General features: G+C 39.0%; 4 protein-coding genes across 4 annotated transcripts; 3 read left to right on the top strand and 1 right to left on the bottom strand.

Moving 5' to 3' along the window:
• Window positions 1-235: 235 nt before the first annotated feature.
• On the top strand, window positions 236-24,969 carry LOC132133350 (baculoviral IAP repeat-containing protein 2-like). The gene is made up of 3 exons (XM_059546136.1): window positions 236-670; window positions 862-928; window positions 23,558-24,969. The coding sequence occupies exons 1-3, from the start codon at window positions 236-238 to the stop codon at window positions 24,967-24,969; spliced, it is 1,914 nt and encodes a 637-aa protein (XP_059402119.1).
• A 10,530-nt stretch (window positions 24,970-35,499) lies between these two features.
• On the top strand, window positions 35,500-36,910 carry LOC132133396 (beta-1,3-galactosyl-O-glycosyl-glycoprotein beta-1,6-N-acetylglucosaminyltransferase 3-like). The gene has a single exon (XM_059546191.1). It carries the CDS (start codon window positions 35,534-35,536, stop codon window positions 36,833-36,835), a length of 1,302 nt encoding a protein of 433 aa, XP_059402174.1. The 5' UTR covers window positions 35,500-35,533; the 3' UTR covers window positions 36,836-36,910.
• An 18,804-nt stretch (window positions 36,911-55,714) lies between these two features.
• LOC132133425 (uncharacterized) lies at window positions 55,715-57,389 on the bottom strand. The gene is made up of 2 exons (XM_059546234.1): window positions 56,930-57,389; window positions 55,715-56,837 (listed from the first exon to the last, which is right to left on the bottom strand). Exons 1-2 carry the CDS (start codon window positions 57,152-57,154, stop codon window positions 55,953-55,955), a joined length of 1,110 nt encoding a protein of 369 aa, XP_059402217.1. The 5' UTR covers window positions 57,155-57,389; the 3' UTR covers window positions 55,715-55,952.
• A 4,069-nt stretch (window positions 57,390-61,458) lies between these two features.
• On the top strand, window positions 61,459-63,058 carry LOC132133295 (beta-1,3-galactosyl-O-glycosyl-glycoprotein beta-1,6-N-acetylglucosaminyltransferase 3-like). The gene has a single exon (XM_059546098.1). It carries the CDS (start codon window positions 61,574-61,576, stop codon window positions 62,876-62,878), a length of 1,305 nt encoding a protein of 434 aa, XP_059402081.1. The 5' UTR covers window positions 61,459-61,573; the 3' UTR covers window positions 62,879-63,058.
• Window positions 63,059-69,336: the final 6,278 nt, after the last annotated feature.

The following is a 69,336-nucleotide window of genomic DNA, read 5'->3' on the forward strand; positions in this document are numbered from 1 at the left end:
CAGCCCCACTGGGGTTGGATGCCATAGTACAGACGTGGCCGAGGCTGCGTCTGTATGCCTTTCCCCCGATCGCTCTGCTCCCAGGAGTTCTAGAGAGGGTAGCCTCAATGTGGCCAGCCCGAGTATGGTTCTCAGACATCATATTACTCCTGGACGGCCCTCCATGGGAGCTTCCCATCAGTAGGGACCTGCTGACACAGGCAGAGGGCTCAATACTTCACCCTCGGTCCGAACTATGGAAACTGTGGGTCTGGCCCCTGAGGGGGCACAGTACCGAGAAGCCGGCCTGTCAGCAGGATTAGTGGAGACCATACTCAGCTCTAGAGCTCCCTCCACGAGGAAATTGTACGGCCTAAAATGGAATGTTTTCACCATTTGGTGCAGAGAGCGTGATGTGGACCCAGTTAACTGCCCAGTGGCTTCAGTGCTGGAGTTCCTCCAAGATTGCTTCTCAGCTGGTCTTACCCCGTCCACTCTCAAGGTGTACGTGGCTGCCATTTCGGCTTTCCACGCTCCTCTGAGTGATGGGCCTCTGGGGAGACAGCCGTTGGTCGTACATTTCCTCCGTGGGGCTTGGAGGATGAGACCTGCGGCTCGTACCAGGGTTCCCACTTGGGACCTGGCGGTGGTTCTCGGAGGGTCGGCTGAGGCCAAGAACCTTTCCCTTAAGGTGGCTTGTTGGCCATTACTTCTCTGAGGAGGGTAGGAAATCTCCAGGCGCTCTCTATATCTGACGGGTGCCTGGAGTTTGCTCCAGGCAACATCAAAGCCATCCTACTTCCTAGGCCAGGCTATTTGCCCAAGGTGCCGTCTAATCTGGCATGGCCTATGGTTCTGCAGGCTTTTCATCCTCCACCTCAGGTGACGGCGGATGAGGAGAGACTTTACCTGTCAGAATATATATCCAGAGGTCCTCCTCATGGCGGAAGTCAGACCAGTTGTTAGTCTGTTTCGGGTCACCCAAGAAGGGGCTTCCTGCTTCCAAACAGACCATTAGCAACTGGATTGTCCGAGCTATATCTATGGCCTACCAGGTGCGCAATTTGCCTTCACCTCTGGCCGTGAGGGCTCATTCTACCAGAGGCATGGCGTCCTCTAGAGCCCTCCTCTCAGGGGCCCCCATCCAGGAGGTCTGCGATGCAGCAGGATGGGCCACCCCTCACACTTTTATTAGATTTTACAGCCTGGACATTCCATTGACACCTGGCACCCTTGTGCTCTCATCCTAAGTGTGCCTGTGCGCAGCTTCACACTAGGACAGGCAGGGCTCATTGTGGCATAGTGGGTACTCGTTCCCCCAAAGTGTCGTTCAACGCAGTTCGATGTTCCCTCGAAGGGGAACGTCTCGGGTTATGACTGTAACCCTTGTTCCCCGAGAAGGGGAACAAGAACTGCGTCCCTTCGCCACACCTCCCCTGCCTGGGAGCGCTTGCTTCATCACAGAAGCTGTCTCTGTTGTGTGCCGGCGTCCTTTTTATAGCTTCCGCATATGCCGTCACACATTATGTCATGACGCAACACCAATCAAGATTGGCTTAGTTTCATTCATACTTAAGAGGCGCTACGCTGAGGGGCATCCCCCAAAGTGTCGTTCGACACAGTTCTCGTTCCCCTTCTCGGGGAACAAGGGTTACAGTCGTAAACCGAGAAGTTTTGTTGCAAGATTAAATACCAATGTGGGACTTCTTCACAGTGACATTTCGATCCCTAGTCTAAACACATAAATCTAATTCCCATTGGATTTCCAAGCTGTCACAAGGCAAGGGAGACACATTTGCCCACAGATAAATTTTCTTGATATCAGATTATGAAGCAGATCTTCATCATTCTTAACAATATTTAAAAAAAAATAATAGTGATGCATGGCGATGTCAGCCATGACTTCATGGAACATCACAATATCTACCAGAGTTCTGCACTGCGACTCAACATCCCACTTATTGATGGGAGATGATGCACCTACATTTTGTCTGCATCCGTTATGGAAGCCTCATCACATTCGTAGGTACCCAATAGTTTAGTTATGTCTGGACACACTAATCTGTTTTAATACAACGGTTACCATGGTTACCCATGTACAACCCGAATTCCGGAAAAGTTGGGACGTTTTTTAAATTTTAATAAAATGAAAACTAAAGGAATTTCAAATCACATGAGCCAATATTTTATTCACAATAGAACATAGATAACGTAGCAAATGTATAAACTGAGAAATTTTACACTTTTATCCACTTAATTAGCTCATTTAAAATTTAATGCCTGCTACAGGACTCAAAAAAGTTGGCACGGGGGCAACAAATGGCTAAAAAAGCAAGCAGTTTTGAAAAGGTTCAGCTGGGAGAACATCTAGTGATTAATTAAGTTAATTGATATCAGGTCTGTAACATGATTAGCTATTAAAGCTTTGTCTTAGAGAAGCAGAGTCTCTCAGAAGTAAAGATGGGCAGAGGCTCTCCAATCTGTGAAAGACTGCGTAAAATAATTGTGGAAAACTTTAAAAACAATGTTCCTCAACGTCAAATTGCAAAGGCTTTGCAAATCTCATCATCTACAGTGCATAACATCATCAAAAGATTCAGAGAAACTGGAGAAATCTCTGTGCGTAAGGGACAAGGCCGGAGACCTTTATTGGATGCCCGTGGTCTTCGGGCTCTCAGACGACACTGCATCACTCATCGGCATGATTGTGTCAATGACATTACTAAATGGGCCCAGTAATACTTTCAGAAACCACTGTCGGTAAACACAATCCGCCATGCCATCAGCAGATGCCAACTAAAGCTCTATCATGCAAAAAGGAAGCCATATGTGAACATGGTCCAGAAGCGCCGTCGTGTCCTGTGGGCCAAGGCTAATTTAAAATGGACTATTTCAAAGTGGAATAGTGTTTTATGGTCAGACGAGTCCAAATTTGACATTCTTTTTGGAAATCACGGACGCCGTGTCCTCCGGGCTAAAGAGGAGGGAGACCTTCCAGCATGTTATCAGCGTTCAGTTCAAAAGCCAGCATCTCTGATGGTATGGGGGTGCATAAGTGCATACGGTATGGGCAGCTTGCATGTTTTGGAAGGCTCTGTGAATGCTGAAAGGTATATAAAGGTTTTAGAGCAACATATGCTTCCCTCCAAACAACGTCTATTTCAGGGAAGGCCTTGTTTATTTCAGCAGGACAATGCAAAACCACATACTGCAGCTATAACAACAGCATGGCTTCGTCGTAGAAGAGTCCGGGTGCTAACCTGGCCTGCCTGCAGTCCAGATCTTTCACCTATAGAGAACATTTGGCGCATCATTAAACGAAAAATACGTCAAAGACGACCACGAACTCTTCAGCAGCTGGAAATCTATATAAGGCAAGAATGGGACCAAATTCCAACAGCAAAACTCCAGCAACTCATAGCCTCAATGCCCAGACGTCTTCAAACTGTTTTGAAAAGAAAAGGAGATGCTACACCATGGTAAACATGCCCCGTCCCAACTATTTTGAGACCTGTAGCAGAAATCAAAATTGAAATGAGCTCATTTTGTGCATAAAATTGTAAACTTTCTCAGTTTAAACATTTGCTATGTTATCTATGTTCTATTGTGAATAAAATATTGGCTCATGTGATTTGAAAGTCTTTTAGTTTTCATTTTATTAAAATTAAAAAAACGTCCCAACTTTTCCGGAATTCGGGTTGTACGAAAAAGCAGCTCTGTGAATATAAACACTATTTTATTAGTTATAAAGGGAAAATGTGAAAAAAGTTTACAAAACCTTACTGAAGAAAGAGTTACTGTTCATCCATTATGCTTCCCCGTCTAAAGTTGTAAATACACTCCCACTCCTTGCTCTTCTTTCAAGCGGACATTTCTCTGAGTTAGCAGTGAGTGACACAAAGAGAACAAAAGCATTCAAGATCTGACAGAATGAAATGAATTTGTTTTCCTATAAGGACACAGAAGACTCTGGGTGGTTAACAAATGTACACACAATCTTTCTCACTCATCTCGTTTTGTGAGCTTCACATTGTTCCTTTTTAATGTGCCTGATGTATTTATTTCTAGTTTTGCGGTTTAAAACAAGGTTGAAAGCTTAACTTGGGCAGCATCTTTGTACAACAAAGTAGGACACAGAACAACACAATTGCAAACTCAAGTTAGACAGCAAGTCTATGGATCACAAAAGTAAATTAGCTAATTTAATTAAAGTTTTTGTGTCCCCATATCTGATGTAGAAATACATTTTTTTTTAAATTATGCAGAAATTCTTATAAACTGCAAACAGAGTGACATAAAAGAGTGGTAAAAGGTTCTAACCTTCAATACAAAGTCAACACATACTTTAAAGCATTGGTCTCAAACTAAATTCCTGGAGGGCCACAGTTCTGCACAGTTTAGCTGACCAAGAAGGAGAGTGATGGGGAGCTGCGCCAGATGACCTGGCCTCCACAGTCACCGGACCTGAACACAATCGAGATGGTTTAAGGGGAGAGCTGGACCGCAGACAGAAGGCAAAAGGGCCAACAAGTGCTAAGCATCTCTCGGGGAACTCCTTCAAGACTGTTGGAAGACCATTTCAGGTGACTACCTCTTGAAGCTCATCAAGAGAATGCCAAGCGTGTACAAAGCAGTAATCAAAGCAAAAGGTGGCCACTTTGAAGAACCTAGAATATGACATATTTTCAGTTGTTTTACACTTTTTTGTTATGTATATAATTCCATATATAATTCCACATGTGTTAATTCATAGTTTTGATGCCTTCAGTGTGAATCTACAATTTTCATAGTCATGAAAATAAAGAAAACTCTTTGAATGAGAAGGTGTGTCCAAACTTTTGGTCTGTACTGTAAACCAACCAATTTGATAATAACTTGAAAGTTTGAAAATTGTTGTAGTATGGCCTATGAAAAAGGAGGTTTTTGAAAACAATGACTAACAATGAATGTGACACATAATGTAAAAAAAGATCTATGTTTATACCAGTATGTGCCTGCAGTATGTGCTATTCACTTTTACAAGTGTTGCTGAAGAGAAGTTACATTTGTACAGTCTTCATACAACATTCCTGCAAAGATGACAAAATTTACTCAGTAGCTGTTCTGCAGCAAAATATAAAGGGCGATTGTGTTTTACACCATACAAGGAATGAATGACAATTACTCTACTCTCTGCATTGACAAATCTCAAGTAGTGCATTGTTTGTTTATGTTTGAGCAATGATTGTGATGGGTTCTTGGGCTGGAATTGAGATCTGCTTCAATGCGTGAGGAGTTTGTAGGCTGCTCTCTGTATACATTCTCAATACAGCAGCAATCAGAGTGAGCATAATGTGTTACACCGTTACTGTACAACACAGTTACACAACACGTTACTGTTATCTAATTGCTTTTTTTGGTAACACAGTAATGTGTTACATTTTAAATTTATGCAATTTGATTACAGTTACTTATGCCAATAAAATTACTTTACTGAAGTTAAAATGCAGTGTTAAAAATTATGAAATAAAAATAATGGATTGCGCGTTAGTATGCCCTACAATAAATCACTGGAGAATGTGAGCTAAAATGCAGCCCTACAACATTTAGATGCAATGAAAGTATAAGGTTGTATAAAGTTGTATAAAGGTTGTAGGAAAATTTCGAAATGTGCAGACAGGAAAGACTGTACCTCACATTTGTGATGCAGAGTCAGAGACGTATGGATCCATTTGCATTATTTATTAGCAGAAGGTCAGACATTTAGAAATCAAACAACAGCGTCAAGTTTGCAGGACATCCAGAATTATAAACAATACCAGGCAGAGGTCAGGGCAGGCGGCAGACGAAGAATCATGAGTCAAACAGTCTAAGGTCAGATACCAGGAAATCAACAAGATAGATAAATGCTTGGAAATGTTAGCTGGGGCAGAACAATACTTCGCAATGTGCAAGAGTCTGGAAGCAGTTTATATAGATAGGTAAAGTGGAAACACCTGTGCAGGTCACTAGACCTAGGTACGGGGCTGATGGGCAATGTACAAACCCGATTCCAAATTCCAAAAAAGTTGGGACACTGTACAAATTGTGAAAAAAAACAGAATGCAATGATGTGGAAGTTTCAAATTTCAATATTTTATTCAGAAAACAACATGGATGACATATCAAATGTTTAAACTGAGAAAATTTATCATTTTAAGGGAAAAACAAATTGATTTTAAATTTCATGGCATCAACACATCTCAGAAAAGTTGGGACAAGGCCATGTTTACCACTGTGTGGCATCCACTCTTCTTTTTATAACAGTCTACAAATGTCTGGGGACTGAGGAGACAAGTTGCTCAGGTTTAGGAATAGTAATGTTGTCCCATTCTTGTCTAATACAGGCTTCTAGTTGCTCAACTGTCTTAGGTCTTCTTTGTCTCATCTTCCCCTTTATGATGCGCCAAATGTTTTCTATGGGTGAAAGATCTAGACTGTAGGCTGGCCATTTCAGAACCCGGATCCTTCTTCTACGCAGTCATGATGTTGTAATTGATGCAGTATGTGGTCTGGCATTGTCATGTTGGAAAATGCAGGGTCTTTCCTGAAAGAGACGACGTCTGGATGGGAGCATATGTTCTAGAACATGGATATACCTTTCAGCATTGATGGTGCCTTTCCAGATGTGTAAGCTGCCCATGCCACACGCACTCATGCAACCCCATACCATCAGAGATGCAGGCTTCTGAACTGAGTGCTGATAACAACTTGGGTTGTCCTTGTCTTCTTTAGTCCGTATGACATGGCATCCCAGTTTTCCAAAAAGAACTTAAAATTTTGATTCGTCTGAACACAGAACAGTTTTCAACTTTGCCACATTCCATTTTAAATGAGCCTTGGCCCAGAGAAAATGTCTGCACCTCTAGATCAGTTTAAGCCTGCAACGGCGAATGGCATGGTGTATTGTGTTCACCGACAATGTTTTCTGGAAGTATTCCTGAGCCCATGTTGTGATTTCCATTACAGTAGCATTCCTGTATGTGATGCAGTGCCGTCTAAAGGCAGAGGTGGGTAGTAACGAGTTACATTTACTTCGTTACATTTACTTGAGTAATTTTTTGGGATAAAAATCTGTACTTTTACTTCGTTACTGTGGGCGACGCTCCTCTCGTTACTTTATCTTAATGCAATAAATGTTATAAATGCTTCAGTTTATTCCAAACGCGCCGTCTACTTTTCTCTGGGCAATGAGCGATGCTCATTCGCGAATGATTCATTCTTTTGAGTCAACTCTGTTCAAAGGTTTGATCAAACCAGTTGGCTAACCATTGAATTGGTTCATGAATCAGTTTGAATGATTCGTTCAGTTCCCTGCCGCACGCGCTGAGCGTCTGAAGCGGTTCACTCAGAATTGTAACGTTTAAGAACAGCAGCAGCGTTGAAAACGTGGCTATGGAACTGCACTGAATTGAAAGCAAATCTGCAAAGGCTATTTGCTAGCGATGAAGATCTTTATTAGATGAACACCGCATGTGCTGTCTACTGTTCAACAGGTAATAACTTGGGCTACATTCGATTACAGTACATGATACCTGTAACATTAGTTTGTTGTACGTGTGACTTATAACAGAAGGGAATGCAGCTTCCAAAAGACAAAAAATAGCCGATTAATATTTTATTAATATTAATAAAATCACACCGGCGTGAGAACGTTCAGCGAGTCAGCTGCTAAATTCAGATCTGTGTTCGTTTCACTGGCTGGTGCTGAGCCAGAGACAGGCGCGTTTTTACACACGATTCTGTTGAGCTTATGAATGCAATGGCCAATCAGAGGTGTTCAGATGAGTCATCGCTAAAATTCCGGTTATTCCTTCACTCGCTCACTGACTGAATACCTCTTTCTGGCAAAATTCTCTCGTCAGAAACAACAAAGTGCAGATGTGTGTACGAATCTATAATTAAGATATTGATTTCACAGTGTTTACAGTTTCAGTGATTTTAATGGGAGTTTTTGAGAGTGACTGAACTCTAGACTGTCAGTGAAAATGATTTTTGATAATGTAAATGTTATTTGCTCTCTTTATGAATGATGAAAGATTATTAGCAGTTTTTATATCACATTGACTTTCAATGTTAAATTCACATTTAATATAAAGTCAGTCGTATTAAAAATATGTTATGGCATGACACCTATATCTGTTAAGTAAACAGATAGATGCTCTGTAACTTAACGGTCATGTGAGGAGTTTTCTCTCTTCTGTGTCAGAGGTTATTTATACATATATAATACATACTTTAAAATATAATTTATTTCGTGATGCAAATCCGAATTTTCATCAGCTGTTACTCCAGTTTTCAGAGTCATGATCCTTCAAAATATAATTCTAATATATTGATCTATTACCAGTGCTGGAAACAGTTTTGCTGCTTAATATTTTTTTGGAACCTGTGACATTTTGTTTAGGATTATGATGAAAAGAACATCATTGATAGTAAATCAACATATTGGAATGATTTCTGAAGGATTATGTGACATTGAAGACTTGAGTAAAGGCTGATGAAATAAATATATATTTATACACACACACATACATTTTATCTATATATCTAAATAAAAATAGGCTCGGTATATATGACCCAAAGTAACTAGTAACTAACTACTTGAGTAGATTTTTTATCCGATACTTTTTTACTTTTACTCAAGTAACTATTCAGACTAGTACTTTTACTTTTACTTGAGTTAATATTTCTATTAAGTACTTTTACTTTACTTGAGTACAGTTTTTGGGTACTCTATCCACCTCTGTCTAAAGGCCCGAAGATCACGGGCATCCAGTATGGTTTTCCGGCCTTGACCCTTACGCACAGAGATTGTTCCAGATTCTCTGAATCTTTGGATGATATTATACACTGTAGATGATAATAACTTCAAACTCTTTGCAGTTTTTCTCTGAGAAACTACTTTCTGATATTGCTTCACTATTTTTCGCCACAGCATTGGGGGAATTGGTGATCCTCTGCCCTTCTTGACTTCTGAGAGACACTGCCACTCTGAGAGGCTCTTTTTATACCCAATCGTGTTGCCAATTGACCTAATAAGTTGCAAATTGGTCCTCCAGCTGTTCCTTATATGTACATTTAACTTTTCTGGCCTCTTATTGCTACCTGTCCCAACTTTTTTGGAATGTGTAGCTGTCATGAAATCCAAAATGAGCCAATATTTGACATGACATTTCAAAATGCCTCACTTTCAACATTTGATACGTTATCTATATTCAATTGTGAATAAAATATCAGTTTTTGAGATTTGTAAATTATTCCATTTCTTTTTTACTCACAATTTGTACAGTGTCCCAACTTTTTTGGAATCTGGTTTGTAGTTCATGGAATTCAATACTCAGGTGACGGTGTCATTTGGTGATCGAAAAGAGCCACAGAGGCGTGATCTATGACAGCATTGGTTGCATATGGATTATTTTATCAGAGAATATTTGTTTTTGACATGACTTACTTAATTTAATAATTGACACTTCAAGCTTTCTTAAAATACACTGTATTTCTCAGGACATTTTCATTCATTTTAGTGACTCATTTCCGGAAGATATTCACAGAGACTCAATGCAGAAAGTGCACCCTATTTCTACAAAAAAAAATGTTTTGAAGATATTGGGACTGTAGGCTATAAAAATAATAGGCTACTTGTGTATTTTTTTCAGTCATTATTAAATTAATGAAAGAATTACAAGTTTCTTTTTGTAGTATATTTTCTAGGCTTCAAATCATATCGCGTCTGCTCTATAAGTGAGCTGTATGCTGGACAGTTGACACATGAATTTATTAAATTTTATAAATTGCATTTTTTCTTTTTAGTTCGTGCCAGAGTTTAAACTATTCAATGCTCACAAACTCTCCTGACTCTTTGAGTCTATTTTGTGCTGCACTGCACGTGCTGAACTTTTTGCGGTAAATATGAAGATGCACTGACACAAAAATTTAGTAATTACACCATAAATCCATGTAATTAATTTTGGCTAGGTTTAAAGGAAAAGAGCACTTTTAAATAAACAACACAATCATTTTAAAGTTCTTAATTAAAGTTCTTTACGAACCGCAGGATTGCTTGTAATAAAGATTAAAATGCAAAAAAAATGGCAGAAGAGCTGACTGTTTCCGTCGATGGTAAGTTTTAATTTAGAATGTTTGTGATAATATAAGAAAAGTAGTTTAAATGTTTTATTTAAGCAACTTAATATATAAATCTAAAAACAAATGCAAAAAAAGCACTGAATAATTTATGAAATATTGTATTACTGTACTGTGTAAAAAAAACTTTTTAAGTAAAATGTTTGGATTTAAAATCAAAAGAATTTATAAATGTTGTGTTTGTGGTTGTAAGAATTACAGAATCTCAGACACTTTGATCTTCTGAGACATACAATAGACACACAGTGCATTTTCTACAGACATCTGTTCCCACATCTCACTGAGAGAAAATTCAGTAAAAACACCTCTCACATATGCACTGGTTCCTCCTCATCCCCTTCCTTCCCCTCACCCATCTTTCCCTTCACCCAGCTCACTCAGAATGGTCAATAGCAGAATATAATGTTCTACATGAATGCAAGTGATATTTACATTCATGTTTGGTGTCATTTGAATAGGGCTTGGGCGTCGTGATGTCATTACTTGGCGTGGCCTTTACTGCTACTCGGACTACTGCGCAGTGTTTAGACGTACTCCCTCTCATCCGTGTGTCTTAATTTGATTAATTAAAAATCTATTTCAACCATGGTAAACCGTTGCTGTATTGTGGGGTGTAATAGCGCAACACATAATCGCCATGGGGAAAATAAAATGAGAATGGATTAACTTTACACCGCTTTCCTGCTTGGAGGCGCGACCATGAAGACCATAACATCTGAATATTAATTTATATAGCTTAAGTCAACATTGAAAATAAGGGAAATTTCTCAGGTTAATCAACCAAAATACGGGAAATTTCAATATTCATCTTTTTGTTGCTATCCCTCTGCTGACAGCAAAAATTCGTAAAACAAAACTGCTGCATTAACTAACGTTAAGCGATTTGTGAAGCTAGGTCTAACGTGACTTTAGTTACAGATTGGCGTGAAATCGTGCTCTCACAACAACCACGCTATCTTAAAAAGCCCAACATCACGCTAAGGTTGCTTTCAAGTAAGCAAAACGATGCTTTGAAAACATCTGTTTCGCTGGAAGGGCAAGGAGTAGCAACAGGACCACAACACAGAGACTTGACAGGTCTGATTGAAGGGCTAACGGGATATTTTACAGCAAAATACTAAAACGGGAAGACAGTGGGAAAAGAGCTCAAATACGTGAGAACCCTGGAAAAAACGGGAGGGTTGACAGCTACTAACTACATTTTTGAAACACATTGTTCAAAGTCCATGTGTGAATGTTGTTAGCACTAACGGTTACTAAACTAGCAGCTAGGTAGAGCGCAGCTTACCGGATTACTGTATACTGTTTGCCGCTGTTCCGGTTCTATGATTTGCAGCTCCTGAACCCATCCATTTGTGAACTGTACATGAGACTTCAATGACTTGTAGCTTCGGAACTATTCTGGGCCCGGTTCCCCGATAACGTTCACTCTTAGCGCGCTAAGAAGACATCTAAAGATATATCTTACCAAAGTTGTTGATGTTTCTAAGTGTGTTCCCCGAAGTGTCCCTTAGGAAGCTTCTTAGCACGCTGCCTCTTACGTCCGACGTTACAAGAGCGCTGTCCAAAGTCAGGGTGCTGAATTAGTTGGCATCGATTGCTCATGAATCGATTTTCCACTTCACATGAAGGTGCATTACAGCGTTAAGAAAGACAACGCGTTCTATGCAAATGAAACATTCCTCAAATTATTACAGTAACATTTATTTTAACATAGTTTAAGTTATCAGTAGAATATAGACTATAAATTAAATTATCAAATGGTCAGTAATATGTTCACACGATAGGCTATGTTGTGACGGTTAGACGAACTGAGTATCCCTCGCTAATCATCCACCCTCCTTATCCCGTTGTGCCACTTTTTGACATGGGTTTAACAACTTATGAAAATTATATAATACACTTTTATATTAATGGTAAGGTACTTTACAATCAGAATTGATTGGCAAGCAGCTGCAGTTACTTCTGTTTAATGTGGTATTGATTGCAATTGGTTTATGTTTTTAATAAAAAACAACCTATCTACAATGAACAGAGAGAGAGAATTACATACAAAATATGCTGGGGAAGCAACGTAAACAAGGGCACCAAGCTTCTCGTCAGGGAACTTGAAGTTTTGCTGGACCTTGCCACCAAGTCGAAGATCACACTCCTATGGTCCACTATAACCTGCATGTTTATGGTCGCGTATCCCTTTCGCGATATTTCCTCCCAATCAATCACTGATGGATTGGCGATAGGGATGAGTGTGCCATCCACCAGGATGTAATCCCCGGCATGGCGCAGAAGGGCGTTGGTGACTGTGTGGACACACCTCCACACCGAGGTCTTGATTAGGCCGTAGCCCTCTCCCACGACCACAATGAATCTCTCTGTAGCAAAATAAATAAATTAATAAATAAATAATAATAATTTTAAAAAAAACGTAGCGCTGGGCTTCAGGGCTTAAAGCAGAATTCCGCCGCGTTAGCCTGGCCAGCGCAGGTCTGGGAAGGTCCAGCTGCTCCACAATGAGTTGTCTTGGGAGGGGATTTTTTTAATATAGCCATGTCAGGCAAAATGTCAAAAGGGCTTAAGTTTTGCAGAATAAAAAAACTGACATGGACTAAACGGCTCCGAGTCCGGCTCCGTCTTTGATTCAATACAAGGACATGTTGGATCGCTGCCATAGTTGGTCGCTTACTGGACACCACCATGCTTACCCATTTAAAGATCTTAGCCATTTAGAGCCAAATTGTTTGCCAGATTTTAATTATCAAAAAAATGATTGCCAATTCGCTTTAATTACATTTTGAAAAAGCCTAGGCTAATTACCACCTTATTAGTTCTGTAACCACATAAAGTCAACTTCATAAATAGGCCTGTATCCATTGCGAACATAATTTATTATGAGTCTTAAAAAATAACAGAAAATCATTGTTGAGCCACAAAATTGTCAACATACCATAGTTTGACTTGTACTTCGCTGCGCTGGTTTCTAAAGACTGCTGTACAGTAGCGTCATGAGCTCAAATAACGCTAAGAGAGAGCTACGAATGGTCCAGACCAACCTTACGAAAGTGTGACTTACAGAAGATATACTTAGCGTACGAACGTGTCGGGAACCGTGCCATAAGGTTAAGAGAGAGGTTAAGGAATAGGTTAAGAACTACTTAGCGATAAGAACGTTTTGGGGAACCGGGCCCTGAAGTGTAGGCGTTTACAAAACAAACAAGGTAGCCAAAGATATCTGTAATGCAAAAGTGCGGCAAGTCTTCGCCGGTACTCCACTCTTTGTTGGGAATATCATATGGATCCAAACCGTTAATAGGGCAGATTTTCGGCGCCCAAGCCCTATTGTCTCAGGGAGACTGGTACAATGGTTTAAATTCTACAAGAAGTAGACTAAAAGGTGATAAAGATCCTAAGAGTTAAGATATAGTTTGCTCACTGTAGAGGGTGTGCCATTTCCCAGTGTCTTTCATGCAAAATGCCTTTTGTCTCTAGAGGTGATAACATGATCAATGCAAATTCCAATTGTTTCTTCCTGTCTCTATCTCGGGGGATTTTTGTCTTGGTCTGAGGTACTTAAGGAAATGTTGCTAGAAGATCAGGATGATTCTGTAGCCAGAAAGCACATAATATGGTGTGTCTCTCCTCACTCCATATTATGTATTTTCCTGAAGTCAGGTATGAATCTTTTACTCTTAGATTCATTTTTGAGAATTTGATGTCTTGTATTGATTTGATATCTCTGAATTGGCTATGTTATTGGCATAATACTTACCTGACTTATAATAAATTGTCACATTTGATTTATCCTGACTTACTCTGAAATTATTTTCTCAAGTAAATTAAGTGAAGTCGTATGTTACCACAAATCTGCGTGCAGGGTTAGTACATACTAAATCGCCAAACCCTAGCCCAGTGAGGTGTGCCGTGGAGAATCCAAACTTCGTTATTATTGTTTTAAATCATTGCCATTGGTCTTCCTCATGCCTTTTTGATGGTTTTACAAATATTTAACCAATAAAAAAACATTCAAAAGAGCTTGTCACTAAACTTTGTAACGCTATGGATCCTCAAACTGTCAGTGAAACCTCGTAAATTCACCCCACCTCCTTTCGGAATGAAGTGCAACGCAGTGCGCACAGCCTGGAGACAGATCTTGGCTTGTTCACAATGCAGCCCCCCTAAAAATGTTTTATTATATATATATATATATATATATATATATATATATATATATATATATATATATATATATATATATTATGTTTTATAATTTATATACCAAAAAGAGCACTGTATTGCATAGATAGGTATAACATAATAATAAGCCAAATACAAGTCTTCATGATCTCACACTCACACGTATTCACCAGTTTATGGTCCACACACAAAATTTTACTGTTTGCATTTCTAGTACAACCCTCTTTCCTAAGCTCAAATATGCAAACCTTGCACTGGAAAATGTATTACACTGAAAGTTAAATTTTCTAATAAAAATGACAACATGATTGTTTTATAAAGTATGCATTCACATGTGCTTAATTTTCACTGAAGGAAACACCTGTGTGAACTAGTGCTGTCACAGTACCAAAATTTCTGTTTTCAGCACCGATACCAGTGAAACCCCACGATTCTTGGTACCAATTTCAGTACCAAAGCAAAACACAAAAACATGCTAATTAGTTTTTTTTACTATACTTTAATTTGATCCAAACTGTGTAGGCTACATATTTAATTTTAAAGGGCTTTTGAATTTTAAAGCCAAGAATAACAACTAAGTTAGCTAATAATAAAAATTAAAAAAACTTTTGTGACTTATATGACACAAAAATTTTTAAGCATTTTGTACATTCTCTAACATGCATATTTTAGATTCAGAATTTATATGAAAAAATAATAAATATCATCATGTCCTACTGTTTTTTTTACTGTAATAAAAGTTATAGGAGCATTAAATAGTTCCTAAAGAAACGTCATTCTTATGCTCATTATATTAGCGCTAGCCGCGTTTATGCTAACGATGAACTACTCTAATAACAGCATTAACAGCCTGCGATCACAAACGCTGCTCAGGCATTACAGGCAATATGAAATGAAAATGACAGCCATAATTAAGACAGTCGGATTCCTTCAGAAATACAGTGATATAAAAACACCTGCACCAGGTTTCGACATGTGCAGTGCTCATGTTTATTCAACAAAGTCAAAGCCTTTTTGAAAATCTATTTGTGGCGGTCAGTTTTTGGCGAGCACCACAAATAAATAAATGTATGTGATACACAATAAAACTTGCTTGAACTTTCTCATATGATTTGGGTGTCTGTCTTTAAAGTGTTTTGTTAGTTTGGTGTGTTTCCTCCTTTTGATGTCACCACGTCTCAGTGCTTTTATGAAGAGAGCGCATCTGCGCACCTTTCAGATAGCGCATCAAGAACCGGGTTGACCGGGTACTCGGTACCACTGGTACTTAAAAAAAAAAATTAAATTTTTTTAGTACCGACTTGGTACTGAAGAACAGGGTCATTTGACAACACTAGGTGGCAGTAATGCACTTATAAGTCTCAGATCCACCATAAAGCAAGAAGAAGAAGATGCCTCACGCAACGCTTGAGAACGCACTCAGGAGAGTTCTAACAGTTCGGACATTGCGTGAATCAGAGGTAAAAAATTAAATGAATACTGTTCAGTTTCTTGCACAGACAGTCGCTGCTCCGTACTAAACCGTTATAAAAGAAGGTACATGTGTACACAAAGCCTTTCAATTGATCAAATATAGCAACAATGCACTGGAACTGTCAAAAATGATTAATACATGTAATCCAACATGTCTCTTTCAGTGGTTTTGGTGTATTTGTAAACCCTATGACAACCTCTGTAAACACTGTTCAAGGGCCGGGACCCAGACCTGTCTCACCTGTAATGCAAGTTTCACCATACATTTCACGGACAGTTCTGGGTTCTTTTGCAGAGATACATATTTCCTGAGTTACTTTGTCATCTTAATTTGTGCTAGTACAGTATGTACAGAGTAATAATTAAATGTACATATTTAGGCTGCCTACAGTTTAATCATCATTTAGTTATCATGTCATTCCAACCCAGTACAAATTACTTCCTTTCTTGAAGATGTTTAGATGAATGTCACAAAATGAGAAAAAAGAACCATAAAAGTAGTAAAGTTTTTTGTGAGGAATAGATGGATTGGAAAAAAATAACAAAAAACTTAACAATAACTTATTAAAAATAACTTTAAAAAAAAAAGGAAAATAACTGGTTAATTATATCTGTCAGTCTGAGACATCATTGGCATTGCTTTACTATAGATTGTCTGTGTCTTAAACTAGCTCAAATTTCATTGGACAATGTAAAGACTTGTATTCCAAGTCTGATTCATAAATTGATTGAAAACTATGTAGCCACTGTCTGTTAAAAACACAGTTGTTGTTTTTTTTAATGGCTAAAATGAAAGATATAACTCTCTGCAAGTCCTTGTTTGTTTATGTTTAAGTAGTAATTATGATACTGCTTATGTCATGATGATTTATGACTTTGACCTTTGACCTTTTGACAGGTTGAACTTCCGGTGACCTTATGATGGATGGGTTGAACTTCCGGAATGAGTTCAGGGGCTAACCTATGACCGTTTCCCACGCATCGATCATGTGGTTTTGACAGAAAGTTTTACCCTATTGACCTAGTTAGTACTAAATTATAGTTTTTGACGGCTAGTTTAAACGGTAAAGGAAACACTCCCCACGCATCAATCATGTGGTTTTGACAGAAAGTTTTACCCTATTGACCTAGTTAGTTCTAAATCATGGTTTTAGGAAACCCTCCCGATGCATCGATCATGTGGTTTTGACAGAAGCTGTTTGAACTTTCTGTCAGTTAGCTTGTTTGAAGTTTGTGTCAGTTAGCTTGTTTGAACTTTATCCCAGTTATTACGGCTTCTCCCCCCTCCCATCACATTCCTGAGCAGTGTATAAATGGGATCGGTGTGTTCTACGTTTGTATATAAAACATCCTATAATTTATATAATATTTATATAATTTATATAATATAATTAATTATGCTAAGGTTGAAAAAACATTTTAGTTATTTCATATATCTGACATTTAAGTCATTTCACATTTATATATAAAACATTCTATAATTTATATAATATTTATATAATTTATATAATATAATTAATTATCATGCTAAAGTTGAAAAACATTCTGTTCTTTTAAAAAGGTTATAAAAAGCTTACTAAAACCAATTGTTTTAGTTTTAGATAAAAATTACATAAAACATTCTATCCTTTATGTTCTATGCTTTATATAATTTATATAATATAAATTATATAATCTAAAACAATTAAACTATGGTTGTCAAAAAATTATATCCTTTAAAATTATATAATGGAATGCTTACACAATATATCTTACTAAAAAGAATAAAATAAAAATAACACATGTTTGTAAGTCTAGACGGTCTCTGACTTCAGTGATCAAGACATCAGGTACTGAAATTATAATCCTAAAAGTTTAAAAATGTTTTACATTTAATACATTATTAAAAGTTGTAATAGAGTTGTTAAATTATTAAAAGTGGTAAAACAAAAACACTGTTTTTTCTGAATGACCTCACACTGTCTCAAAAAGTAAAGGAGCCGCGTGCACGTGTCTGTGTCCGTCTATGCGCGCCCCCTCTCCGTCTGAGCTCTGACCCCCTCCTTTGCATACCAGAGTACGGTGAAATCTCACACTAACAAAAGTTGAAAACATGCCTTTAAAAGTATAATATAAATATCTTATTAATCCAATTGTTTTAGTTTTAGATGAATAAAAGTATAAATGAAATGCTTACTGAAACCAATTATTTTAGATAAACAAAATAATAAATAAAATTGTCTTACCTTATTTTAGAGAGAGTTGAAGAAGTAGCTCCTAACACATCATTGTCCATTGATGTCCACAAAAATGCAATGTATGAATGGATTCAAAATTTTTTTACACAACTGAATTCATATAGTCATTCCTGAATGTCTCTCAAAGCACCGTCTCAAAACATAGGGAGGCGCGCGGTATGTGTGTCAAAAAGTAAAACACACGTGTCTGTGTGTGTGTGTGTGTGTGTCTGTACGCGCCCCTTCACATGTGAGCTCTGACATATGAAACAGGACCCCACTCCACATTCCTGAGCTCGGTGAAAGTGAGATTAATATACATATAACATCATATACAATAATTTAATATAATATCTTACTAAAAAATCTACTGAAATGCTTGTAAAAAGAATAAAACTCATCTTACGTGTTTAGAAACTTACAACTCTTGAACTTACATGTTCAAGAAGCTCTTAAGAGACATAAATCACAAAGTGGTTCTCTCTCACACCAGCGTCTCTGACTCAGAGGACTGTATTCAGTGATGGGATGAGACATTGTGTTAGGGCTAAAATTACTTCAAAGTAACATCTTAAAAGGTTAAATGATATCTTTTAAAAATAAAATGTAAATAAATTATAAAAAGTCCTAATAAAAACAAATATTCTACAACGATGGTCTGTGGAAACGCCTGTGAAATGTTCAATAGTTTCTTAAGTTGTATCTGTGAGAAAATGACAACAACATAGGCCTATCTTCAGAGAGAGCAAGCACGAGTTGTACACACTAAATTTATTTCAAATCATAATCTTAAAATTAAAAGACTGTTTAAATCTTTAAAGCTTGAATACATACTCATCTTCTATTTATCTTTTAGAAGACTTGCGTATGATATAAATTATTTTGTTTAACGGTGACCTAAAATATAATTGTTATTAAACAATGCCTGTTCAAAACTTTAGATGGTTGAAAAACTGTACTTGGTCGTAAACTGTACTTAAATCTCATTTATATGAAAAAGATTCAATCAGCATTTTTTGTCCATGCTGGTTTTCAATTTTATGGTGGGGCTTTCCATAGCTATCCCGTACACCTAAAAACGACCATCACAGAAAAAAAAATTAAAAAAAAAAAATGAAATAAATAAATAATTTAATAAAATGTAAAAAAGTTTTAGCTAAATAAAAACACCTTACATTTCCAGACAGGCGAAGTAGTTCATTATGCAACAATCCAAAAAAAAAGCAAATAGCCCCAGACCCTTCAGTGATAAACTACAGTGTGAACTGAAGCTTCAGGATATAGGGCAACAGACCAGATGAGTCTCGGGGGACAATGTCGCAGTACATCTATTCTGCTAACGCCTTTCCAGAGTACATCCACAGTTTACACTAATTTCATTTAGAAGCATAACCTTAAAAGTTTAAATCAAATCTTTAAAGTTTTATTAAAATCATATCTTTTATTTATCTTCTTAGAAGTCTGTCCAAAAACTTTAGATTGTTACATACAACATGAAACATGTTGTCAAAGTTTGTCACAAAAATCCTAGGACTTCACATTGCTCTTATTCAGACAAAGTTGAATCATTTGGAAAATCAAAGTAAAAATCACACATCGTCTTAATTCAAAGTATAAGTATAAGATCGTATAAGATCATTTTTACTTGTATCTCCCGAACTAGGGTGAAACCCTTTACTGAGAATATACTATCGGTCATCTACTCAAAATACATGTAGAAGTTTCAAATGTTAGCATTAGCTGATGGCGGCCGCATGACTTTGGGGAGAGCTATAGCACGAAGCATGCCCTTCGACCTCCTCGATTTTGGAGGCTTTTTTGTTAAAGATTTCTTCCATCTACTCACTTTTTCAAATGAGTGTTGCAGCTGCGGTAGCTGTTATGCGTCAAGAATCTATGACAACATGTCTTCCAATAGCACATCATCGAGTTTAATTGTACATGTTCTACCGTTATGCCACCTATATAATGATTTACACAACCAAGCAATGGAAAAAGCTTGTAATTTTGACTTACCCTGTCGAGAAGAAAGCAGGCACCCTTTCATTAGCTCTTTCCACCTGGGAAAAGCTATCCCGATATTTATTTACATACCGATCAATTCAATTTGAGCTTTTTGGCTTTTTTGGAGGGATTTTGTCCCGTGCAGTGCAGCCTTTCAAATGTGCCGAGGACTGTATCAACGCCCCCCCATATGGTCTAGCAGTTAGGATTCCTGGTTTTCATCCAGGCTGCCTGGGTTCGACTCCCGGTATGGGAAGACAATTTTCACAAATACAATTATATTGAATTCAGAAAATTTCACTATGGAATATTTACTTTATCTATCATAATTTCAATTTAGTACGTCATCATTTCAACTTTTCATCTCATAATGTATGACGCATAGTCATAATTTCAACTTTTTAAGTCAGAATTACAATTTTTGTCAATGACGCTTTTTTAATGTAATACTTAAAACGTTTTTAAGTCATAATTTGGTTGTTGACTATAGTAGAGTTGATGATGAAACTTTGAGTTAGGCTAGTGATTTTTGTCCCTCTCTGCTCTTTTTCAAGATGGCGGAACGACACGGAAGCCTCCTTGGACTTACCCTCCCCATGTAGATAAAGATAATAAATTAAGTCAGATCATTGGCAGAGATCATTTTACACCCATGAGGACATATTTATTAATAAAGACAATGATTTTAGCTAATAAAATACCATTTTTCAACCGAGCGAATCTGCACATGTGAGGCCTTCAAAAGTTTCAAAAGGCCTTCAATGGTTCAATGTGTAATGGTTGTGTAAAAATCAAATACTGTATTACACTTTTCAAATGATAATCTAGCTTTAAAGTTTCACAAAGTCTGACACAAAGCCATTAACATGTTCTTTTTGCTTATTTCTACAAATATCAACCTGATCAATATGAATACGATTAAACAAGTTAATTTTTAAGAAAAAAAAAGAGTTTTAAAATACAACTAAACCATGATAATTTTTAGTTTAGATGTTGATGAAGTTTCAGGCGTAGTGCAACCAGATTTCTCTAACATCTCACTCACAACGCAACACGTTGTAAATAAACATTTTCAAACTGTAATTTAACCATATGTGATTAATATTATGTTGATTTAAAGTTTTTGTTATTAACTAATACTTATAACATCAGACCCAAAATAAACAGATAATGGAATCTTCACACTATACAGTTAGATATTCTCCTACTTAGTATCTTTGGATGTATCTGTGGCTGGATTTTGTCACACTCTTGTAAAGACTATGGACTAACTTTAAAACATAATTTTTATACAGGAATCAAATGTGTAAGATTCAAAAGATCAATTCACTAAGAATTTGTGATACACAAATAAATACACAAAAGTTTTCAAATGATGATGGTTTTATTACTCCGCTAGATTAGTCATCTTGTTCAGATAGCAGACAACGCTGTTTCACAAGTTGTACGTTGGACTGTGTGTGTGTGTGTGTGTTTTAGGTGAAGACGTTTCTTTGAGAGCCGTTTATAGAAATAAATGACGCTTAAGAATTTAAGTGATAGTTTGACTACATTGATATCAATCACACAAATACGAATCGCACAAGCTGTTTTACACTTTTACAGCAGAATCACATCCGACTATTGCACCGAGAGAGGCATACTCATTAAAGATCGAGGCCTTAAAGTTCCACACTTTGGTAAAACCTGCAGATAAAAAAAGAAAAGTCAATTCTAATTCTAATTCTTCATCATCATGAGCCATTTAAAACAAATACAGAAAAAGCCACTATAGTGATCAGTTTTAGCTTTTGACTGTTTGTCATTGACATCTTGCTTCGTTTAGATTGCAAAAAGTGCATAGAGTGTGGTCAGATATTGCATGAAGAGAATTTATGAAAAACATGAATAAATATTGCATCAAGAGAATTAAATGACGGTCCTTCTGAGAGTGTTTAGTATGAGAGTGAATCTTTCTGCTATGTCTACGAAACATCGACGTCAAAGATAAGTATTAAACTTTAAACTCGTCTAACTATTACACTTATTTTTTTTATTACACAGTTATTTGTGTGTGTGTGTCACTAAACAACGGTTAAGCTAATGAATTACGGTTGATACGTGGTATTTTTATGTGAAAGGGGGATGATTCATTTTTTATTCTGGCCCCACCAATACTTTTAGGCATCTGTCTTTTAGGCCCGATCCAGAAAACAGTTGTTGTGTTTTAATAATTGTTCTTCTTTTTATGATCTTTTTATTCGGCAGAATGCCGAAATATTTTACATATCGTAAATTTCAATTGTTAGATAAATCATCTAACTATTATATGTGAAACAAGCTCAGTCGTATTAGAGTCGGATTCTTGTTTACATTGAACATCGTTATAGAACCTTTTTCAATATTATTGAAAATAATTGTTATAAAAGCGCTATTGTTCTAGGCCTCATCAAAGTTCACATAGTTTTCACCGGACCACTCTGAAACAAGACCAAATATTTGCGTGTAACATTTTGTTTGCATTTCTTCTGAAACACCCTGTTTTGAAATTGTTTAACATCACCATTCTCAATCTATTGTAGCTTGTCTATTTTCCTTACACTTTAACACTTACCGTATTGTCGGGTGTGATTGTAATGTTTTGTATGCCGTTTTATTTACACTTTCCCCCGGATATCATATTTGTTATATATCTCTTTGTTCATATACGACAGTATTCACATGAATTGGCTTGATTTGTATCTTGATTTGATACGCGAGACATTTACATTATATTATTATACCGTCTTAGTTTTTAAAATAGCGCTAAAATGTATATTTTAACCATGCGGATATAGAATGCCCCACAAGGTTCTCTGTTCTCTGGTTCTATGTTTTAAAAATGCCGCGAAACAAAGACAAGGACGCCTCTTTCTATAAGCGACCCTCAAAATTTGTGCATACAACAAAATTACTTTTGTCTCACTGTTTGAAGAAAAACTTAAATCAGCTGGTGCTTGATAACTATTGAAGTTATTAAACAACCCTGAATTCGGTAATGATGCGATATGGATATCACGTTTTAATTTTAGCTCAATACATTTAAATGCGGTAAAGGTCTATGAACTTTAACAATAGTCGGTAAAATGAACTTAAACATGAAATAAATCCTAACTACTTTCTAAATGTTTGTAAATCCAAAAACTGTTGTCACTGGTGTCAAAAAATGCAAAAACTGACGTTGGTGAATTAGTTGAAAGTCTTGCCAGCTACATCGTAGAGCAAGACATGATAGCCTGCGGATATTTTCTATTCTGGTTAGACCATCTGTAAATGTCTTTCACTCAAATTTCTTCAATGTATGAAAGTATAATGTTGAAATAAAAATTTCTGAATGAAAAAATGTCTGAGCTCATAAAATTAGTATTATAATAATAATATTTAGAATACTACATGATTTAAAAGATTAAATATTTGTTTTCTGCATTTTAATTACCGTATTCCCGAGGCGGCAACCATTTCCATTCCAGAGTGGACACGCCCTGTGGTCACATTTTTATGTCTTCATCCAGAGCCTTCATCAAAAGTGCCTTTTCCCCCGCTTCGCAACGTAGCCATGCTACAGCTTTCCGGCCCCGCGACACCCGTTTCAGGCCAAAAGGAGGAGCGGGTGGGTTACCTAGATATGTCTCACCAGCGACCTCGGGTTTGCCACAATCCTGACATGCGTCGGGAACAGGAACGCCTTGACACCTTTCAGAATTGGACTCCTGCACCAGTAAGTCCAGCCGAGCTTGCCAAAAGTGGTTTCTACTACCTTGGTCAGGGCGACAGAGTGGCTTGCTTCAGTTGTGGAGGCCAGCTTAGCAACTGGGAACCGGGAGATCGTGCAGTATCAGAGCACCAGAGGCATTACCCCAACTGCCGCTTTGTTAGAGGTGACCGAGCAGATAATGTACCTTTATCTAGCCTTTTCAATGTATCGGCAATGCAACAGTGTGAAGAAAGGTTGCTCACATTTGTCTACTGGCCCTCAAGAATAACTGTTCGACCAGACCAATTGGCTAAGGCTGGTTTTTACTATGTTGGTTGTAATGATGACGTGAAGTGCTTTTCTTGCGATGGTGGACTCAGATGTTGGGAGTCTGGTGATGCTCCATGGGTAGAACATGCCAAGTGGTTTCCAAGATGTGAATACCTGTTGCAAGAAAAGGGCCTAGAGTTTGTTCATCAGATTCAAGCAAGATTTCCAAGACTATTTGAACAGCTATTGACTAATGGAGACAGTGACTCAAGAGAATTTGTTAATCCGCCTGTGGGTCCTGGAGAAGACCGTTCAGAAGATGCGGTGGTGAAGTCTGCTTTAGAGATGGGATTTGATTTTGGCCTGGTGAAGCAAACCGTTCAGAGCAAAATTCTCGCAAGTGGAGAAAATTACAAAACCGTTCAAGAGTTGGTATCTGATTTACTAAGTGCAGAAGAAATGGCATTAGATGGTTTTACTTTTCTTAAGAAACATCATCTTGCCGTGTCACAGCGCCTAAAAAGTGTGCAGAGCTTAATGGACCATCTTCTAGAGGAGAGCGTCATCTCACAGAAAGAGTATGACATTATTCGTAACTGCGCTACAGTCACGCAGCAGACAGGGCAGCTCATTGAGTTAGTCCTGTCGAAAAGAAATGCAGCAGCAGAGGTCTTCCTCAACTGGATCAAGAAGAATGATGTCTGCCTGCTGAGAGAACTGATGGCCCAGACAAATGAAGCTGCATCCCCGAGTCAAGATCTTTCAGACTTGCCTATGGAGGAACAGTTAAGAAGACTTCAAGAGGAGCGCACATGCAAAGTTTGCATGGATAAAGAAGTGAACATTGTCTTCATCCCCTGTGGTCACCTAGTTGTGTGCAAAGAATGTGCACCTTCTCTGAGCAAGTGCCCCATATGTAGAGGCTTGGTCAAAGGAGCTGTCCGTACTTTCCTATCATAAAGTGAAGATATTCACCATCCAAGTAACAAACAGTTTTTGGATTTAACTTGATGCATAAAAACAAAGTTTATTATTTTCACTCGATCCAGTGACAACAGTTTTTGGATTTACAAACATTTAGAAAGTAGTTAGGATTTATTTCATGTTTAAGTTCATTTTACCGACTATTGTTAAAGTTCATAGACCTTTACCGCATTTAAATGTATTGAGCTAAAATTAAACCTGATATCCATATCGCATCATTACCGAATTCAGGGTTGTTTAATAACTTCAATAGTTATCAAGCACCAGCTGATTTAAGTTTTTCTTCAAACAGTGAGACAAAAGTAATTTTGTTGTATGCACAAATTTTGAGGGTCGCTTATAGAAAGAGGCGTCCTTGTCTTTGTTTCGCGGCATTTTTAAAACATAGAACCAGAGAACAGAGAACCTTGTGGGGCATTCTATATCCGCATGGTTAAAATATACATTTTAGCGCTATTTTAAAAACTAAGACGGTATAATAATATAATGTAAATGTCTCGCGTATCAAATCAAGATACAAATCAAGCCAATTCATGTGAATACTGTCGTATATGAACAAAGAGATATATAACAAATATGATATCCGGGGGAAAGTGTAAATAAAACGGCATACAAAACATTACAATCACACCCGACAATACGGTAAGTGTTAAAGTGTAAGGAAAATAGACAAGCTACAATAGATTGAGAATGGTGATGTTAAACAATTTCAAAACAGGGTGTTTCAGAAGAAATGCAAACAAAATGTTACACGCAAATATTTGGTCTTGTTTCAGAGTGGTCCGGTGAAAACTATGTGAACTTTGATGAGGCCTAGAACAATAGCGCTTTTATAACAATTATTTACAATAATATTGAAAAAGGTTCAATAACGATGTTCAATGTAAACAAGAATCCGACTCTAATGCGACTGAGCTTGTTTCACATATAATAGTTAGATGATTTATCTAACAATTGAAATTTATGATATGTAAAATATTTCGGCATTCTGCCGAATAAAAAGATCATAAAAAGAAGAACAATTATTAAGACACAACAACTGTTTTCTGGATCGGGCCTAAAAGACAGATGCCTAAAAGTATTGGTGGGGCCAGAATAAAAAATGAATCATCCCCCTTTCACATAAAAATACCACGTATCAACCGTAATTCATTAGCTTAACCGTTGTTTAGTGACACACACACACAAATAACTGTGTAATAAAAAAAATAAGTGTAATAGTTAGACGAGTTTAAAGTTTAATACTTATCTTTGACGTCGATGTTTCGTAGACATAGCAGAAAGATTCACTCTCATACTAAACACTCTCAGAAGGACCGTCATTTAATTCTCTTGATGCAATATTTATTCATGTTTTACATAAATTCTCTTCATGCAATATCTGACCACACTCTATGCACTTTTTGCAAACTAAACGAAGCAAGATGTCAATGACAAACAGTCAAAAGCTAAAACTGATCACTATAGTGGCTTTTTCTGTATTTGTTTTAAATGGCTCATGATGATGAAGAATTAGAATTAGAATTGACTTTTCTTTTTTTATCTGCAGGTTTTACCAAAGTGTGGAACTTTAAGGCCTCGATCTTTAATGAGTATATCTCTCTCGGTGCAATAGTCGGATGTGATTCTGCTGTAAAAGTGTAAAACAGCTTGTGCGATTCGTATTTGTGTGATTGATATCAATGTAGTCAGACTATCACTTAAATTCTTAAGCGTCATTTATTTCTATAAACGGCTCTCAAAGAAACGTCTTCACCTAAAACACACACACACACACAGTCCAACGTACAACTTGTGAAACAGCGTCGTCTGCTATCTGAACAAGATGACTAATCTAGCGGAGTAATAAAACCATCATCATTTGAAAACTTTTGTGTATTTATTTGTGTATCACAAATTCTTAGTGAATTGATCTTTTGAATCTTACACATGTGATTCCTGTATAAAAATTATGTTTTAAAGTTAGTCCATAGTCTTTACAAGAGTGTGACAAAATCCAGCCACAGATACATCCAAAGATACTAAGTAGGAGAATATCTAACTGTATAGTGTGAAGATTCCATTATCTGTTTATTTTGGGTCTGATGTTATAAGTATTAGTTAATAACAAAAACTTTAAATCAACATAATATTAATCACATATGGTTAAATTACAGTTTGAAAATGTTTATTTACAACGTGTTGCGTTGTGAGTGAGATGTTAGAGAAATCTGGTTGCACTACGCCTGAAACTTCATCAACATCTAAACTAAAAATTATCATGGTTTAGTTGTATTTTAAAACTCTTTTTTTTTCTTAAAAATTAACTTGTTTAATCGTATTCATATTGATCAGGTTGATATTTGTAGAAATAAGCAAAAAGAACATGTTAATGGCCTTGTGTCAGACTTTGTGAAACTTTAAAGCTAGATTATCATTTGAAAAGTGTAATACAGTATTTGATTTTACACAACCATTACACATTGAACCATTGAAGGCCTTTTGGAACTTTTGAAGGCCTCACATGTGCAGATTCGCTCGGTTGAAAAATGGTATTTTATTAGCTAAAATCATTGTCTTTATTAATAAATATGTCCTCATGGGTGTAAAATGATCTCTGCCAATGATCTGACTTAATTTATTATCTTTATCTACATGGGGAGGGTAAGTCCAAGGAGGCTTCCGTGTCGTTCCGCCATCTTGAAAAAGAGCAGAGAGGGACAAAAATCACTAGCCTAACTCAAAGTTTCATCATCAACTCTACTATAGTCAACAACCAAATTATGACTTAAAAACGTTTTAAGTATTACATTAAAAAAGCGTCATTGACAAAAATTGTAATTCTGACTTAAAAAGTTGAAATTATGACTATGCGTCATACATTATGAGATGAAAAGTTGAAATGATGACGTACTAAATTGAAATTATGATAGATAAAGTAAATATTCCATAGTGAAATTTTCTGAATTCAATATAATTGTATTTGTGAAAATTGTCTTCCCATACCGGGAGTCGAACCCGGGCAGCCTGGATGAAAACCAGGAATCCTAACTGCTAGACCATATGGGGGGGCGTTGATACAGTCCTCGGCACATTTGAAAGGCTGCACTGCATGGGACAAAATCCCTCCAAAAAAGCCAAAAAGCTAAAATTGAATTGATCGGTATGTAAATAAATATCGGGATAGCTTTTCCCAGGTGGAAAGAGCTAATGAAAGGGTGCCTGCTTTCTTCTCGACAGGGTAAGTCAAAATTACAAGCTTTTTCCATTGCTTGGTTGTGTAAATCATTATATAGGTGGCATAACGGTAGAACATGTACAATTAAACTCGATGATGTGCTATTGGAAGACATGTTGTCATAGATTCTTGATGCATAACAGCTACTTGCGTCGATGTTTCATGCGATCACACTTTTTGGACAGACACGAAGTTGCGCTAAAAGAAATATCTCGAAGAGAAAAACTGTAACTTAATTTCTTAATTTTCATTTATTCCTATTACGATGACGCCGCACAAAGATTGCCTAAAAACGTACGGTCTGACAAACAAATTGCGAACGGCCATCCAAAATCTTGATACGGTTAAATCTCGAGGTGTAAGAAAAATGTCATTTACAAAACATTGTGATTCTTAGATGTGAAACACCCTTGACATGATCTGCTGGCCTGCAAAAATAGTCATAAATGTTTTAGCACGGCTATTTACACCAATAGTATGAGAACTGTATATTGTGTCACTCGCATAGAAAATTAATTACCGTATTATCCGGGTCAAAAGGAAATGATGATAATAGTTGACACATCCTTAGCTCGTACATGTCTTTCATTTTGAAAATCACAGCTGCCGGTGCTTTAATTTTTTTAGTAAACCATTTAACATTACACGATGCCTACAAAATAATCAAAGCGGATGTTTTCTGTTCTAGGTAAGAACATTTACACCGAGTGTCATAGGCCGGGTAAATAATTTGAAAATAGTATTTCTGTCGAATGAGAAAAGTTCAGTCGTACATTTAAAAAATTTTCTGATGTAGAAATTATGTTTCTGCCAAACACATCCAAAGAGAAAGAGTTTTCTACTCGTGTGAGAAAAGCACTCGGGGGCATAAATTATATGAAGAAACAATGCTGGTCATCAGGTTATTTAAAAAAAATAAGACGATAGACGGCATGCCTTGCTTTAGTGACACACAATGTGTTTAAACACGTTTCAAATTGTAGGTGTAATTATTTTACTGACTTTAAGCAAAATGTATATTTGTTATTTTACAGTACGCATACAATCTACAGGATAGAAGGATGCGGATACAGTAAAATACAACTATAAACTTTAAGAAAAGTTAACTTTCATTACACTAGTGTAAAGCGATCTTACAGTAACTGAAAAGCACTACGTAAAAAGCCCGAAGGCCAAACAACTGATGGAAAACACGTTGGGGGGATACTGCCGGTTAAATATATCGTTTTAAATAAAGAATATAATATGGATAGTAAGGATACTTTTAATATAAAATAGAAATACAGCTGTACAGGCGGTCATTTTTATATTTTAATTTTGCTTTTAAATGGAGGTATTTTGGAACGGTTAAACAGAGGCCCTGCAAATGTCTTTCCTGCTCTTTGTCTGAAAGTACCGTAGATATGTGAAAGGTTTACGACCGTAGCAGCGCACATAAATTACATCTCTAGGATGCGTGGGTCCAGAAGCCCATCTCTCCTGAACCATCTTTAATGGGTGAATACGATCGAGGGTCTTTCTCTGAAAGAATTCTTCTAAAAGATCAATCAACTTCATCTAAACTTCACAGTCTATGCTGCGACAAACAAATGTAGCATACATTTAAAGCAAAATCAATATTTTTAGCTTTATTTTTAAAACATACAGAAAGACTTTGGCATCATGTTTCATTGTCTGTGTGTGTGTGTGTGTGTGTGTGTGTGTGTGTGTGTGTGTGTGTGTGTGTGTGTCCGTGTGAGAGAGGGAGAGGGAGACAGAAAGTTGGTATTAAAAACTTTGAAGATCATGCAAAAAATAAGAACTTTAAAGAATCTAAAGTGATTAATTGCGAAGCGGGGAAAAGGCACCACAGGGCGTGTCCACTCTGGAATGGAAATGGTTGCCGCCTCGGGAATACGGTAATTAAAATGCAGAAAACAAATATTTAATCTTTTAAAACATGTAGTATTCTAATGTAATGGGAGGGGGGAGAAGCCATATAATCACACACACACACATAACCGTATAACTGGGATAAACTTCAAACAAGCTAACTGACACAAACTTCAAACAAGCTAACTGACACAAAGTTCAAACAGCGTAGGGGAGGGTTTCCTAAAACCATGATTTAGAACTAACTAGGTCAATAGGGTAAAACTTTCTGTCAAAACCACATGATTGATGCGTGGGGAGTGTTTCCTTTACCTTTTAAACTAGCCGTCAAAACTATAATTTAGTACTAACTAGGTCAATAGGGTAAAACTTTCTGTCAAAACCACATGATCGATGTGTGGGAAACGGTCATAGGTTAACCCCTGAACTCATTCCGGAAGTTCTACCCATCCATCATAAGGTCACCGGAAGTTCAACCTGTCAAAAGGTCAAAGGTCAAAGTCATAAATCATCATGACATAAGCAGTATCATAATTACTACTTGTTTATTCTGCAGTCATCCATGAGGGGCTGCCATTCACTTTTTTTTGTTTGTTTATTTTGTACTTAAAATTTGTTTGCTGGTTCCCGCCTCATTCTTCCCTTGACACTGAACAGTGCTACAGTCATGTTTATTCTTAAACACATTTATCTGACATTGTAGAATATTGCTGAATATATGGCTATGCTTACAATGGCAAAAAAAAAAAATTGCTGCAGTAGGCCAACTCTGTGTTACCGATACAGGTGACACAATGGCAGAGGATCCATGAGAAATGCTAGCACTGTCACCATTAGCCAATGTAGTTTTAATTTTACATTTATTTTGTTTTCCTTTTGAGAAGCCTGTCGACTTTTGCTGTTTACCTGACATTACGCTACATTGTGTAAGATATATATATATATATTTTTTTTATTTACTTGGTTGGAGTTTGCTAAACATTGTAAACAAAATCTTTATAAATATTTTTGTTAATAAAAATAAGCTATTTCGTCATTGTACTGTTTTATTGTTGTTGTGCTCTTCGTAAAAAAAAAAAAAAAAGCATTAATTTCAGTTTTAGTGTAAGGCAGAGGTTTGTATAACGAGTTACATTTACTTCGTTACATTTACTTGAGTAATTTTTTTGGGTAACTAATACTTTTTTGAGTATATTTAAAGATGGGTACTTTTACTCTTACTTGAGTAAATTCTTTGGAAGAAATCTGTACTTTTACTTCGTTACTGTGGGCGACGCTACTCTCGTTACTTTATCTTAATGCAATAAATGTTATAAATGCTTCAGTTTATTCCAAACGCGCCGTCTACTTTTCTCTGGGCAATGAGCGATGCTCATTCTCGAATGATTCATTCTTCAGTTCTGAATGATTCATTCAGTCAATTCTGTTCATAGGCTTGATCAAACCAGTTGGCAAACGAGTGAATTGGTTCATGAATCAGTTTGAATGATTCGTTCAGTTCCCTGCCGCGTGCGCTGAGCGTCTGAAGCGGTTCAGTTGTAACGGTTAACATCAGCAGCGTTGAAAACGTGGCTATAGAACTGCACTGAATTAAAAGCAAATCTGCAAAGGCTAGGCTATTGCTAGCGATGAAGATCTTTATTAGATGAACACCGCGTGTGCTGTATACTGTTTAACAGGTAATAACTTGGGCTACATTCGATTACAGTACACGATACCTGTGACATTAGTTTGTTGTACGTGTGACTTATAACAGAAGGGAACCAAGTTGAATGCAGCTTCCAAAAGACAAAAAATAGCCGATTAATATTTCTTAATTTTAATACAATCACACCGGCGTGAGAACGTTCAGCAAGTCATATGATCAGCTGCTAAATTCAGATCTGTGATCGCTGGCTGGCGCTGAGCCAGAGATAGATGCGTTTTTACAGCACTGCTCATTATAACCAATCACACACGATTCTGTTGCGCTTATGAATGCAATGGCCAATCAGAGGTGTTCAGATGAGTCATCGCTAAAATTCCGGTTCTTCCTTCACTCGCTCACTAACTGAATACCTCTTTCTGGCAAATTCTCTCGTTAGAAACAACAAAGTGCAGATGTGTGTACGAATCGGTAAATAAGATATTGATTTCACATTGTTAACAGTTTCAGTGATTTTAATGGGAGTTTTTGAGAGTGACTGAACTCTAGACTGTCAGTGAAAATGATTTTTGATAATGTAAATGTTATTTGCTCTCTTTATGAACAATGAAAGATTAGTAGCAGTTTTTATATCACATTGACTGTCATGTTAAATTCACATTTAATATAAAGTCAGTCATATTAAAAATATGTTATGGCATGACACCTATATCTGTTAAGTACCTATGACACCTATATCTGTTAAGTTAAGTACTTTTACTTGAGTACAGTTTTTGGGTACTCTACCCACCTCTGGTGAAAGGTGTAAATATGTAAGCACAAAGACAATGATCTTTTCTTGCGTGACACCAGGATTGCAAATTCTAAAGAGAAAGCTTTTAAATTCCCGGTCCTGGTGTTACTGGTAATACTGGTTTTGTTGCAAGATTAAATACCAGTGTGTGACTTCTTCACAGTGACATTTCAATCCCTAGTCTAAACACATACATTTCCAAGCCATCACAAGGCAACGGAGACACAGTTGCCCACAGATAACATTTCTTGATGTCAGATTATGAAGCAGATCTTGCCTGTATGTGTTCACACAAAAAGTTGACTTCTTTTATTGAGGCGGGGAGGTGGTTTGAAAAGCGATTTTTTAATCTGATTATTGACAGATGCATATCAGTCTTTACTGATGTGTTGTCACGGTTCCAAAATTTCAGTATTCGGTACCGATACCAGTGAAATTCCACAGTTCTTAGTACCAATTTCGGTAACAAATCAAAACACAAAAATATGCTAATTAAAAAAAAATAACACTTTTTATCACTAAAAATGAAACCAATGTCATTCTTTATACTTATTTACAATTTTGTTTAAAGTTTTTCTACAAGTAATATAATTATGAAAAACAGTAAACAAGTTTCACCCAAATTTAATTTGCCTTTTAATTAATGAAATTTAAACACATTTTATTTTTTGGTAAATAAAGGGGATTTGCTATTAAAATTAAAACATGGAAAAAATATTGTGATTTATTTCTTTAAAAAAATGTATAAATTTTTTCAACAGTAGCAGTATCACATACATTTTACTAAATAATAGTTATATTTCTAGCACAGTGCCTTTATGTAAAAATGAACTTATTTTGACGGGGTTGCCATGAATACCTTTAAATTGACACTGGTTTTACACAAATGAAATGGTAAAATGCTTGTGAAGTGACTCAGTTCTGGTGATGTTGTTTATGTATTTATATCCTCATTGAGACGACAGATGCTGAAATTACTGTCTATGTAGTAAACAAACTCGCAAAACTCTGCCATTCCTTCATTCACACAGAGATGCGCAGAACATGCAGGATTCATATTTCAACCAACTTTTGCGGCTTAACATTTACAGATACTGGTCCATATGGAGATTTGATTTGATTAATTTATGCTAACTTTGACAAATTCCGTGACTGTCCATATTAAAATCTAAGTTTCATTTTCATGACTCACTTTCATGACTGGATTTTGAGATTACATCTGCGTTTTCTGCTTCGCGGAAATCATAGCGCTGTATGCGTCAAGAACCGGGTTGACCAGGTACTCGGTACCACCGGTACTTAAAGAAATCTGGTACCGTGACATTTTCATTTTTTTAGTACCGACTTGGTACCGAAGTACCGGGTCTTTTGACAACACTAGTCGGTATGCTCTGGCTGCTCAAATGGGATTTTAAATGGTCTTCTTCATCATTCTTAACATAACAATATTGTAAAAAAAAAAATGCTGACGCACGGCGAAGTCAGCCATGACTTCATGGAACATCACAATATCTACCAGAGTTCTGCACCACGACTCAACATCCCACTTATTGATGAGAGATGATGCACCTACATTTTGTCTGCATCCGTTATGGAAGCCTCATCACATACGTTGGTACCCGATAGTTTAGTTATGTCTGGACACATTAATCTGTTTAGCTAATTTGCTTCTAAACAACCATAATACAATGGTTACCATGGTTACCCATGTAAACAAAGCAGCGCTGTGAATATAAACACTATTTTATTAGTTATAAAGGGAAAATGTGAAAAATGTTTACAAAACCTTACTGAAGAAAGACAGTTACAGTTCATCCATTATGCTTCCCCATTTAAAGTTTTAAATACACTCCCACTCCTTGCTCTTCTTTCAAGTGGACATTTCTCTGAGTCAGCAGTGAGTGACACAAAGAGAACAAAAGCATTCAAGATCTGACAGAATGAAATGAATTTGTTTTCCTAGAAGGACACACAAGACTTTACAAATGTACACACAATCTTTCTCACTCATCTCATTTTGTAAGCTTCACATTGTTCCTTTTTAATGTGCCTGATGTATTTATTTCTAGTTTTGCAGTTTAAAACAAGGCTGAAAGCTTAACTTGGGCAGCATCTTTGTACAACAAAAGTAGGACACAGAACAACACAACTGCAAACTCAAGTTAAACATCAAGTTTATAATGCATCACATAAGTAAATCACCTAATTTAGTTAAAGTTTTTGTGTCCCCATATCTGATGTAGAAATACATTTTTAAAAAAGAATGCAGAAATGCTTATAAACGGCAAACAGAGTGACATAAAAGAGTGGCAAAAGGTTCAAACCTTCAATACAAAGTCAACACATACTTTAAAGCATTAGTCTCAAACTCAATTCCTGGAGGGCCACAGTTCTGCACAGTTTAGCTCCAATCCTAATCAAACACCCGATCCAGCTAATCAAAGTTTTCAGGATTACTAGAAACGTCCAAGCAGGTGTGATTTTTAAGATGGTTGGAGTGAAACTCTGCAGAGCTGTGACCCTCCAGGAATTGAGTTTGGGTCTCAAAGCTTTAAAGGGATAGTTTAGTCAGTAAGTATATTTTTTTATTTATCCCTTTACATTAAACTCATGTGCGAAAAGCCACAGATATGGTAACCAAAAGATTGGATAACCTCGCTCAAAGAGGTCATCCTCAGTTTGTAAATACATGACATAATGTGTTACAATCCTCTTTGTTTTAACCCTTTTTTTCTTGATTTTAAAACCTCTTTGGTATACAGTTTTACACTCTTACTGACTGTAGCATCAGAAAATCAAACCCTCTAGAAAGAAAAAAGCCACACCTCTACTGTGTATAATTATTATGCATTTTGGCAGAGGTCAGCCCTTCCCTTCTGTTCATGACTCTCTCTCTTTCAGTTCCTGCCACGTTCTTCTGGTATTTTAACAAGAGAGGCTGTATCATACCTTACTGACAGGTTTCCTCTCCAGGTATTTGTTTTTGGCAGGCTATAATTTTAAAGAACTCAACATGGGACTAAACAATCAGAGGTTTATGAAAATAATCTCCATCCTTTCTGTGAGTGTAACCATGTTTGTCATCGTGCTGAACTATCAAGGACAAGGGATAAATTGCCCTCATAAGGAAGAGTCAGTCTTCAATAACTTACTAAAGCAAGATGCTGGAGAACTACAAGCTTGTTCTGCTATTATCCAAGGAGACATGGATGGAGTGGACAAGGAGGCTTTCAGGAAACTCCTGGCCTCTAAAAAAAGAAAATCCCAGCTATCAGAGTCATTCTATCTCAACGCAACCAAGGATTGTCCATCCTACATCAGAGACAGAGGGTTTCTGACTGTTTCTCTCAGTAAAGAGAAAGATTTCCCCATTGCTTACTCCATGGTGATCCATGAGAAGATTGAGATGTTTGAAAGGCTCCTGAGAGCCATTTACACTCCTCACAATGTTTACTGTGTTCACATGGACAAGAAGTCTCCTGAGATCTTTAAACAAGCAGTAAGAGCCATTGCATCCTGCCTGACCAATGTATTTGTGTCCAGCAAACTGGAGAGTGTGATTTATGCCTCCTGGTCTCGAGTTCAAGCGGACATCAACTGCATGCAAGATCTGCTCAAGTCACCTGTCCAGTGGAAGTATCTGCTCAACACCTGTGGTACGGATTTCCCCATTAAAACCAATGCAGAAATGGTCCAGTCTCTAAAACACCTGAATGGAAAGAACAGTTTGGAGTCCGAGGATGTAAAGGGCAAACATTGGCGCTGGCAGTATCATCACAATGTTACAAACGTTGTGACTAGGACAGATGTCAAGAAGTCGCCTCCACCAATAAAGAGCCCCATGTTCTCAGGAAATGCTTACTTTGTGGTTTCAAGAGAGTTTGTGGAGCACATCTTCAAAAGCAAAGAGATTCAAAACTTCATGGAATGGGAGAAAGACACCTACAGTCCAGATGAGCACATGTGGGCAACGTTACAGCGGATGCCTTCAGTACCAGGATCCAATCCTCCAAACATCAAGTACCAACAATCGGACATGAACGCGATTGCTCGTCTGGTGAAGTGGAGTTACCATGAAGGAGATCTAAACAATGGAGCTCCCTACCCACCATGCACTGGGACACACAGACGGGCAGTTTGTGTCTATGGAGCTGGAGACTTGAAATGGATTGTGCAGCAACACCATCTTTTGGCAAACAAATTTGATCCAGAAGTAGATGATATAGCAATCAAATGTATGGAGGCATTTTTAAGGTACAAAGCTATTTATGGTCGATCATTACTAACAGTTCAAAAATCTGACATTATTTTATGATGTATTTATGCATATGTTTTTTGTTTATATAATATAATAAACTTTCTATGAATGTCAATGTTAATGTTTCTATACGATAATATAATAAACATATGCAGGTCATATTGTTATTAGGATGTTGCAAATTGTTAAATAAAATTAATGAACTATTTGTACCCTTCAGAGAAGCTCTCTATTTGTTATGCATACTATTTCATATAAAAAAGTATCTATAAATACAGAAACAAGATATGATTTTCTTCAAAATGGAGCATACACAGTGTGTGGTTAAATTTACGCATATATCAGACGATTTTATCCAAAGCGACTTACAGTGCATTCAAGTGCATTCAGGCTATCAATTTTTATGTATTATGTGATCCCGGGGAATCGATCCCCCAACCTTACGCTTGATAGCATAATGCTCTATCAATTGAGCTACAGAATATGATAACAAGAACGGCAGTCAAAACACTAACAGACAGAAGAAGAATCTTGTGTCAAAATATGTCTGAAAAAAGTAAATATGCTGTAATAAACAGCTTGAATGTTTGAAAATTGTTGTAGTGTGGCCTATGAAAAAGGAGGTTTTTAAAAACAATGACTAAGAATGAATGTGACACATAATGTACCAAAAGATATCTATGTTTATACCGGTATGTGCCTGCAATATGTGCTAATCACTTTCACAAGTGTTGCTGAAGATATGTTACATTTGTACAGTCTTCGTACAACATTCCTGCAAAGATGACAAAATTTACTCATTTGCTGTTCTGCGGCAAATATAAAGGGTGATTGTGTTTTAGACCATACATTGAATGAATGACAAATACTCTCTGCATTGACAAACTCGAGTAGTGCATTGTTTGTTCAAGTTTGAGCAATGATTGTGGTGGGTTCTTGGACTGGAATAGAGATCTGCTTCAATACTCACGAGGAGTTCGTAGGCTGATCTCTGCATACATTCTCAATACAGCAGCAATCAGAGTGGGCATAATGTGTTGTAACACGTTACTGCTTTTTCTGGTAACGCAGTAATGTGTTAACATTTTAAATTGATGTAATTTGATTATAGTTACTTATGCCAATAAAATTATGTCACTTAAATTAAAATGCAATGTTAAAAATGATGAAGTAAAAATAATGTCTTGCGCATCAGCGTGCCCTACATTAAATCACTTGAGAATATGAGCTAAAATGCAGACCTACAACATTTAGATGCAATGAAAGGTTGTATTTCAATTCGTATGAATCATGTTTCAAAATGTTGCACTCGACATATTTTAGTCTGGCATTATAGTTTGGGAAAATTTCAACAACTGAATGTATACAAGTTTATGTCACAGTAAGACTAATGTAAGTAAAAAATAAAACTGCTCATTAGAATGAGATAATCTGCGACATACCGCGTCAACATCACAATTTAAGGATTATTCCTCACAACACAAAAACGAAAATTAGCCGATATGAACTTGAATCTTTCTTGGGATATGTATGTGATGTGGATATTTATATGTTCATGCACCTCAAGCCTGGTTTTGCTTAGATGATTATCTTTTAGCGTGAAATGTGCGTGGACACATTATAGGTGAGCTCAGACGGGAAAAACTGTACCTCGCATTAGTTTCATCTGGATTATTTTATCAGAAAATATTTGTTTTCGACATGACCTACTTAATTTAATAATAGACACTACAAGCTTTCTTTAGATATACTGGATTTCTCAGGTAATTTCATTAATTTTAGTGACTCGTTTCAGGAAGATATTCACAGAGACTAAATGCAGAAAGTGCACCCATTTGTTTTATTTTACACAAATTTTTTTTTTTTGATATCGGGAGCGTAGGCTATAAAAATAATAGGCTACTTGTGTATTTTTTTCAGTCATTATTAAATTAATGAAAGAATTACGCATTTCTCTATGTATTTTATTTTCTTGGCTTCTAATCACATCGTGTCTGCTCTATAAAGCCCCTTTCACACTGCCATCCCGGCAATTACACGGGTAAAGTGTTCCGGCAATTGTTCCCGGGTCGCTAGATTTTGCACTTTCACACTGCCAGTGATTACCCGGCGCGCTTTCACACACAATCCGTAAAGGTCCCGTAACGACACGTGACATTAGGGCGTGACGTGTAATGTACGAGTCGAAAACGTTAGGCACGTTATACTTTCACTGAAGCAAGCGAACGATCTCGGCATCAGCGCGGAAAGTGAGGAACCAACTGATCTCTGCTTCATTACAGTTTGCACATATTTTTCGTCGCGAACGTCGATCTTCCTTCAAAACAGCCGGTAAAACAGTAAATTTGCTGTAATAAACAGCTTGAATGTTTGAAAATTGTTGTAGTGTGGCCTATGAAAAAGGAGGTTTTTAAAAACAATGACTAAGAATGAATGTGACACATAATGTACCAAAAGATATCTATGTTTATACCAGTATGTGCCTGCAATATGTGCTAATCACTTTCACAAGTGTTGCTGAAGATATGTTACATTTGTACAGTCTTCGTACAACATTCCTGCAAAGATGACAAAATGTACTCATTTGCTGTTCTACGGCAAATATAAAGGGTGATTGTGTTTTAGACCATACATGGAATGAATGACAAATACTCTCTGCATTGACAAACTCGAGTAGTGCATTGTTTGTTCACGTTTGAGCAATGATTGTGGTGGGTTCTTGGGCTGGAATAGAGATCTGCTTCAATACTCGCGAGGAGTTTTTTGCTGCGCTGCATGTGCTGAATTAAAGTAACAGGTCATGGTTTCCAGTAAATATGAACATGCATAGACACAAAAATTTAGTAATTACACCATAAATGCATGCAATTAACGCCTACTGTGTTTCATAGCCAACATATTGTTACATACCTGGACTCATTTAGTGTGTTTTTGCCCCTGTGACCCAGTTTCTGTCTTCCGTATTTGGTTTGATTAGTTCCCAGGTGTGTCTATTCTATTCCCCATGTGTTCCATGTCCCTGTTAATTTAGTCATGCCATCCACCTGTGTTTCCCCAATTATCCCTTGTACATAAGCCTTGTCCTTTCAGTTCTGTTTTGTCGGGTCTACTATCCACTTACGTGTGTCTACCTCTGTGCTCCATGTGTTGGATATAATAAAAGCCTTATTTCGTGTATCCTCGGCTCCGTGTTCCTTCCGGCAGTGTAAACTGTAACAGAAGACCCGACCTAAAAAGTTTAAAAACTGCGTGTTTTGCCTCCGTTTTGTTTTCCGTTTTTTTTCAGTCTTTTTCTTTCCGTAGTGTGTCAATGGATCCCCTCTATAGCCCCGAATTCCTCCTCCTCCTGCTGGAGCAGGAAGGACGTTCTCTCGAGGACCATACCAGACGGTTTCTACTGCTAGCTAATGCCACCAGCTACCCGGACCACGCGCTCTGCTCCTTCTATCACGCCAGCCTGAACTCCAGGTGCAGAGCGTTGTCGCCCGAAGATGGTCCTCGGGAGGAATTCGCCACATTCGTGGAGTGGACTCTGGCGAGAAATGGGTCACCTCTCACAGTCTGCCCCATGGAAGTCCCACTCCCAACCCAGAGACCAGCCAGCCACCATCCCGCCACACGGAGCCAGAGCCCACCGCAGCCGCAGAGCCCGAGCCATCCAGTGACAAGGAGCAGGATCTCAAGAGCGCGACTGACCAGGTGTGTGAGCCGGCAACACCGTGCATCGTGGAAGTCCTCGTGGAGATCAAGGGCGTGGAGGAAAGCCCTGCCCACACTCCTGCGACTTAGGGTGAGCTGTATCCGGTCTCAGAAAATATGGAGCAACTTCTGGATCTTATAGACTGGTCTATGGAGGTATACCCTAATTTTCCTGTTTCTCCGCTGGTTCCGTCCAGCCCTGGTCCCCCTGTATACCCTCTCAGTCTGCCACTCCTACCTCCTCCAGTCAGTTCCTATGCTCCATTTCCGCTGGTTCTGCCCAGCCATTAGTTTTCTGTTTCTCCGCTGGTTCCGCCCAGCCATGAATTTTCTGTTTCTCCGCTGGTTCCGCCCAGCTCTGAATTTTCTGTTTCTCCGCTGGGTCCGCCCAGCCCTGATTTTTCTGTTTCTCCGCTGGTTACGAGGGGTGTGGGAACAAGTGAAATTAATGGAGAGGGCTGCGGGACTGGCAGTGTCTTCAGGTTTGATTCAAGTCTCAGTTAGTGCCATGAGGTTGAGACCGGAATGAGTAATAATAGAAGAAATTAAATCTGATTTGTTAATAGCAGATTGGCAGTTCCAGAGACCAACTGGAATAGAGAGTAAAGTAGTAGAGGTCAGAGGGACAGGCCGTAGATTTTTGGGATAGGATGGCTTCGACGTACAGTGCGTGGTCTCCAAGTGTTAGTAATAGTAGAGATCTGAAAGCACATAGTCAGTACAAGTGACCTAAATAAGTATTTGAGAACAAGCTATACAAAAAGAAAAGATAGGGGAGAAAAGCAATACTCATGTGCATTGTCTGTCTCCTTGCTTGATGGAGTCCCGCAGGTAGAGTGAATGGTCTTTACACTCATCTTCACACGTGAAGGCTTCACACAAGGAGGCTTCACACGAGGGCTGCTGCGACCGCTGATGCGGTGAAACAAACTACTTTTATATTTGCCTGAGTACCTGTTATTGAAGTCAGCTGGCCATACCTTACTATTTAGCAAACTGAAACTAAGTAGTCCCGCGATATGCAAATGCGAGAACAAACATGGACACATTCAATGGAGAGGGAGAGAGAAAAATAGATTAATATTAACATTTGCAAAATCGTTCCAACAAATGTGATTTAAACAGATCAACTAAACATACAGATTACAGTATAGTTTCATGTGTCCGTGTATTAAGAGTGCACAGTAGCAGTTGCAGTTAGATTGGAGTTACCTAAACATGTGTGCTATATAATTTTACAGTTTGTTGTAGGAAGACACTATTGGATTTCTTAGCCTACAATTCTTTATTATATTTAAGTGTTCATTTTTTAGGATACAAACGTTACAAAATTATTGAATTTTTTAAAAATCTAATCTAAACTAATTTTTTAACTGTGCATTATCCAGGCTGCAAATGAAGCCCTCATCCCAAGATCCATTGAGGAGACAATGCCCATGATAGACCAGGGGATATCAGGATCATCAATGAGGGCCAAATAATCTTACAGTTATTTAGATAACTTGGCATTAGATACCACACAATTCAAGTGTCCTTATGTCTTTTTGAGGGTTCAACATTCAAAACTTTGTAACACTATGGATCCTCAAACTGTCAGTGAAACCTCGTAACTTCACCCCTCCTCCATTCGGAACAAAGCGCCATGCAGTGCACACAGCGTGGAGACAGATCTCGGCTTGTTCGCAATGCAAGGGTAAATAATAAATAACTGACGTTCGAATAAGTACAGGGTTTTCTTCACTAAAACACTATGTCTTTAAAGGCTTATGTTTGTGTGTGTGTGTGTGTGTGTGTGTGTGTGTGTGTGTGTGTGTGTGTGTGTGTGTGTGTGTGTGTGTGTGTGTGTGTGTGTGTTTGAAGAGCAGAGAATAGCTTTTACCGTCTAGTTGTAACCAACATAAGTAGGTTAGGCTACTTTTGTATGCTACATTTTAAAAATCCTGGTGTATAGCTGTATATCATTTCGTCATCTATATATAGAGTGGTCTATATCTATATATCTATATATGAACGGTGAAATTGGGATATTTACCAAAGTGCCACGAGTGTTGCCCCTTCCATTGCCCTGAGCGAGCCACCTGCGCCCCTATTAGGTGTAGGCCGGGGCTTGGAACAAGTAGTTCCACTCACCATTATCAAAGCATTACATCACTGGGTGAGACTGGATAACACTGAGAAAACGTACCTGTTCCATTTGGAACAGGGATGCTGCGGAAGCCCCATCTTTCCCGAAGTAGTTATTGGGAGCAAATACACATATAGCACCCGTTTAGGTGTATATGGAGAAATTTGACGTGATTAAAAGCCTCTTGCGAAGGTAGAAGTCTGCCGGGGAAAGACGGGCTCTAAGGCTATATTGTGGACTATACACATACGACTGCCGCTTAGGTCTCAATATGGAACCCAGCCTTCCATGGTTCTCACGGATTCATCATGAGTGCCTGTCGCCGGACATTCCGCCACATCCAGCTGCCTAGGGTGATGGAGGATCTGAAGAGGGTCTACAGTACGGACACTCCGGAGCAGTTTTAGCAAGCCGACACTAAGCGGGGCCTCTCAGTGCCACTACCAGTTTGAGGTGAGAACACAGGAGGATATATTCTACATGAAGGCTATCGTACTTAGCAAACGTGTTAGGGGTCGCCCAACCCACAGCTCTACAAATATCTGTCAGCGAGAGACCACGAGCCAGTGCCCAGGAGGATGCAACACTTCTAGTTGAGTGAGCACGCAACCTGAATGGGCAGGGCACACCCTGTGCCTGATAAGTCAGGGTTATGGCATCCACAATCCAGTGGGCCATCCTCTGCTTAGAGACGGCATTCCCCTTCTGCCAGCGTCCATAACAGACAAAGGCTGGTCTTAGGTCCTGAAGCTTTGTGTCTGGTCTACATAGCATCTCAATTCTCAGATGGGACAGAGCAAAGCCAGGGATGGGTCTGCCTCCTCCAGGGGCAGCGCTTGCAGGTTCACCACTTGATCTTAGGATGTAGAGAGATGTAGTGGGAACCTAGGGCATGTAGCTGGACCAGGACCTCAGGATAACTCCCGTGGTTGGGCCGCCCGATCGTACCGTCTACGTTGGGCTTCCTGGGCTGCTGTCAGGTGTTCCCAGACGAGGGGCATGACGCGGTCGATCCTTTCCATCATTTCCCTCAAGTGCTCGGTCGTGGTCCGATGGGCGGTCGGCTGCTGCTCCCAGGCCTCTTTGGCGACATCGAGCAGGCCACGGGGCTGCTGCCCAAACAGCAGTTCGAAAGGTGTGAATCCTGTGGAGGCCTGGGGGACTTCCCGGATGCTGAAGAGGACGTACGGCAGCATTTGGTCCCAATCCCGTCGGTCGTCCGCGGCCACGCGACGGAGCATCTGCTTCAACGTCTGATTGAACCTCTCGACCATCCCATCGGTCTGAGGGTGGTAGACGGTGGTCCGGAGCTGTTTGACCTTAAGGAGGTGGCAGAGGTCAGCCATCGTCCGGGACATGAAGGGGGTGCCTCGCTCCCCAGCCTCTCGTCGCAACGTCGCCTCCGCTAGCTCAACTGCCTCGACGAGATCTCCTACGGTCCCCGGGTTCCTCATTCCGGCTGCCTGTCGAAGGGGGCGTGGTAGGGCATGCAGATACCGGTCCACGACGACGCGTTCGGCCACTTGGGCAGCGCTGGGGTTCCCGGTGAGCAACCAGTGATGGGCGAGGCGGTTGAGTTCGGCGGCTTGGGCACGGGCTGGCAACCGGCTGTTATACTCCCATGTCTGGAATAATTGGACCGCAGCGATGGGAGACAGCCCTACACGGGCCAGGATTTCCTTCCGTAGTTCGTCGTACGATTCTCTTTGGCTCGCTGACATGGAGAAATAGGCCTGCTGGGGTTCCCCTGTCAGCAATGGGGCCAGTATCCATGCCCAACTTTCGTGGGGCCAATCCTCCCGAGTGGCTACGGACTCGAACATGCCCAGGTAATTTTCCGCGTCGTCGTGGACGGTCATCTTCGGCAGGAGCTGGGTGGCTTGAGCGCGAGGATCCGGCAGCGGCACCCGCTGGGCAGCCGCGAAGCGGAGAGCGGCGACTTCACGCTCCGTCTCTCCCTGCCGAGTGGCCATATGTTCCACAATTTGCTGCTGTCGAATACTGATCTCCGTCAGGTGTTTAAGGAGTTCCTCCATGGCTGGGGGGGGGGGGAGTCACCGCCTGACGACACACAGAGAAGGGGAAAAAAATACAAACAAACCGGTGAGTAGCTGGAGTGGTGATGCCGGTGATTCTTCAGCGATTTGCCCGCATTCTCCACCAGTGTCGCGGGTTGAAGAATCACACGGCAGGCTGTGATGAAGGGTTAAAGCCCCGGAGGGTGTGTTTATTAGTGGTTGTGAACGTGAAGGTGCAAGTAGTGTCCGGTGCTCGTCCTCGGTGCTGCGTGATCCTGTTTGCCGGCCGGCTGAGTGCAAGGAGAATCGGTGTCCGGTGCTCAGGTGGCGGGCTGGTCGGTCACTCGCTTTCTGGAGAGATAAGAGACACAACATTAGCTGGCGAACTTCTGGAGAGCTTTCTCACCCGTGTCTTCTCAGGTGCAGCTTTTGTAGTCGCCCTTTGAGCGTCTTCAGCTGGGACCGATCAGCCCGCAGTGATTGTGTGCAGGTGGATCTCCTCCATTGCCAGGGCGACGCTGATAGGTGCCCGGGACACGGCTCACAATAGACAACAGTCAGAAACATTTATGTGAATTCACGGGGAAGATACGAGGGGCGCATAGAAACTGATAAAAGTTCAATATCTTTAGTGCAAATCTTTTTTCTTACCACAGATGTTTTGCACCATCTGTCGTTGATCATGATGCACACGCCCCCTCTGTGTTCCTTGCCTGAAGCCATGCTGCATCGATCCAAACGTACTAAACTAAATCCTTCAGTACAAACTTCGAAGTCTGGCACAGTATCATTAAGCCAAGTTTCAGAGAAGGCTAAGATACAGGCTTTCCTGTATTCATGCAGGTAACAAGAGTTTGCTTGCAACTCGTATGCTTTTCTTTTTAGCCCGCGTAGGCGCTCAGCTTTAAGAGAAAGTCTCTGTTGTAAAAAAAACATGCCACTGTAACGTTTTTAATTTTTTTAGTACTGACCTGGTACTGAAGAACCGGGTCTTTTGACAACACTAAGTGGCAGTAATGCACTTATAAGTCTCAGATCCACCATAAAGCAAGAAGAAGAAAACTGCTCACGCAACTGCTTGAGAACGCCAGGGGAGCAGGGTTTCATATTTTATTGAAGCATCCCTGGGCGCCGCCATTGGCTAGCGGACCCCCACCTGCTGTTAGCATTCCATTGACTCCCATTCATTTTGGCATCACTTTGACAGCGAATAACTTTACATCTGAGGCGTTTAAAGACTAAATTTGTCCATTCATTATTTCTAAAGAAACATGAAAATGTATAAAAGGCCCCATTACCTTGTATCTTACGTTGTGGCCCCGTAGAAGCAGTTTTTGTAAAAATAGGCTAACGATTGCGTCATAACCTACAATTCTCTGTCGCACAGTAGAGAAATTACCGTATGGACAGGAAGCTCGCAATCTTTTACTGTCTATGAGGCTATCGGGGGGGACGTGGAGGCATGAAGTCAAGGGAGAAGCCCATAGAGAGTCCATAAAAGCAACGGGACAAAATTAATCAACAACGTCTGCAAGATTCGGTGGGTGATTCAGATTTCTCTTGGCACAGCGATTAGAAGACTTACAATTGTCAGACAGGTTGCTCACGTGATATTTACGTCATCAAGCTCAGTTTGAGTCTGCGCAGTACGCTCGACCACCAGGAAGTGTCGCTGTGTCCATTTCTTTTACTGTCTATGGATAACGCACTCAGGAGAGTTCTAACAGTTTGAACATTGCGTGAATCAGAGGTAAAAGATGACATAAATACTTTTCAGTTTCTTGCACAAACCGATCGTTTTGTGTCTACACATTAATGTATCGACACAAGCTATAGAGTTTAATTTATTTATTTTTTGTTTTAGCCGTGATTCCCATCCACTTACATTATAAAAGTGATAGACTGCAACGGTTTGAGCTAAAAATCTTGGTTTGTGTTCTACTGAAGAAAAAAAAACTATATCCTGAAATGCCCTGGGGGTAAGCAGATAAACATCACATTTTCATTTTTGGATGAAATATACCTTTAATACAACATCCCTTATGCACTAGTTTATTGAACCTGGTGCTGCTCCATACTAAACCTTTATAAAAGAAGGTATATGGGGTGCTACATGTGTACACAAAGCCTTTCAATTGAACAAATATAGCAACAGTGCACTGGAACTGTCAAAAATGATTAATACATGTAATCCAGCATGTCCCTTTCAGTGGTGTTGGTGAACCCTATGAAAAGCCCTGTAAACACTGTTCAAGGGCCAGGGCCCAGACCTGTCTCACCTGTCATGCAAGTTTCACCATAAATGTCACAGACAGTTCTGGGTTCTTTTGCAGAGATACATATTTCCTGAATTACTTTGTCATCTTAATTTGTACTAGTACAGCATGTACAGAGTAAGAATTAAATTGACATATAGGCTATCTACAGTTTTAATCATCATTTAGTTATCATGTCATTCCAACCCAGTACAAATTACTTCCTTTCTTGAAGATGTTTAGCTGAATGTCACAAAATGAGAAAAAATAACCATAAAAGTAGTTTAGTTTTTAGATGGATTGGGAAAAAAATAACTCAAAACTTGGAAAAATAACTTTAAAAAAAAGGAACATAACTGTTTAATTATATCTGTCAGTCTGAGACATCATTGCCATTGCTTTACTATAGATTGTCTGTCTTAAAACCCTTATAGTTCACCCAAAAATGAAAATTATGTCATTAATGAACCAAACCCATAAAGACCTCCGTTCATCTTCAGAACACAGTTTAAGATATTTTAGATTTAGTCCGAGAGCTTTCTGACCCTCTATTGAAAATGTATGTACGATATACTGTCCATGTCCAGAAAGGTAAGAAAAACATTATCAAAGTAGTCCATGTGACATCAGAGGGTCAGTTAGAATTTGTTGAAGCATCGAAAAATACATTTTGGTCCAAAATTAACAAAAATTACAACTTTATTCAGCATTGTCTTCTCTTCCGGGTCTGTTGTGAGCGCGTTCACAACACTGCAGTGACGCTGTGTGTTACCTTTGTTATTGGGCGCACCAGAAAACACGTCAGCAGCGTTATGCACTCACAAAAGACATTTTTACCTTTCTGGACATGCAGTATCCCATACATACATTTTCAATGGAGGGTCAGAAAGCTCTCAGACTAAATCTAAAGTTAGGTAACGTCGTTATTTTTTCAGTAACTGGGTAATCTAACGAATTACTTTTCCCGTCGTTACAACGGCGTTAACATTACTGGACGTTAAATGCGGTGCGTTACTATGCATTGATTTGATAAACTATGTAATCCGAACGCACCCCTGGCTCACACAGCGAGTGAGGAGGTGGGTTAATTGATAACGAGATAAACGATTATGATTGTCTAAGCCAGATTCATGTGTTTCATGGTAGCCATTCAGAGCTAGTGTTTTTACACACATGCTGGCACACGCGACAGCAGCACCAAACACACACACACACGCAACAGCTAAACAGAGATTCGCAGCTGCAGCAGAGATGGCGAGTCAGGTGCAATCCGATGAAAAGTTGGCATTTTCAAGGTGGAGATATAAGCACTACTTCAAATTCATTGTGGTCAAAGGCAAGAACGTGCATGTAATGTGTGACACATGCATCTACAAAGCTAGTGGCCAAAAACACTTTTCTTACAAAGATAAGAAAAAAAATTCTTTGACCTATAGCAACTTTTTTCTTTTTTACAGTAACGCAAATAGTTACTTTCCCTGGTAACGAGTTACTTTTATTATAGAGTAATTCAGTTACTAACTCAGTTACTTTTTGGAACAAGTAGTGAGTAACTATAACTAATTACTTTTTTTATGTAACGTTCCCAACAGTGCATGAGGGCGATTCATTAATGACATATTTTTCATTTTTAGGTGAACTAACCCTTTAAACTAGCTCAGATTTAATTGGACAATGTAAAGTGAGACTTGTATTCCAAGTCTGATTCATAAATTGATTGAAAACTATGTAGCCACTGTCTGTTAAAAACACTGTCTTGTTTGTTTAAAAAAAAAAAAACATGTGAAATGGCTAAAATGAAAGATATTACTCTCTGCAAGTCCCTGTTTGTTTATGTTTGCTCAGCAGTCATCAATGAGGGGCTGCCATTCACTTTTTTGTTTATTTCGTACTTAAAATTTGTTTGCTTGACACTGAACAGTATTACAGTCACAAAACACACAATTATATTGTGTGCACTAATTTACTTCCGAAAAGTAATATTTTCTGGATATGTTTATTCTTAAACACTGCATTTATCTGACATTTTAGAATTTTGCTGAATATATGGCTATGCTTACACTGGCAAAAAAAGAAATAAAAAATGACTCACAATTGACAGATTGGATATTGTTGCACACATGTAAACACAAACATCCACACAGGATCAGTTTTCTTCCATCCGTTCTGGGCCACTTCCAAATGTGGTTTCAAATCAGATATATATCTGATATCTCGACACCTGGCTACGTCTGAACTAGGTTTGCTGCAGTAGGCCAACTCTGTGTTACCGATACAGGTGACACAATGGCAGAGGATCCATGAGAAATGCTAGCACTGTCACCATTAGCCAATGTAGTTTTAAATTGATTTTGTTTTCATTTTGAGAAGCCTGTCGACTTTTGCTGTTTACCAGACATTACGCTACATTGTGTAAGACATTTAGTTTTTTATTTATTTGGTTCCATAGAGTTTGCTAAACATTGTAAACAAAATCTTTATAAATATTTTTGTTAAAAAAATAAGCTAGTTTGTCATTGTACTGTTTTATTGTTGTTGTGCTCTTCGTTAAAAATAAAAAAGAATCCATCTGTAAAGCATTCATTTCAGTTTTAGTGAAAGGTGTAAAGATTTAAGCACAAAGACAATGATCTTTTCTTGCGTGACACCAGGATTGCAAATTCTAAAGAGAAAGCTTTTAAATCCCCAGTCCTGGTGTTACTGGTAATACTGGTTTTGTGGCAAGATTGAATACCAGTGTGCAACTTTTTTCACAGTGAAATTTCAATCTAAACACATAAATCTAATTCCCGTGGGATTTCCAAGCCATCACAAGGCAAGGGAGACTTGCCCACAGATAACTTTTCTTTATGTCAGATTATGAAGCAGATATTGCCTGTATGTGTTCACACAAAAGCCGCGTTTCCATCGCAGGAACTTTACCAAGGAACTAGGGACTTTGGGCTGGTACTCGGTGTGTTTCCACCACAGGAACCAGGAACTAAATAAAGTTTCGGGTAAATAAAAATGCCCCTCAAAAAGTCAAGAGGGTCTGGCTGCAGACATAAGGGCGAGTGGAGCTCCACTCAAAAGCGGAAATACGTCACCTCCACTAGCGACATGGCCGCCATGTTGGTCCGGACAAACTTTTAAAACAGTTCATCTTTTAATTTATTTTGTTAAAACTTTTGTCTTGTATTATTAATTGTTATATACAGTACAGACCAAAAGTTTGGAAACATTACTATTTTTAATGTTTTTGAAAGAAGTTTCTTCTGCTCATCAAGCCTGCATTTATTTGATCAAAAATACAGAAAAAAATGTAATATTGTGATATATTATTACAATTTAAAATAATTGTTTTTAAATTTATTATACTTTAAATTATCATTTATTTCTGTGATGCAAATCTGAATTTTTAGGATCATTATCACATGATCCTTCAGAAATCATTCTAATATGATGATTCATTATCAAAGTTGGAAAAAGTTCTGCTGCTTAATATTTTTTCAGAACATGTGATACTTTTTTAGGATACTTTGATGAATAAAAAGTAAAAAAAAAAAAAAAAAGAAGCTATGTTTTTAAAATATAAATATTTTGTAATAACAATATACACTACTGGTCAGTAATTTGGGGTCTTTTTAACCTTTTATTCATCAAATATATTAGACAACAGAAATGTTTCCAACACTCATAATAAATCAGAATATTAGAATGATTTCTAAATGATCATGTGATAGACTGGATGTTACATGTGACACTGAAGGCTGGAGTAATGATGCTGAAAATTCAGCTTTGCATCACAGGAATATATATATATATTTTTTTAAGTATATTCAAATAGAAAACTATTATTTTAAGTTGTAATAATATTTCACAATATTACTGTTTTTTCTGTATTTTTGATCAAATAAATGCAGGCTTGATGAGCAGAAGAAACTTCTTTCAAAAACATTAAAAATAGTAATGTTTCCAAACTTTTGGTCTGTACTGTACATATATAAAAGGTTTTTTGCAAGTTATGTCACCTCTTTGTAGTGAGTAATAAGTAGTAAGTAGTAATAAGAAAAAAAATAATAAACAAATCTTTCAAGGCTAATGACACGACGGCGAAAAAAGTCTTCTTTTTTTAGTCCCACCCCCCAGCAATTTGCACTACAGACATCAAAATAATCCATATTTTGAGGGCTTCTGCCTTTTGTTCATGTTTGGTTTACCAATGTACAACTGCCAATGTAACATTCCATACGTTTAAGAAAGTTAACCTTATGTTTGTGCCATTTAGCAGTGAACAATAAATGAAATATTAAATACATTATTAAAATACCTCAATCAGAATTTGGTGTGTTGAATTTTGTATTTTAAGCAAAATAACAACATATACAAATAAACCACGGTAAAATAATGAAGAATAATTTCCACAATTGAACAGTTTTAATCGTTTCTGAGTAATAATAATAAAAAAAACACATCTTACACTATATTGAAAACAAATGTACTGCAAGTGACCGTAATTGTTACAGTAAAAACACAATGCGTGCGCACGCACACACACACTTTACTCATCAAGACTTCCATCGTCTGTCAAGCAATCCCAGCTACAGAAGCCAGGGTGGTCATCTGAGGAGTAAAACCCCAAAGGCATTCCCTCTTGTCCATTTCCCTGGTGACCAGACCCACAGTATTTGTGAAGCTGGCTGCGCTGTAGGACGACTGCCCCTAAAGATGCTGTACGGCTTTCTGTACTTTTGATAGTGTCTCTTTAAATATATTCACTGCACCTGTTCAGTATCAAAAAAAAAATGGAAGAAATGGAAGAAATTGGAAATGGAAATGGAAGAGAGTGAGATTACTTAGCCTAATTGTTATACCCACAAAAACAAGAGAGGGCAACCACACTTATTGAAGTCACTATCAACCCAGCTGAAGTGTGCCTCCTGTTGAAAATACTCCTGACTGATAATTTTGTGAAATCTCTGGCATGAACAATTACATCACATGGGTCAAGTTTAATTACATGACTGACATTGCATTGTCATTAATGTTAAAGCAATTTACTTGTTGCTGAAGGTGCCTGCGCCACAAAAGTTGTGCTTTGTTGTTCTGATGCATCTGCTGGGCTGGGGACACAAAGAAGACATGAGCACAGCAAACCTGGAACAAAACTATGTCTGTGTACTGACGTTATGTAAAATCAACACAGAAAAGTACTGCATCATTCACCTTTGACAGTCCCAAAGCAGACAAGGTGATGGTGCTCAGCATCCAGAGTTTAACTGCCTCTGCAGAAGTACTCTATTTGTGGAGGTGTTATGAGGATGGATAACACTTGATATACATTTGATCTGAAACTAAAGTCAAACAATATAATAATAGAACAACAAAATAGACATTATATATATGTACATGTTAATGTCACATGTAAAAAGACTTTTTAGAGTGGCAACACACATTTCAAATGTAAAGAGTGCTGCATCTTCCATGCTAATCCTATCCCGCACGTCCTGATTTTGCTGAGTAAGATGTGTTTCTAGGTCAACATATTTTGTTGACCCTGGAACAACATTTTACTCCAAAAATATATTCTTGACCATATCCCTACACCTTAACCTAACCTTAACCATGAGTAATCCCTAAAATCATAGGAAATGATAGATGAATGACACTGATGCTCAAGCACCAAACAGTGATTTTAAGCGTAAACTTCACAAAATCTATAAACTGGTTCTTCAAATCTGATTGGTTAATCACAATGTTGTTCCAGGGACAACAAAGATGTCGCACTTGGTAAAACAGGTTCTGCTCCTATCCCGGCAAGTGAATGAAAAATTCAATATGAAAACAACCTCCTCTTATGACTTTTTAACGTTATACAACTAACGCTAGTCGCATGCACATACAAAATGATCGTGACCTTTTATTATTCACGTCATTTTAACACAAGCCCCCAAAACCTAAGTTACACGTATGCTAGCCGCCATGCAACATCAGAAATGTATTATCCAAACAGTACTTTCCCAGTCAACTGAAAAGAAAGAATGTTCTTCAAGAATTAAGTGAAGAATAGGCAAAGAAAATAAGGAAGCTTTATTTTACTTATCCAGGTCTTCTTAAAGCAAAAGAAGTGACATTTAAAATTCAAAATGACATTTATCCATCTAATAACTTCCTACATGAAAGATTTAATTGGGAGAACCATTCATGTGGATTCTGTGAGAAAGATATCGAAACAGTAGAACATATGTTTTTCAATGTGAACTTTGAAAACTGGCTTCATTCCAAACATACATTAATACAACCTTTGACTGTGATTTCAATTAGGGTTGGAGTATTGTTGGACAATGTTGAAGGATAAGATCCTAGACTTGTTGATAAATAACTTAATTTATTTGTGCAAATACTATATTCATAAATGTAAGTATTTAAAGGTTAAACCTCACTTCAGTGTTTATTAATCCTTTTGTGAGAAATTTCATTCAAGCCCTGTGCGTTTTGCTTACACTGCACGTTACAACAGCATCCGTTCACCATTTTAGCAATGCTGAGATAAAATTACCTGAGTTTAAGTTTGAAGAACTCACCGCGACGCCATCTTGATGTTTTCAAGTGGAGGTGACGTATTTCCGGTTCGAGAGTGGAGCTCCACTCGCTCATGGTCTGCAGCCAGACCACTGATCTATAAATCATCTCGGTTACGTATGTAACCTTGGTTCCCTGAATAGGGAATGAGATGCTGCGATGACGTCATCGCTTTGGGAACACCTGTGGTGTGATGAATGTCTGAAGCTCTTATACCATCACGCCAATTTATTGGCCAATAGCGCTTAGCACCACCCATACGTACGTATGTTATATATGCGTGCTGAGTGCCATTTCATCAGATTTTACACTATAGCCGCGTTTGCACCGCAGGAACTTTACCCCGGAACTAGGGACTTTGGGCTGGTACTTGGTGTGTTTCCACCGCAGGAACCAAGAACTAAATAAAGTTCCGTGTAAAAATCTCACCCAAAAAAGTCCCTGCTGGCGAGGTGGTACTTTTTCAAAGTTCAGGAACTTTCGGGGGTGGGACTAGGCGCTGAACACGCTGATTGGTCGGAATCACGCCGCATTTGATTGGTCAACTCCAGGCAGCAGTAAGTTCCATCCGCCATTTTCAAACATTTGTTGCGGTGCGAACATTCAACAATGGAGTCTGATAAAAAATACGATCGTTGGACCGATGAGGAGGTGCAGGCTTTATTAAGCGTATTTGCAGAAGAGGACATCCAGGGGGAACTGGAAACGGCGACCCGCAATGAAAAGGTGTACTTGAAAATGTCGAGTCGGCTATACGAGCTTGGGATAGTGCACACTGGTAAACAATACCGAGAGAAGCTCAAAAAACTAAAGCAAGAAAATAAAGGATCACAACAATAGAAGTGGATCCGATCAGCATACCAACAAGTGGTTTGACCGCCTGGACATGTTACTAGGACACAGACCATCCTTCTCTGGTGCAGCGGTGACAAAAGACTCCGCTACTGCATTGTTCGAAGCCATGCCGGAATCCGATGAACAGTGGGTTGAAGGTAAATAAATATATGTATATATCACGTCTAAATGATATCGTCTTAAACTCGTTGTAGTGATAAAACAATCTAACTTTTTCACACCATGTTTTTCCAGACGAATCGAGTGGGCCGAATGAATTGCAGGCAACAGAGGCCAGCGTGTTTTCCCCTGCAATCACCAGGAACCCTCGTCCAATGTTTCCCGCTGAATCACACACACGCCAAGGTATTACCCACGTTTGTCCTTTGTCCAAAAGTATAACTTTACTTCAAAACTGACCTATTGGAAATGTTAATGGTTTTGTGACATTGTGTTTATTTTATATTTAAAACTAACATTGCCCATGATCAAACATTAAAATATGGCACATGATGGGCCAACACAAATGGTTTAAAATGAAGATTTTTCCAAAAGAAATCCATTGAATAACTTTTGATGATTCCTTTTGTGTCAGGGTGGACTTGTGTGTTTATTACCAAATGTTGACTATTTTCCTTCCGCTTTAGGCAAGAGAAAAAGGGATAGTGACTTCCTTGATGCATTGAGAGACATGGAAGATGCTAACTGAGTCGTCCTGCAGCGTGGACAAGAACAGCGAGACAAGACTATATATAGTAGTCAACATTTGTAGTGGATCAAAATCTGTAATGTAAGTGGTCCTAGAATCTTCTTACAAAGTCAACTCTGCACTTTTGATCCACGTCAAATGATGACTACTGTACTTTATATACCATTGGAATTACTGCAGTCAGGTTTTTTTTTTTTTTTTTGGCTAGGCTGGGCTGCAGCCTGTTATTGGTCAGGTTCTAAAATACATTTTCACATTACTATTTAATTTTTCCAAAGTTTTATTTCTATTTGTAAATTTTTTTATCTTTTAAATTTGTCAGAATTACTAATGTAAAATAAAGTTTGAAGTGTGACTTTCTTGTTTTCCAGTGTCTTTTGTTTTCAATCATTATTGTAGCACTTATGGTACTTTTTAAATGTTCTGGTTAGAAGTTAAAACATGTAACACATAATACATTACACATGTAAAAGGAGATACTGCTTGAAATCCCCAATACTAGTAATACTCATAATGCTGTGAGTAAGTACTGACTTGCAGTTTATCCATTAAATTAATCCATTAAACACTAATAAGCTGTGTATTTAGAGTTACAATCAAACACACATTACAGACTCATATTACAATGATAATGCAGTTTACACTTTTAGTAAATTGTATTTTATAAAAGAAAGTTGTACACGGTTTTTGTTGCAATGTTGTATAACAGGTGTATCAGCATGAAAACGACACATTACAGCTGTTCACATTACATTGCAGTGATACTGCAGCTTACTACGTTGTCGTCAAAAACTGCATTAGAGCTGTGCGTGCATCTAGTCCCTCAGCCTCTACAGTGGCCGACTGAGCACCATCAGGCTGGTTTAATGCACTTACCACCCATTCTTCCCTGAACTCATCACCATTCATTTCACAAAGGTTATGCAGAACACAACATGCTATCACCAGAGATTTGACCTTGTGCGTACTACAGTCATTTCGTTTTAGCAAACACCTCCATCTTCCTTTTAGTCTGCCAAAAGCATTCTCCACCACCACCCTTGGCTCTGCCTGTTTTTTGATTGTACACAATTTTTTGGGGTGTCAGTTGTCCGTTGTCGGTAAAAGGTTTCATCAGCCAGCTCTTCAAAGGATAAGCTGCATCACCAAGGACAAAGTACCCCACGTCATGTCCACAAATGTTTTTTGTTACATCAGGTAGTAACAAACCCCTATCCACTAGTCCCCACAAACCTGACAAACGCAGCACTCTGGCATCATGCAGGCTGCCTGGTGCTCCAACAAAGACATTCCAAAAAAGACCCCTTCCATCCACAACAGCCTGCAGAATGATCGAATGCCAGCCCTTTCGGTTGAAGTACTCTGTGTGGTAGTCCTCAGGTCCAAGAATGGGGATGTGTGACCCATCAATTGCACCTACACACTGTGGCAACCCCAATCTGCGTTCAAAATATGTAGCCATTTCTTTGAACTTTTCACTGTTTGGTAGTTTAATAATTTCTGGCATGAGTACCTTCTCAACAGCGGGGCAAGAATCATGAACACATCGACACACAGTAGCAACTCCAATTCCAAATAAATGAGAGATGCTTCTGTACTCTGAGTTGGTCACTAGTTTCCACAGTGCAATGGCGATTCTTTTTTCGATGGGTACACAAAGTCTGTAGTTTGTGTCTTGTCTCTCCAGTTGAGGTTGCAATCGATGACAGAGGTACATAAAAGTATCTTTAGACATCCGGAAATTCTTTATCAACTGGGCCTCGGTGAAAGTAGAAACCACGCTGTCCCACAACGCAGTTGTTCTATTGTGTACCCAAACTGATGGCGCAACGCGACGCATTCGATAGTACTCGCAAATCTAGAACACACAAAAGTGGCAAAAATAAGTTCACAAAATCTATAATAACATTAGTCAGAACTCTGGATAAATTTGATTTAATTATTTCTTACCAATCTTGTTCTTTCTGCCCGATGTCGCGCGTTCGTCCCAGCCATCTCACGGTCGATGTTGGCAATTGCTGATAAGACACGTTGTCTCATTTTGTATCGAGCATTACGAGCTTTCTGAATACGCTTTACTATCAGTGCTCGTCTGTTTTCTGCCGTTTGGTTCATTATTTCTTGAGTAAACCAATACAACATGAGCAGAAGCAGCGCTCCTTGGATCTCATCCATTCTACCTTTTCTGTCGCACAAGAATGATTACAGTCTGTCCCTGACAAGAAGAAGCAGTCGCACGCAATACTATGTCACTGGACAAATTAGCATAATCTTCCCGGTACTTTAGACCGCGGTGGAAACGCAGAAGGCAACAGGTCTGGGGGGACAAAAAAGTTCCTGGGAGAAAAGTTCCTGGGAGAAAAGTTCCAGGTAATGTCGGTGGAAACGCGGCAAAAGACGAAGGAAGCACTATCAAAGGTAAGGAACGTCCAAGCATCGCAGCATCTTATTCCCTATTCAAGGAACCAAGGTTACATATGTAACCGAGATGTTCCCTTTCATAGGTTCACTTCAATGCTGCAATGACGTCATCGCTTTGGGAACGATATACCATAACGCCTGACGTACCTAAGATAGCTGGAAGACCAAGGAAAGAATCTGCTCAAGCGGAAGAGACCCGGGAGCCAAGAGCCATCCTCACATCCAGATAAGTATAACTTGATGAAAGTGCTAGGAGAGGACTAACCTGCCACAGCACAGACATCTCATACAAAGCTCTTAAAAGAGAGCCTGAAAAGAAGCCATTGCTCTTGTACAACGAGCACGCACCTTAGGAGGCGAAGTCACACCAAGCGCCTCATAGGCTAAAGATATAGACTATCTGACCCCGCATAGCATGGGAAAAAGCCTCCAACCACTTGCTGAAATGAACAGTGTTGAAGCAGCCTAGGATATACTAGGCCTAGGAAGCAGTAAGACTTAACCGACGTTGGGGAAAAGTCCATACTAGAGGAGCTGACGGAGCCTGCAGATCCTCATTCCTCTAATAGAGAATAGATGACTTCAAAGTTATCCGACAAACGGCTCAATGGATGGCCTGCCAGGTCTTCCAATCAAAATAGGTCCCAAAATGGATCTGTGCTGGGTGGAAAGGCCTAAGCCGCCTCGTCCCTGCATAACGAAAAACCAGAGGGTGACATCGTTCTGAAACACCTCAAAGGGTAACACTCAGTAGATATGGCAGCCACATAAACCTGTGGTCTGGTCTGCTCGGCCGAACCTTGCCATATGAGACTCACCCAACTGAGGGTGCAAGAGTAAGTCTACTCCTGAGGTCAGGTAACCCGGGACATGAACTGCTCTGATCGACAGGAACCTGGTCTGCGTTCAAGAAGAACACATCTCATCAACCTGACAGGGGGCGAGAGTATAATCCTATCTGACCAATGTATGAGACCACAGCCATGTTGTCAGTCCTTGAACTAATGTGACAGCCACTCAATCGGCGTTCAAGTCCAGTTCAATGGAATAAAGTATTGGCAAACTTCATTCAAAAAGCAAACTTGAGGAACTTCCTGTGTCCCTTGACGATCTGGATGCTGAAGTACGCATCCTTAGACTGATGGTCAAAAACCAATCTCTGGTTCAGATAGAGACAGGATGAGCAACTGTCCTTGACATTGCTTACTCCAAGCACAAGGTTAGGTGATGCAAATCCAATCAGCCCAAATAAGCTGGATGGTGTAACGATATGACAGCCTGATCCTCCCTCATGAGGCCCCGAGACACCTGAGTTGCGGGATAAACCTCTGAAACAGGAATGGATACTAAATCAGGCATGCCAGCACCAACCACAGAGTGGGGACTTGGATGTCAACATAGGCCCTGCACCATGGCTTCAGGGCTATCCTCTCCATCTTCAAGCTAAAGCACGGAGAACGGTAAAATCAGTCTGAAACGCAACATGCAGCGGAAAAACTGATAAAGGCAACAAACTTGTAGGTTGCCCACATTTATACACGGTTCCAGCTCAATGCAACAGCGGAGCTGAAAAGAACAGAGTAATTAATCATGCAAACCACTGCTTGGTAACATGAAGCACCCAATATCTCTAGTGCACAATAATGTACGCTGTAGTACATAATGTGGCTATTCATGTGAAGCGAGTGTTGGAAGCAAAAGCGCCGCATCAATCACATGAAGAAGGCTGACCATGAGCATTAATAGCTTGCCATAAAAAATACTCTTACACGTTAACTTGTTCACAAAGTAGCTCAGCTCAGAGTAACTCAGTGGATGAGAAGAATAATGATTAGGCCAGTTATGCAAATAGTCTTGGTAGCCTGAAGTGCCAAAAACCATGTTGCATGACAAATGTGGGTTGCAAAACTCCACAGATCCAGCTCGTAGCACAGAGTCTACTATTTGTTCCAGCTCAAATAGCAGTGGAGCTGAAGAATATTACTAGCTGGACAGTTTAGTGTTTGGTAGCATGAAGCGCCAAAAACCAATGCGCACTGCAATGTCAGCTATGGAATCCATGATAAAAACAGGTCATATGTAACTAGAGTTGGAAGCATGAGTGCCAAATCAATGTACATGCATTCATGCAGTGCAGGAATAGAGAAGAAATGTCTGCATTAGTACAGCTAAGCAGATAACAGAGAGAAAAGGGGGGAAAACTGCTCTCTGTTATCACTTGCTATAAGAAATACTCTGAAACAAATGAGCTCTTCCACTTATTTGTTTCAGCTCAATGCAGCAGCGGAGCTGAAATAAATAATAATTATTGATATAATTATTGTCACAAGAATCTCTTTCCGATGGGCAACAGATGATTCGCTTCCTGAAGGAATTAAAATCTGATGAAATGGCACTCAGCATGAATATATAACATACGTACGTATGGGCGGTGCTAAGCGCTATTGGCCAATAAATTGGCATGATGGTATAAGGGCTTCAGACATTTGTCACACCACAGGTGTTCCCAAAGCGATGACGTCATCGCAGCATTGAAGTGAACCTATGAAAGGGAACAGTGAGCCAGACCCTTTTTCAGAAAGTCCCTGCTGGCGAGGTAGTACTTTTTGTAAGTTCCGAAACTTTTGGGGGCGGGACATGGGTGCTAAACATGCTGATTGGTTGAGTTCACGCAGCATTTTGATTTCAAACACCATTTATTCGGGTCATTTTCAAAATATTACTGTTATTGTGGCATGAAATGTAATTTTAAAAGTATTTCAGGTGAGAATTTAGTTGTTTAAAACTCAAATCTGCGGTTTATTTATAAAGACTATATAAGCCTATATAAAAATGTGTTTAGCTGATTTCGAAAACGTCAGCTCCACGCTGTATCCGCCTAAAGCAATCTCAATTCGGCTAGTCCTTCTGATATGTGGTGCGGGCTCCGATGTCTCTTTAGTGGTTAAACATAAAATATAAATAGTTTTGGTTCAATCTAACAGGTAATCTTTGGTATGTATTCAATTTATCTATATGTTAAAATGAAAATAAAAAGAGGCTAAAAGAGATATAATATTTTGTTTCATTGTAATGGCTGTATATATACACATTTCCCTGAACTAATTACATTTTTGCTGCTATTATTATGTTTAAATGAAAAACATTAAGGAGGCATTGGTATTTCATATCCTTTTTCGTTTTATTGTAAGTATACAGTAAGAAAAAATTGCAGTAGCCAAGGCAAGCTGACTGATGTTATTAAGTGGCTTAAGTGAACGCAGACATCACACTCCCGAGTCAAATGCGCAAAGTCCGAACTACAGAGGATACAAGTCCAAAACGTGCGTTCTTTGTATTGAGAAATGGATGTGAAGGAGTTCCTGGTAAGTTACAATTGTTCCAGGTAATTTAGGTGGAAAGGCATCAAAAACTTGACTTCTTTAATTGAGGCGTGGAGGTGGTTTGAAATGCAATTTTAATCTGATTTTTACAGATGCATCTCAGTCTGTATGCTCTGGCAGCTCAAATGGGATTTCAAATGGCCTTCATCATTCTTAACATTTGTAAAAAAAAAAAATGAAAAAAAATGGTGATGCATGGCGAAGTCAGCCATGACTGCATGGAATATCACAATATCTACCAGAGTTCTGCACTGCGACTCAACATCCCAATTATTGATGGGAGATGATGCACCTCCATTTTGTCTGCATCCATTATGGAAGCCTCATCACATTAGTAGGTACACAATAGTTTAGTTATGTCTGGACACACTAATCTGTTTTGCTCATTTGCTTCTGAACAACAGAAATACAACGGTTCTCTCTCCAATTCCTGGAGGGCCACAGTTCTGCACAGTTCAGCTCCAACCCTAATCAAACACCTGATCGGCCTAATCAAGGTTTTCAGGATTAATAGAAACGTCCAAGCAGGTGTGATTTGGAGCTGGTTGGACTGAAACTCTGCAGAGCTGTGACCCTCCAGGAATTGGGTTTTCTCTTATTTTTAAAACCTCTTTGTTACACAAAGTTTTGGCAGAGGTCAACCCTTCCTTTCTGTACATGACTCATTCTCTTTCAGTTCCTGCCACATTCTTCTGGTATTTTAACAAGAGAGGCTGTTTCATACCTTACTGACACAGGTTTCCTCTCCAGGTAATTGTTTTTGGCAGGCTATAATCTTAAAGAACTCAACATGGGACTTAACAATCAGAGGTTTATGAAAATAATCTCCATCCTTTCTGTGAGTATAACCATGTTTGTCATCATGCTGAACTATCAAGAACAAGGGATAAATTGCCCTCATAAGGAAGAGTCAGTCTTCAATAACTTACTACAGCAAGATGCTGGAGAACTACAAGCTTGTTCTGCTATTATCCAAGAAGACATGGATGGAGTGGACAAAGAGGTTTTCAGAAAACTCCTGGCCTCTAAAAAAAGAAAAACCCAGCTATCAGAGTCATTCTATCTCAATGCAACCAAGGATTGTCCATCCTATATCAGAGACAGAGGGTTTCTGACTGTTTCTCTCAGTAAAGAGGAGAAAGATTTCCCCATTGCTTACTCTATGGTGATCCATGAGAAGATTGAGATGTTTGAAAGGCTCCTGAGAGCCATTTATACTCCTCACAATGTGTACTGTGTTCACGTGGACCAGAAGTCTCCTGAGATCTTTAAAAAAGCAGTAAGAGTCATTGCGTCCTGCCTGACCAATGTATTTGTGTCCAGCAAACTGGAGAGTGTGATTTATGCCTCCTGGTCTCGAGTTCAAGCGGACATCAACTGCATGCAAGATCTGCTCAAGTCACCTGTCCAGTGGAAGTATCTGCTCAACACCTGTGGTACAGATTTCCCCATTAAAACCAATGCAGAAATTGTCCAGTCTCTAAAACACCTAAATGGAAAGAACAGTTTGGAGTCCGAGGATGTAAAGGACAAACATTGGCGCTGGCAGTATCATCACAATGTTACGAACTTTGTAACTCAGACAGATGTCAAAAAGTCGCCTCCACCAATAAAGAGCCCCATGTTCTCAGGAAATGCTTACTTTGTGGTTTCAAGAGAGTTTGTGGAGCACATCTTCAAAAGCAAAGAGATTCAAAACTTCATGGAATGGGAGAAAGACACATACAGTCCAGATGAGCACATGTGGGCAACGTTACAGCGGATGCCTTCAGTACCAGGATCCAATCCTCCAAACATCAAGTACCAACAATCGGACATGAACGCGATTGCTCGTCTGGTGAAGTGGAGCTACCTTGAAGGAGATCTAAACAGTGGAGCTCCCTACCCACCATGCACTGGGATACATAGACGGGCAGTTTGTGTCTATGGAGCTGGAGACTTGAAATGGATTGTGCAGCAACACCATCTTTTGGCAAACAAGTTTGATCCAGAAGTAGATGATATAGCAATCAAATGTATGGAGGCATTTTTAAGGTACAAAGCTATTTATGGTCGATCATTACTAACAGTTCAAAAATCTGACATTATTTTATGATGTTTTAATAACAGGTTCAAAAGCCCTCTGTATATTTTTGTAAATAATGTATCAGTCTTTTTTATTGATATGAAATACAATGATATGTAAAAGTAAGTGCATATGTTTTCTGTTTATATAATATAATAAACTTTCTATTCAGGTCAATGTTTAATGTTTACATAAAATAATAAACGTTCTATGCAGTCCATATTGTTATTAGGATGTTGCAAATTGTTAAATAAAATTAATGAACTATTTGTACCCTTCAGAGAAGCTCTCTTTTTGTTATGCATACTATTTCATATAAACCAACAGATTTGCTAATAACACTAACATATAAAAAAAACACTAACATATCATTAGTCAGTCTACTAACAATAAAGATATAAAGATAAAAACATATAATGAATTTAAATAAAATATTTTTCATGCATCGTGCATGATATTGTGCTCTGACATATTACAAATAATTTACATTTATGTAAAAATTTGACACAAATGTATCTATAAATATAGAAACAAGATATGATTTTCTTCTAAATGGAGCATACACAGTGTGTGGTTAAAGTATGATAACAAGAATGACAATCAACACACTAACAGACAGAAGAAGAATCTTGTCAACATATCATGTCTGAAAAAAAGTAAATTTGCTGTAATGAAAAGCTTGAAAATTTTAAAATTGTTGTAAAACAATGATTAACAATGAATGTGACACATAATGTACCAAAATATATCTATATTTATACCGGTATGTGCCTGCAATATGTGCTAATCACTTTCACAAGTGTTGCTGAAGATATGTTACATTTGCAAAGTCTTCATACAACATTCCTGCAAAGATGACAAAATTTACTCAGTTGCTGTTCTGTGGCAAATACAAAGGGTGATTGTATTTTAGACCATACATGGAATATACGACAATCTACTCTCTGCATTGATGAAACTCGAGTAGTGCAATGTTTGTTCAAGTTTGAGCAATGATTTTGGGGAAGGGGCCATGGACTGGAATTGAGAGCCACTGGTGTAAGAGGTACAATCGAGTATGACGTGAACCTTAGTGACTTTACTTAAAGATTGTCATCTCTGAAGCACGATTAATGTCTAACCTAAATGCTATAAATCACAAAGGAAACAATAAGTGGAGATTTTTCTTATCACTTTAATATTTGACACCCACCATATTTTTATTCAAATGTACACTACTGATCTGTAATGTTTGTTCATGAGCTAACTATAAAAGCTGTTATGAAGGGCTTCCATATTTTATGAAAGGATTTATCAAACCAAAAATTATAGTAAATTCTCAATTCATATGCAATGGTAAGCATGGAATTGAAAGTATGCATAAAAATGCATTCGATAAAATCTCTTCCTGTTCAAACCACAGAACAACAAAGTTTTGCACAAAAGTTAATGAATAATAAACCACAACTGTGTATAATTATGATATTAAAATTCTGCTTGTTATAATAGCATGTTTACAGAATGTCAAAGTAATGTAGGGGAATTTACAGTTAAACCCAAGGACCAGGTATGATGAATGAAGACCAGGAGTCAGAGATGGAATTAACTGAAGAAAAATTTACTGAAGAAAATAGTTTGCAGTTTTTTTCTCAGCAGAAATCAGCTTCAATACTCGTGAGGAGTTCGTAGGCCGCTCTCTGCATACTCAATACAGCAGCAATTATACTCTAACAGGAGGTCACTAACTACTTCCTAAATTAGGTAAAGTCAATTCTGATTGGCTCAAATAGCATAAAAAACAATTAAAATCTTGACAGATGTACGTAAAGATAAAAGTGTATCATAGAAGGATATTTAGGTCACTTGATTATAGGGGGCATATGATGTGATTTCTAGTTTTCCTTTCTCTTTGGAGTGTTACAAGATGTTTGTGAATAGATAAGATCCCGAAGTTGCAAAGACTAAAGTCTCAAACCCAAACAGATAGTTTTAATAAAACGATAGATTTGTCCATGCCCTCCTAAGATGTATCGCTTAAACACACCCCTGTATGTCTAAGTCACTGTGTTCGAAGATTCGCATAATTCCGCCCAAATGTTCAAGCAAAGCAAAGCCCTAGCTTAACTCCATATTAATTTATATGTAACCCACACATTTGACTATCATGTTTTAAATAACTTATTGTGTATGTCTTTTTAATAACTATTGAACAGCTTAAGGATTCATATTCATGTTTAGAATGTGTGTGTTTGAATCTGCTTGTTTGAAACGTTTCTGACCATCAGCTATTTGTCAGCTGTATCATATTTTTATTATAGGAATCATGTCCAAAATTATACCCTGCAGGAAAATTTGGACAACGTGATTGATAAGATGCCATATGGCAGAACCTGATTTTACCAAGTGAGACATGTTCCTGGGACAACATCAAATTTTGCTTTCAGCTTTTGCTTTTTAGCTTTGCTTTTAGTCATGCCAGCTCTTAGCTGCTGCTTTTTGTCATCACTTTTAGCATTTCTTTGAGCGTGGTTCCAGCGTGAATTGTAATTATGTATGCTTATAATGGTTCTGTTCTGTACCCCAGGGGTTTTGTCTTGCTGCTCTCCCCGCTCTGTCCAAGCATGGCTGCATGGACAGGTGTGTGGAGTGTTGACCAGAACATAACCATACCACCAACACTAACTGTATGCAATATAATTTTCAGAAAATATACTTGACACTCCACATATCTTGAAGAAACAGTGACAGAAATAGCGTATGGGTCTGTAACGTGATTAAGGAACGAATCAAACTCGACCCGAAAGATGAACTAATCAATTCTCTTTCTGGCTCAGACTGCATTGGTTTAGCGTATGGGGCTATCACCTGATTAAGAAGCGAGTCAAAAACCCGAAGACTTGTCAGACAAGAGGTGAGGTGAGCTAATCACAGTTTGGCGATGCAACGCACCAAAGCCCGCCAAAATACGGGATGAATGGCTATATAAGCAGGCAAATTGCCATAGGAAATCAGATCTCACTCCTTCACCGACGACTTCACTTCACTGGATCCCGCTGAACCGACTGAATGCCTTCGCAGGAACGAGTACTCACTGTCGAAGAAGAACCGCAGCAGATCAGCTGAGACTGCCGACCGCCTGCAGCGCCCGCGCTCTCGAAGATAACCGATCTTCAAAGCCGATCTCGGGCCACACGCTTCTCGCTTCCGGCCCCTTCTCAGCAATCTCCTTCATCCGGCGATCACAGAAGAGCAATTTCCAGTGGTTTTCACCGCTCTAAAAGAGCGATTTTTAACGGCAGCGGCCATCCCGTGTCACAGCTGTAGAGTGAGTGCGTCTTCTGCCTGGGTAAAGCCCATGCAGAGGCGGCACTCACTGAGACTTCATGCTACTTCTGTGAGAGCATGAGTCTCGACTTTATTTAATGAAAGCGATCCCGCCCCTCGGGATCGGGTATTCTTTCTCCCGCGAGCTGGCCAGGAAAAGACAGCGGGGAAGAGGGGCTCAGCACCCGGTTTTGGGTGAGTTCACGCCAGCTCAGCACCTGCGTGCCTCAACCTCTCCAATGAGAGAGCCGTCCCCTGTCCTCTTCTCACGCCCAGAGCAGTGTCCCTCGGTTGAAGCGAGTGACCTCGTCTCACCTCTCACGAAGTGCATGAACGAGGAGCTTTCCCCTCTGAGACAGATGGGAATCCACGTTCTGAACTATCTTGATGACTGGCTCATTCTAGCCCAGTCGCGAACTGAGCTAGACCACCACAGATCCGTGCTCCTGAGCCACTTAACTTGGGGTCAATTTCGCCAAGAGCTCACTGCTCCCGAGCCAACATATTACGTTCCTGGGAGCGGTTTTCAACTCAGTCCATATGAGGGCAGTCATATCACCAGAGCGCTCAGGGTGACGCATATACCTGGCAAGACAAATCTTGGAGCAGACATGCTTTCTCTGAGCAATGTCCCCCAGGACAAGTGGATGCTCCATCCCCAGACGGTTCTCAAAATCTGGGAGGTTTACGGGAAGGCAGAGGTCGACCTCTTCGCCTCAGAAAGCAACTCTCATTGCCCAACCTTTTTTCAAAGGACATAGATGCGCTGGCCCACAACTGGCCCAGCCTCCTTCTTTATGCTTTTCCCCCGATCGCTCTGATCCCTCAGGTCCCTCGATGGGAGCCTCTAAGCCTCCCCGGGGACGTGCTACCCACCATTGCTCAGGCGAGAGCCTCGTCTACAAGACGTCTCTACGCCCAGAAATGGTCAGTCTTCGTTGACTGTTGCTCAGTACGAAACAAAAACCCTGTTGAGTGTGACATATCTCCGATACTGTCATTTCACCAAGAGCGTCTAGACCCCTACCTCACTCAAGGTGTACGTAACAGCCATCGCAGCATTTCTTGCTCCTATCGTTGGCCAATCTGTGGGTTGAAACAGCCTCATTGTGCGTTTCCTGAGAGGTTCTAGGCGGTTGAAGCCCCCGCCTCCTCTCACCGTTCCCACTTGGGTCCTCAACACGGTCCTTGGAGCACTCAAAGGACCTCCCTTCGAGCCGCTGCGGTCAGCTGACCTTCAGCCCCTAACGCTCAAAACCGTTCTGCTACTTGGTCAAGCGTGTTGGCGACCTGCAGGCCCTCTCGGTGAGCCCTGCATGCCTTAAGTTTGGGCCCAATGACTCGAAGGTCATTTTAAAACCCAAGCATGGCTACATCCCTAAAGTGCTCTCGACACCGTTCAGAGCACAGGTAATTTCCCTCTCGGCTCTACCTCCTTTGTCAAGTGAGGGAGAGCTGGATTTACTCTGCCCAGTGAGGGCTTTGAGGATATACATTGAGCGGTCACAGCCTTTCAGGCAATCTGACCAGCTTTTTGTCTGCTTTGGGGACCACACCAAGGGGTCTTCGGTCTCAAAGCAACGCCTCTCGCATTGGATAGTCGATGCTATCACTTTATGTTACTCCTCTATGGGCCTTGAGTGCCCCTTAGGATTAAGAGCCCACTCCACTAGAGGGATGGCCTCTTCATGGGCCTGGTCTAGTGGTGTCTCTATCAAGGACATCTGTGAGGCGGCCGGCTGGTCCTCGCCGTCCACTCTTGTCAGATTCTATAACCTGGACATCCCGAACTTGCATGCTTGGGTTCTTTCGGTTTGATACAATGGCCTCTATCAGACCCCGTCATCATGCCACCTCCAGGGAGCTAGCTCCCTCTTAGCAGTTTAGCATTAAGGGTTCGACGGCTCCGGCCTTCTCACTTATCCCCTGGACCCCAAGGTGTTCAAGATAAGTTTGTCATTCCCTACCGTGTCACGGCGTGGTTGAATTTGTTCCCCATACGCAGTATGAGTGAAGTATTGAAAGGGAACGTACTCGGAACGTAACCTCGGTTCCCTGAGATACGGAACGAGTACTGCGTTATATGCCGTGCCACTAGGCTGCAGCTTCAGTGCCGTCGCTTCAGTCGTATGACCAGATTACCTATGGTCGATTTGCCTGCTTATATAGCCATTCGCCCTCCCATTTTGGCTGGCTTTGGCACGCTGCAGCGCTGTCATTGGTTTAAAAAAGTTTACAGATTAAACCAATGGCAGTGCAGTTGCACTGCGTTATTGAAAAAAAGCTTCAGTATTGAGGATAAAAGAAGCTTTTCCCCATACGCAGTACTCATTCCGTATCTCAGGGAATCAAGGTTACATTCGTAACCGAGTACGTTTTGCTTCAACCCTAATCAAACACACCTGAACACGCTAATCAAGCTCTGAAGGGTTAGTTAATCAAGGTCTAATTTTGACCTGATGTGAACTCAAAGAAGCTATAGTCTGTAACAGTATAGTCTTCAGTGAAAGACAAAATTAAGACTTTTTCTTGAAACACAAATGGAGGAGGCTTTTTCAAATCATACAAACCGATCGAGAAAAATGACAAAGGTGTCTTCAAAGTAGCTCATGCTTGTGAGCAATATTACAAATCGTTTAAAGTCACATGATAACTTTGTGAGAAAAACAGCCTGGAAGTTAAGCAGTTATTCACTGAAAGCAGTGCTGTCTACCTGCCTTTAATATCTTTCTCAGTCACATTGAAAATAGCACCTTTAGGTTTTGCGGGTCACGTGACCAAATACAGTACTATGAAAGCAACTGCGTGTTCACTATTTCTTATATAGTGGAATTTGGGTGAACAAGTTCGAGCACTGACATAATTAGTGTGCTGAGGGCAAGCCCAAGCATGGAAACACACATAAGCATGTATTTTAATAAATATTATTTTGTCATCATATGCATTTGTTTTATGTTAAATACGATGATACAATGTACCTGTTTTGTGTCGTATTTAGAATGTAGCACATATGAAATTTTTTTTTTTAATAAAATGCAAATAATAAACTTTATTAATTACAGTATTGGTAGCAGCAAACAATGATTTTATACTCTTTGTGTTATATTACACAATTTTGTGGTTTCATTAATTACTAGGTAACTTTGTTCCAATTTTGTTGCCTATTAAAAGCATGTATTTGTTTT

Source organism: Carassius carassius, chromosome 50 (genome assembly GCF_963082965.1).
Source record: "Carassius carassius chromosome 50, fCarCar2.1, whole genome shotgun sequence".
NCBI lineage: Eukaryota > Metazoa > Chordata > Actinopteri > Cypriniformes > Cyprinidae > Carassius > Carassius carassius.

Excerpts from the sequence above, each read along its gene's own strand:
- LOC132133350 (XM_059546136.1), top strand. The coding sequence starts at position 236 with ATGGAAACTGTGGGTCTGGCCCCTGAGGGGGCACAGTACCGAGAAGCC. Across the intron at positions 671-861 it reads CCAAGAACCTTTCCCTTAAG|GTGACGGCGGATGAGGAGAG; the intron begins GTGGCTTGTTGG and ends CCTCCACCTCAG. Across the intron at positions 929-23,557 it reads AGGTCCTCCTCATGGCGGAA|AGCCTTCATCAAAAGTGCCT; the intron begins GTCAGACCAGTT and ends GTCTTCATCCAG.
- LOC132133396 (XM_059546191.1), top strand. The coding sequence starts at position 35,534 with ATGGGACTAAACAATCAGAGGTTTATGAAAATAATCTCCATCCTTTCT.
- LOC132133425 (XM_059546234.1), bottom strand. The coding sequence starts at position 57,154 with ATGGATGAGATCCAAGGAGCGCTGCTTCTGCTCATGTTGTATTGGTTT. Across the intron at positions 56,838-56,929 it reads GGGCAGAAAGAACAAGATTG|ATTTGCGAGTACTATCGAAT; the intron begins GTAAGAAATAAT and ends TGTGTGTTCTAG.
- LOC132133295 (XM_059546098.1), top strand. The coding sequence starts at position 61,574 with ATGGGACTTAACAATCAGAGGTTTATGAAAATAATCTCCATCCTTTCT.